At 46.7% G+C, this 60,000-nt stretch overlaps 2 protein-coding genes across 6 annotated transcripts in view; one reads left to right on the forward strand and one right to left on the reverse strand.

Moving 5' to 3' along the window:
• Positions 1–5,825: 5,825 nt before the first annotated feature.
• LOC121536535 (rho guanine nucleotide exchange factor 7-like) lies at positions 5,826–33,608 on the reverse strand. 5 transcript variants are annotated; one of them, XM_041843892.1, is made up of 23 exons: positions 32,950–33,608; positions 30,216–30,299; positions 23,017–23,101; positions 22,741–22,868; positions 21,508–21,709; positions 21,154–21,242; positions 20,662–20,756; positions 20,048–20,143; positions 19,504–19,626; positions 19,067–19,205; positions 18,774–18,833; positions 18,266–18,412; positions 17,962–18,048; positions 17,597–17,675; positions 17,308–17,471; positions 16,257–16,478; positions 15,078–15,171; positions 14,843–14,932; positions 14,259–14,441; positions 7,427–7,529; positions 6,855–6,909; positions 6,657–6,698; positions 5,826–6,468 (listed from the first exon to the last, which is right to left on the reverse strand). In XM_041843892.1, exons 1-23 carry the CDS (start codon positions 33,112–33,114, stop codon positions 6,367–6,369), a joined length of 2,634 nt encoding a protein of 877 aa, XP_041699826.1. In that variant the 5' UTR covers positions 33,115–33,608; the 3' UTR covers positions 5,826–6,366. The 5 variants fall into 5 exon arrangements, with proteins under 5 accessions (XP_041699826.1, XP_041699829.1, XP_041699828.1 ...); XM_041843894.1 differs by having other exon boundaries at positions 6,377–6,468; positions 6,575–6,698; positions 32,950–33,607; XM_041843895.1 differs by lacking the exon at positions 14,259–14,441 and having other exon boundaries at positions 32,950–33,605.
• A 24,844-nt stretch (positions 33,609–58,452) lies between these two features.
• Positions 58,453–60,000, forward strand: part of aff3 (AF4/FMR2 family, member 3) — a 41,973-nt gene continuing 40,425 nt past the window's right edge. Inside the window, exons 1-2 of the mRNA XM_045206471.1 lie at positions 58,453–58,458; positions 58,637–58,681. Of these exons, the coding sequence (XP_045062406.1) occupies positions 58,453–58,458; positions 58,637–58,681 (51 nt within the window). The remainder of the gene's footprint in view (positions 58,459–58,636; positions 58,682–60,000) is intronic.

Here is a 60,000-nt window from a genome sequence, read left to right on the forward strand (position 1 = left end):
ACGAAAGGTGCACTTAAGCCTCCCTCCCTCCCTCCCTCCGTCTCCATCCATCACTCCCCCAATCTCTCTCCACAATATTTGTCTGTCTCTAATTGTCATACAGCTCTCACAGGTTTGTCATTCCTTCCCTCCACTGTTTTCTCCTCTCTCCCTCTACCCCCCACCCCCCCTCTCTCTCTCTCACTGTAATTGTGCAAAAACTAATTTTGTTGTTAGAAGGGTATTGTATACATTGGACTACATGTGTGCACTAAAAGGGGGTAGAAGTGCCCCAATTATCCCACACTGGTGTTTACATGGATAGCAGGCACAACCACACACACACCTCAACGTGCACACACACGCACACACACACACACACCATAACCCGGTAACTACAGCCTACCCTGTTGGTGGACCCATTTATAACATGAATAGAGTAGAAATGCAGTATTCTCAGGCAGTTAGGGTGTGTGTGTGTGTTGGAGGCCTTCATTGAGGGATAAGTGGCATAGAGCAACTCTGTGATAAGTGTTCAGTAAACAGGTCAGGAGAGTCAGGTAGCCTAGCGGTTGGGCAGGTAACCAAAAGGTCGCTGGTTCAAATTCCTGACACGGCAAGGTGGAAAAATCTGTCGTTCTACCCTTGAGCAAGGCAGTTAAAACCCAACAACTTCTCCCCTGGCGCTGTGGACATCAATTAAGGCAGCCCCCTGCACATCTCTGATTCAGAGCAGTTGGGTTAAATGCTGAAGACACATTTCAGTTGAATGCATTCAGTTGTGCAACTGACTAGGTAGCTCACAGCATTCTGTCACACACAGTTAGCTTGGATACTCAGTCCCTATATGTAGTCCTCTAACTGTATTGCCACTGTTAGGAGTCAAATCTGCTGTTTGATTTGGATTAACATGGTTCATTAACCCAATGTACCAACACTGTCAGACTCATTACACTCCTTCGTCCAATTTTCCCTCCCTCCTTCTATCCCCATCCGTGGACAAAACCTCTCTCTCTCTCTCTCTCCGGCTGGATTGGAGTAATTCTAGAGATAATTTTAGGATAATCTCCCATCAAATGTCTCAGAGTGCTGCCACCCTGCTTGCCCACTGCCTGATTACCAGCCTCGCTGTGCCAGCCACTTCTGCTGACCGTTGTCACACACACGTTTCCACACACAAACACACACACTAGGTTTAACTTTACACACACAATTTCAAGCCTGCCAACCATTCCTACTTCCTGCTACTGCCAACACTCACTCAGCTGCATACAAATAAACACACACACACACATTATGCAGGGGGGAGTCACTACTGGGATGTTTGTTTGCCACCTAGTGGTAGAATTTACAACATGCATTTACAACTCATTCTACACTCCAAAGATATCATTTATTGACCAACACTGCCATCTGGTGCCAAGGTATCAGTGTTACTACATGAATGGCTTCAGATAGCGATCTAGCATCAGCCTACCCTCCTCAAGTCCTAATCATAGCCATTAGAGGGAGACATGTAGCAATTTATGTAAGTTAAAGTTTCCTCTAAGGCCAACATGCACTTGAGTGTCTCCTGGCTGTTTAAAGACGTACTCAGAAGTGTCACATGTCACTCACACATAGAACTCTTAGAGACGCTTTCTTCTGGACCACGATACAATGTTCACTCCCTCTCCTCTCCTCTTCTCCTCTCTTCTCCTCTCCTCTCCTCTTATCTCCTCTTCTCTAGTAATGAAAGGTACAGACACTGGGGTCTCTCTTTCTTTCAGCTGCATAACACTTTCAACAACGCTCTCCTCTCTTCTGTCCATCCATGGAGAATAGGTAGAGTGAATATTCGCTCTAACTCCCCTGAGGTTAAAGTATGCACATCCAACAAATTGAACAAACTGAAAGCACAACCACAGGTGCAGGGAACACTAAATACCATGGGAAGAGAAAAAACATACCGTACCTGCAGACTTTGAATGCTCTGCTCCCATTTCGATCAATAGGTATTTTTCAGATTTTATTCCACCTGATATTCTCAGTGAGGGAAGTATCCCATCAGAAGTATCCCGTCATTCAGAAGTATCCCATCGGTCAGAGCTGAAGCTTCTTGAATTGAGTGAGTCTCTTTACTTCCCAAAGCAGGGAGAAACAGTAACACATTATCAGCTCTATGCCTCTGTCTTCAGCCCTCACTGTCTGCTCTGACAGAATACACTCAGCCACAGAGCTCATTCTGACCTAAAGTTTAGCTGGAGAGAGAGAGAGAGAGAGAGAGAGAGAGAGAGAGAGAGAGAGAGACAGAGAGAGAGAGCGAGAGAGAGAGAGAGAGAGAGACAGAGAGAGCGAGAGAGAGAGAGAGAGAGACCGAGAGAGAGAATATAACACAGCCACCAGCTCACAAATCTGTAATCCATTGAGCCTTCTGAGTGAAGTCTGTCCTTCTGTTACACCCCGACTCCTCCACCCTCCTCATTTAATAAGGTCACACCGTCTCCCCCACTTCCCGTCTGCTCTACACTACATATCATCCAGTACGGCACCGTGCCATCATCCAATCATATTTTAGTTCTCTCAACTCCTGACTGAGCCACTGCCTGCTGTTGTCCAGAGCCACTCGCTCGCTATACCTCTGCTGTCCTTCTCTGCACATCCCTCCCTCTCTCTGTCCCCATCTTCATCTGGCACTCCTTTCCCCATCTTTCATATCACTCCTCCTATCATCTCTTCTTCTCTTCCCATTCTCATATACTCTTCACCAGTGTCCTACTGCCTTCTCTGCGTCTCTCTGTCTCCAGCAGACTGCATATATTATTATCAATGACCTCCCTGCCTATTGTTTATGAATGACCAGCGCTGCATGCCAAACAAAGGCTATTTTCATAAGAAAGCTCCATTTAATTTCAGCTCCAATTAGATAGGAGGCTAAAGAATAGAGGTGGACAGTCCGCAGCCCCTAAGGATGGCAGGCCCCATTCAGAGCCATTGAATGGGGCCTTATTGCTTTCCTGGACAAAGGGAGCACGTGGATGGCCTTTCAGACTAGAAGACACAGAACAGAAATGACTGGGAAGAGAAGACAGTCTCCGGTACAATAACAAACCTTTAAAGGGAAATACAGTGTGTTCGCTTATCCTTCCATCCATCAATTCATCCTTCACTCTTTTCTCTTTCTTTCGTTCTTTCTGGTGTGTTGTAAGGCCTGGAAATAAATGACAGACCGTTGAAAGAGAGGAAGAGGAAGGAGGAGAGGAAGAGAAAGGAGGAGAGGTTTGGTGTGTGGTGTGGTGTGTGGCGTGGTGTGTGTGTGTCCGCAGATGATTGATTTATGGCTTTGAAAAAAGAGAGAGAATAAAAAAAGAAGGAGAGAGATGATTTGACAACTACACAATGACTGGCTGTCACTTTCTCTCTGAGTAATAAGAGGGAGATTGATGAAAGAAAGAAAGAAAGAAAGAAAGAAAGAAAGAAAGAAAGAAAGAAAGAAAGAAAGAAAGAAAGAAAGAAAGAAAGAAAGAAAGAAAGAGAAGAAAGAAAGAAAGAAAGAAAGAAAGAAAGAAAGAAAGAAAGAAAGAAAGAAAGAAAGAAAGAAAGAAAGAAAGAAAGAAAGAAAGAAAGAAAGAAAGAAAGAAAGAAAGAAAGAAAGAAAGAAAGAAAGAAAGAAAGAAAGAAAGAAAGAAAGAAAGAAAGAAAGACGAGAGAGAGAGAGACTATTCCAGATCAAAGAAAAACAACGTGACTAAGAATGACCCTTTTCAGTCTCTTCTACTGTTTATAGTGTTAATCGAATAGAAACAAAGAGAACATGTAAGTCCTGGCTAGAATCAATCTGTGTTAGATCTGGGTGTTAGATGATAAATCAGGATAATATTTACTTTGTATTTATGCAGGAATATTGAACAGAAGACAAAGGATGACTTTAGCCAATCAGGGAACAAGGTGATGGAGCTACATTGATCAAATATGACATCTAAGCCTTTGAGGCGACACCAGCAGAAATAGAGCCTTTCCCTTAGAAACCAAAACAGGAGAGTCTGACTACACAAAGGGCTTCGATAGGCTTGTTGCAGTGTGTGTGTGTGTGTGTGTGTGTGTGTGTGTGTGTGTGTGTGTGAGAACCAACCTTAATTCCTTTGGCAGGTAAGAAGAGAGGAAGGATCATGATCATCATAATCATCATCATGGTGGTTGTCGTTACCAGCCTGCTCCCAAGCCTTCATATCATGTTGCCTCATAAATACCTGTAAAATGTAATGTCATGATCTCCCCCTGCAAATGTCATTCTTACCTTTCAACCAGGCAGACAGACAGTCTACACAACATGATCAGATCTCCTGGACGCCCCTAGCACCCAGCCTGTACTCAGACATGTTAGCTTGTGTTTATCACAGTAGATTACAGCTGCATCCCAAATGGTACACTATTCCCTATATAGTGCACTACAAAAGTAGGGACGTCTGCTTCATGTGGTACTGTAGCCTCCACCTGGTGTGTTACCTGCTGGCTGACTCCTGATAGGCTGGGTGACAGATAGAGAGGCTATGAAACACTGATACTTATTAGACATACAGAGACAGAGACATAGAGAGACATACAGAGACAGAAACATAGAGAGACAGAGAGACAGAGACATAGAGAGACATACAGAGACAGAGACATAGAGAGACATAGAGAGACAGAGACATAGAGAGACATACAGAGACATAGAGAGACATAGAGAGACATACAGAGACAGAGACATAGAGAGACATACAGAGACATAGAGAGACATATAGAGACATACAGAGACATACAGAGACATAGAGAGACATACAGAGACAGAGACATAGAGAGACATAGAGAGACAGAGACATAGAGAGACATACAGAGACATAGAGATACATACAGAGACAGAGACATACAGAGACATAGAGAGACCTACAGGGACATAGAGAGACATACAGAGACAGAGACATAGAGAGACATAGAGAGACAGAGACATAGAGAGACATACAGAGACATAGAGAGACATAGAGAGACATAGAGAGACAGAGACATAGAGAGACATACAGAGACATAGAGAGACATATAGAGACATACAGAGACATACAGAGACATAGAGGGACATAGAGAGACATACAGAGACAGAGACATACAGAGACATAGAGAGACCTACAGGGACATAGAGAGACATACAGAGACAGAGAGACATACAGAGACATAGAGAGACATACAGAGACATAGAGTGACATAGAGAGACATACAGAGACAGAGAGACATACAGAGACACACAGAGACATAGAGGGACATAGAGAGACATACAGAAACAGAGAGACATACAGAGACATAGAGGGACATAGAGAGACATACAGAGACATAGAGAGACATAGAGAGACATACAGAGACATAGAGAGACATACAGAGACATAGAGAGACATACAGAGACATAGAGAGACATAGAGAGACATAGAGAGACATACAGAGACATAGAGAGACATAGAGAGACATACAGAGACATAGAGAGACATAGAGAGACATACAGAGACATAGAGAGACATACAGAGACATAGAGAGACAGAGACATAGAGAGACATAGAGAGACATAGACATACAGAGACATAGAGAGACATACAGAGACATAGAGAGACATAGAGAGACATAGAGAGACATAGAGAAACATAGTAGCTGATGTGTGGTGAGCTTTCTGCTGCATAACGGATACTATGGCATCACCTAGGTGGGTGTTGCACATCCGTGGTGGATGAGTTGTGAATGTAAAGTGCTTTGAGCACCTGGAAAAGTGCTACATCAATCCAATTCATCATCAGCATCCCTTTCAGAGTCTTCCTGCAGTACAAGCATGAGGGTTGGAGTCGCTCTCCTAAAAACACATTTATTTCTCCAAAGGCTCATTCCTCAGCAGTGTTCATATTTACATCAAAACGGACCAATACCAGTCAGTACCAATCAATACTGTACCCATACCAGTCAGTACCAATACCAGTCTGTACCAATACCAGTCGGTCCATTTCTGTACAAATCCCTTCTGACCCACCGGTCAGTGACAACACAAGGTTCAACCAATAGGCAGGCCACCACGGGTCCAGGCCTTACACAGAAGACCACAACACATTAGACGATGGCAAGACATCCAAATGGGTGGATTTCATAGTAATGAAATAACAGTAGAGAAGAGGTGAAATGATGAGTTGTTTTTGTACAGTACCATTAGAGCTGTATTACTTTGCTGAGTGGGCATTTATAAACAGACAGGGAGGGAGGGAGGGAGGATACCTAGTCAGTTGTACAACTGAAATGTGTCTTGCACATTTAACCCAACCCCTCTGAATCAGAGAGGTGCGGGGAGCTGCCTTAATCAACATCCACGTCATCTGAGCCCAGGGAGCAAGAGCAGAATGGCTAGGCGCCGCTCCAGGTCCACGTTGGTTCAGGGATGGATCCACAGACATTCCTCATTATTATAGGTGGAGGCCAGGAGTTTTTCCTAACCACATGACCTGACTGGAGAAAAAAACACACAACCATGTATCTGCACGCAATCACTCAGTCATACTCATACACGTTTCTCCATCACACACTTCACTCTCACAGGCACAGACACACACACCTCATAAGTTAGTCTCGTCCCAGGTGTGGTTGTTCATACTCTTTAACACCCTCCGGATGACCTTATCCAGATCTTTCCGTACCCTCTGCTCCTCCTTCAGCGACCTCTTCATCCTCTTATTGTCCTGTTGAGGGGTCAAAGGTCAGCTTAATATCCTACAAGCATTCGGTTGGTAGTTGTACTACTTCATCCGTCATAACAGTGTCATGTCAGGTGTCGTAATGAGTTGTCATAGGCCTGTCTTAAGCCAGCATAATGGTGACACAGAGGGGACATTCACCTGTTGGAGCTCCTGTACCTCGTCCCTCAGGGCGTAAACCACATCCTCCAGGCTCCTTCAACCCAACACAGACGGTTAATACCATCCTAGAGGTGAATACATGATCATATATGTATACACACAGTACTGCACTAGTCTACACACTAACTAACACACTTAACTTAATCATCCAGAAACAGAAGCATTTTTATGAGAACACCATCTCACTGCAGCACATGATGACAGGAACTGTGAGGGGTTACCAAGATATTCAGCCCTGACCAAAAGGAAGACGGGGAGGGGGGGGGGAGTAGGAGGAGAAGGAGGAAGAAGAGGCGGATGAGTAGGAGGTGGAAAGGAGATGGGGGAGGTGTGGGAGAGGTGGGGAGTAGGGGAAGGAGGAAAAAGGAGGAAGAAGAGGAGGTGGGGTGAGGAGTAGGAGAAGGAGGAAGAAGAGGAGGAAGAGGAGGAGGAGGCGGGAGAAGAGGAGGAGAGAGAAGAGGAAGAGGAAGGGAGAAGAGGAAGAGGGAGAAGAGGAGGAGGAAAAAGAGGAGGAGGAAGAAGAGGAAGAGGAGGGAAGGTGGATGTCTTACTTCTCTCTGACCACAGTCTGTCTGTTGCTCCTGGTCTCCTCCATGATGATCTTCTCCTCTCCAGGGATGATGACCTGCAGCCCTGTGTCACTCCGCGTCGCCCCTGTTCCAGACAAACACAACACACTAGATACACTGATCTAAGGTCAGTTTGGACTTCCAACTCCTAATGGCTGAGGATAGAATTGTGGGAGAGTAAGCTGATCCTAGATCTGTGCCTAAGGGCAACTTCTACCCACAGCAGTTTGGCTAACATAAGTGACTGAGTTCCTGGTTGGTGATTGGCTACATGATAAGAAAAGCAAAACAGGACACAAACACAGGAGACTGGAGAGGCCGTGGGCTAGTTAGTCATGCACAGAACGACGAGACACAATGACAGAGGAGCCATGTTGGAGAGGAAGAACAGAAGGAGGATGAGAGAGAGGCATATCACTTCTTCATCATCCTGATCCATTCACCCCTCATTGGTTTTACCTCACCACACCACTGTCTGTTGCAGACAAAAATAAAACAACAAGAAGAATACAGTGTATATTCGTGAGAGAAAAGACACCATTTTGTTTTCACATTTCCTGTTCTAATGGTTTAGCCTAGAGTCTTGTTGACAGTGACATCCAACACAGTGAAATAAGGTGTGCTTCTGACAAAACACCCAAAATACCAACCACTAACAAAAGACAGATTTATTCACAACTCAATGATACAGTGTTTGGGACCTCTTGTCATATACGTCAGTCTGTATATATATATATACAAATATTCTGTAGGTGATGTTTGTAGGTAGGTAGGTAGGTAGATAGTTAAGATAGTTAAGTAGGTAGGTAGGTAGGTAGGTAGGTAGGTAGGTAGGTAGTTCAGATAGTTAAGTAGGTAGGTAGATAGGTAGGTAAGATAGGTAAGATAGGTAAGATAGGTACAGTGAGAAAAAAGTATTTGATCCCCTGCTGATTTTCTATGTTTGCCCACTGACAAAGAAATGATCAGTCTATAATTTTAATGGTAGGTTTATTTGAACAGTGAGAGACAGAATAACAACAAAAAAATCCAGAAAAACGCATGTCAAAAATGTTATAAATTAATTTGCATTTTAAATGAGGGAAATAAGTATTTGACCCCCTCTCAATCAGAAAGATTTCTGGCTCCCAGGTGTCTTTTATACAGGTAACGAGCTGAGATTAGGAGCACACTCTTAAAGGGAGTGCTCCTAATCTCAGCTTGTTACCTGTATAAAAGACACCTGTCCACAGAAGCAATCAATCAATCAGATTCCAAACTCTCCACCATGGCCAAGACCAAAGAGCTCTCCAAGGATGTCAGGGACAAGATTGTAGACCTACACAAGGCTGGAATGGGCTATAAGACCATCGCCAAGCAGCTTGGTGAGAAGGTGACAACAGTTGGTGCGATTATTCGCAAATGGAAGAAACACAAAATAACTGTCAATCTCCCTCGGCCTGGGGCTCCATGCAAGATCTCACCTCGTGGAGTTGCAATGATCATGAGAACGGTGAGGAATCAGCCCAGAACTACACGGGAGGATCTTGTCAATGATCTCAAGGCAGCTGGGACCATAGTCACCAAGAAAACAATTGGTAACACACTACGACGTGAAGGACTGAAATCCTGCAGCGCTCGCAAGGTCCCCCTGCTCAAGAAAGCACATATACAGGGCCGTCTGAAGTTTGCCAATGAACATCTGAATGATTCAGAGGAGAACTGGGTGAAAGTGTTGTGGTCAGATTAGACCAAAATCGAGCTCTTTGGCATCAACTCAACTCACCGTGTTTGGAGGAGGAGGAATGCTGCCTATGACCCCAAGAACACCATCCCCACCATCAAACATGGAGGTGGAAACATTATGCTTTGGGTGTGTTTTTCTGCTAAGGGGACAGGACAACTTCACCACATCAAAGGGACGATGGACGGGGCCATGTACCGTCAAATCTTGGGTGAGAACCTCCTTCCCTCAGCCAGGGCATTGAAAATGGGTCGTGGATGGGTATTCCAGCATGACAATGACCCAAAACACACGGCCAAGGCAACAAAGGAGTGGCTCAAGAAGAAGCACATTAAGGTCCTGGAGTGGCCTAGCCAGTCTCCAGACCTTAATCCCATAGAAAATCTGTGGAGGGAGCTGAAGGTTCGAGTTGCCAAATGTCAGCCTCGAAACCTTAATGACTTGGAGAAGATCTGCAAAGAGGAGTGGAACAAAATCCCTCCTGAGATGTGTGCAAACCTGGTGGCCAACTACAAGAAACGTCTGACCTCTGTGATTGCCAACAAGGGTTTTGCCACCAAGTACTAAGTCATGTTTTGCAGAGGGGTCAAATACTTATTTCCCTCATTAAAATGCAAATCAATTTATAACATTTTTGACATGCGTTTTTCTGGATTTTGTTGTTGTTATTCTGTCTCTCACTGTTCAAATAAACCTACCATTAAATGTATACACTGACTTTGTCTTTGTCAGTCGGCAAACGTACAAAATCAGCAGGGGATCAAATACTTTTTTCCCTCACTGTAGGTAGGTAGGTAGGTAGGTAGGTAGGTAGGTAGGTAGGTAGGACAGGTAGGTAGGTAGGTAGGTAGGTAGGTAGGTAGGTAGGACAGGTAGGTAAGATAGGTAGGACAGGTAGGTAGGTAGGTAAGATAGGTATGTAGGTAGGTGGTAGGTAGGTAGGTAGGTAGGTAGGTAGGACAGGTAGGTAGGACAGGTATGTAGGACAGGTAGGTAGGACAGGTAGGTAGGTAGGTAGGTAGGTAGGTAGGTAGGTAGGTAGGTAGGTAGGTAGGTAGGTAGGTAGGTAGGACAGGTAGGTAGGACATTTTGATCACAGGTGTGGGATAGGTCATATACATCATTGGAGCACACAGAGGACACAGTTTGACAAATCAGTCACTTCACCCTGCCTCTCTGTTTTTGCTTTTCTTTAGTTTTTTTCCAACCACAGAATACACTGCAGTCACATGACCTGACCAACCACAGAATACACTGCAGTCACATGACCTGACCAACCACAGAATAAACTGCAGTCACATGACCTGACCAACCATAGAATACACTGCAATCACAAAGTAGAACACACAACACGAGGACAGTCATATTCTTAGCTCAAATACTCATAGAACCACTGTTTGGCTTATTATTTTGTTCCATTGGCATCCAGTATGTACAAAAAGGAGACCATTTATTTTAGTTCATGTTCATCTGTGTTGATGAATAAGTATGTCACATATGACCGCTCCCACAAGACTAGGTTTCTCTTTTGGTTGACACTTCCTCAACGCTTACATTATAGATTTACACTATGGATGAGCAGTACTGTACAGGGACACTTAATATCTATGGCAAGCGTAATAACTAGGCTACATCATCCACACAGTGATGTTATACACACACTGGGGTGGTAGGCTGGTAAGAGGGGGTACAGAAACGCAACTGTTCATAGTTAACACATTTCAATGCTCTACCACAGAGGTTGTGCACAAATGAATCCCAACAACACATGCTCAATGCCCAGTATAAACGTTGATACCATTTCACCATCACGTAGAAAGAGATTGACTGTATGTTCCACGAATCAGTTGTAAAACATTCACATACACAGTGAAATAAACATAATAAAAATCACATACATTATACAAAATAATTTAGGTAAAATAAACAAATAATTTGTAGAAATATATAAACAACAAATCCATTTATTCCATATATTGTTAGAATAACTCTGGAGAGAGAGGACTGATTTGAAGTGGACAGTAAACCTGGCCCAGTTTTTCAAAAGTGATGTATCCATAATTCGGCTATCGGATAGGTTAAATGCATAGAAACAGAATGAATAGAACAGGTGTCCCTATTCATGTCAATGATTAATCCGTTCTACTCATTCTCTTTCTATGCATTTAATCCAATCCAATAGCCCAAATCCAGATAACATTTGAAAAACCTGGCCCTGGGAATTCTTACCGTGGCATAAGGAAATACTTTTTCAGGAAAACAGTTATTCTTAACGCATGATAATGTGGTGAAGGACACAAACAAAGGTTTCCTACTTGGGATATAGAAACTGGACCTGCCAGGCTTGTGCCTTTGCTTAGGGCCTAGAGTTGTACCTGGTCATGTGACGTGATCAGGAATAACTCCTGGTCCTACATGACGCTGCCTACAGTTGAGTTTTAAACATAGATTTGTGCCCTAGAATACAGAGGCTTGACTGTTCAATATAAACCACTGAAATATAATTTCATCAAGGCCCTTTGAGTAACATGAGCAGTAATTCATTTGGATTTCTTAGGATACTTAAAAACGGACTTCTATGTTGGCTTGTGGGCAGTAGGGTCACTTATACAAACTCTAAATATAAATACTCAAGTCTGACGCTCCGTCTTAGAGAGGATCTGCATGCATGCTAAAGACAAGTCTCTTGGCTTTTGAGAATATCATTGTTTAGCTGTTGAAGGAATATTGACTTTAAAAGTACTGCATCTTGGATTGGGGTCAAATCTGATGATAAGAGTGTAAATCGTCCCCCTGGGAATGAACAATGCATGCTGTTTATAGTGGAACAGGAACCTCATATGCTATATAATACCAATATCATAGAAATACTATTGTTGATGCTGTATTTGTTTGGCATGCTGTGTCCTGTGTGTGAAATACTGCAGGGGGGGTACTGCAACAGGGGCAAGAGCCTTAAGAAAGTCATAGCAATAACAAAAATATATAAATACATTGGATGTCATAAGGAAATGGCAACGGTCACCACAACATTTGCATGCTACTGTAATACAGTGCATTCGGAAAGTATTCAGACCCCTTGACTTCTTCCACATTTTGGTACGTTACAGCTTATTCTAAAATTGATTACATCGTTTTTTTCCCCTCATCAATCTACACACAATACCCCATAATGACAAAGCAAAAGCAGGATTTAGATTTTTTTTGCAAATAATAATAAATAAACTGACATATCACATTTACATAGTATTCAGACCCTTTACTCAGTACTTTGTTGAAGCACATTTGGCAGCGATTAAAGCCTTGAGTCTTCTTGGGTATGATGCTACAAGCTTGGCACACCTGTATTTGGGAGTTTCTCCCATTCTTCTCTGCAGATCCTCTCAAGCTCTGTCAGGTTGGATGGGGAGCGTTGCTGCACAGCTATTTTCAGGTCTCTCCAGAGATGTTCGATTGGGTTCAAGTCCAGGCTCTCGCTGGGCCACTCAAGGACATTCAGAGACTTGTCCAGAAGCCACTCCTGCATTGTCTTGGCTGTGTGCTTAGGGTCGTTGTCCTGTTGGAAGGTGAACCTTCGCCCCAGTCTGAGGTCCTGAGCACTCTGGAGAAGATTTTCATCAAGGATCTCCCTGTACTTTGTTCCGTTCATCTTTCCCTCGATCCTGACTAGTCTCCCAGTCCCTACCGCTGAAAAACATCCCCACAGCATGATGCTGCCACCACCATGCTTCACCGTAGGGATGGTGCCAGGTTTCCTCCAGACATGACACTTGGCATTCAGGCCAAAGAGTTCAATCTTGGTTTCATCAGACCAGAGAATCTTGTTTCTCATGGTCTGAGAGTCTTTAGGTGCCAAGCGGGCTGTCATGTGCCTTTTACTGAGGAGTGACTTCCGTCTGGCCACTCTACCATAAAGGCCTGATTGGTGGACTGCTGCAGAGATGGTTGTCCTTCTGGAAGATTCTCCCATCTCCACAGAGGAACTCTAGAGCTCTGTCAGAGTGACCATCGGGTTCTTGGTCACCTCCCTGACCTCCCCACAATTGCTTAGTTAGGCCGGGCGGCCAGCTCTAGGAAGTGTCTTGGTGGTTCCAAACTTCTTCCATTTAAGAATGATGGAGGCCACTGTGTTCTTGGGGACATTCAATGCTGCAGAAATGTTTTGGTAACCTTCCCCAGATCTGTGCCTCGACACAATCCTGTCTCAGAGCTCTACGGACAATTCCTTCGACCTCATGGCTTGGTTTTTGCTCTGACATGCACTGTTAACTGTGGGACCTTATTTAGACAGGTGTGTGCCTTTCCAAATCATGTCCAATCAATTTAATTTACCACAGGTGGACTCCAATCAACTTGTAGAAACATCTCAAGAATGATCAATGGAAACAGGATGCATCTGAGCTCAATTTCGAGTCTCATAGCAAAGGGTCTGAATACGTATGTAAATAAGGTATTTCTGTTTTTCATTTTAAATACATTTTCAAAAATTTCTAAAAACCTGTTTTCACTTTGTCATTATGGTGTATTGTGTGTAGATTGATGAGGAAAATGTTTTATTTAATCCATTTAAGAATAAGTCTGTAACGTAACAAAATGTGGAAAAGGTCAAGGGGTCTGAATACTTTCTGAAGGCACTGTATATGTGGAAGCAGGAGCTAGGTTAGAGAACATATATATATGGTCAATAGAATACATTCCTTCCTGAATCATATCTGAATATCAGACACACAGAGAGTCCCTACCTGCACCCCACCCCCCTCCCCAGAAACTGCCCAACACAAGCTACCTGGCAACTACGGAAAGAGAGTCAAGGTAACAGGTAGGTTTTCAAACAAAGAGAGGACAATAAATAAAAAAGAACCAAAACAAATAAATAATAACTAAAAAATGTATACAATTACATAATTAAAAATAAATTAAATAAATAAACGTAACAACTCTTAAAAATCAGTTTGTTTTCCTCTAAAGCACAGGTTAAGAGGTAAATGTGCTGTACGGTGCTGTGCTGTGTTGTATAGCGCGGTATGGTAGGGTACAGTACGACCACGCTAGTTCTGGGGGTTTAGTTCTGGTGAGAGATGCAGCTCTTACGCGACACTGAGCCCATCCTGTAACTGTGGGCCGTCCACACAGAGTCGTAGTCAGAGTCCTCCGACAGGTCTGAGCCAGTCAAGTCAGGCCGTGACACGCTGCTACGGTGGCCCGGAGAGTCCACACTGGACCGGTCCACGTCCCCCAGCACATGGTTGTGCATCAGGTCAGTGCCCTGCCAGGCTAATGGGGGTGGTGTACAAACGCATTGGGGAGGAGGGGGGTGCAAACAATGTGGATGATGAAGGCAAACCATAACCAATGAGGAGTGGATGGAGAGGGAGGAAGGATGTATTAAATCAGAATAATAAGATGTAATCATAGTAATAAAATGGAAGCGAGGGAATAACCCCAATAAACAAAAATAAAATGAGCAACAAACGTCAACAGAAGATTGAAGGAGTGAGGAGTGAAGAGAGAGAGACAGAAGAGAGAGAGACTGTTAGAAAGAGAATTAATAACTAATGGCAGGTTTAAGAATAGCATTGGACTACTGATCCAAGAATGACAACACGACCTGACATCAACAAGTGTGTGTGTGTGTGTGTGTGTGTGTGTGTGTGTGTGTGCGCGTGTGTTCTTACTGGAGTTGAGGGTTTGTCTGGTCTTGGCGCTGGTACAGTAGGCTTCTATCACCTTCAGGATCTGAGCATCTTCCTCTAGAGCAACTGTACCTGGGGACGAGATGAGAGAAGGGGTTAGAACAGTGTGTACACACACACACACACACACACACACACACACACACACACACAGACACACACAGACACACAGACACACACAGACACAGACAGACACTGACACACAGAGTGAACATACTCTTCCTCAGGGCAGACTCCTCTTCTGACTGTTTCCTCTCTGGCTTACGTTTGGGAAGAAGCTTCTTCACACTCTTAGGACTCTTACTGAGGTCCTGGAGACAGAGATGGAGAGAAGGAGAGAGAGGGAGGTAGAGATGGAGAGAAGGAGAGAGAGAGAGGTAGAGATGGAGAGAAGGAGAGAGAGGGAGGTAGAGATGGAGAGAAGGAGGTAGAGATGGAGAGAAGGAGAGGGGGGGAGGTAGAGATGGAGAGAAGGAGAGAGAGGGAGGTAGAGATGGAGAGAAGGAGAGAGAGGGAGGTAGAGATGGAGAGAAGGAGAGAGAGGGAGGTAGAGATGGAGAGAAGGAGAGAGAGGGAGGTAGAGATGGAGAGAAGGAGAGAGAGGGAGGTAGAGATGGAGAGAAAGAGAGAGAGGGAGGTAGAGATGGAGAGAAGGAGAGAGAGGGAGGTAGAGATGGAGAGAAGGAGAGAGAGGGAGGTAGAGATGGAGAGAAGGAGAGAGGGAGGTAGAGATGGAGAGAAGGAGAGAGAGGGAGGTAGAGATGGAGAGAAGGAGAGAGAGGGAGGTAGAGATGGAGAGAAGGAGAGAGAGGGAGGTAGAGATGGAGAGAAGGAGAGAGAGGGAGGTAGAGATGGAGAGAAGGAGAGAGAGGGAGGTAGAGATGGAGAGAAGGAGAGAGAGGGAGGTAGAGATGGAGAGAAGGAGAGAGAGGGAGGTAGAGATGGAGAGAAGGAGAGAGAGGGAGGTAGAGATGGAGAGAAGGAGAGAGAGGGAGGTAGAGATGGAGAGAAGGAGAGAGAGGGAGGTAGAGATGGAGAGAAGGAGAGAGAGGGAGGTAGAGATGGAGAGAAGGAGAGAGAGGGAGGTAGAGAGAGAGAAAGAGAGGGGGGGAGGTAGAGAGAGAGAGAAAGAGAGGGGGGGAGGTAGAGAGAGAGAGAGAGAAAGAGAGGGGGAGGTAGAGAGAGAGAGAGAAAGAGAGTGGGGGAGGTAGAGAGAGAGAGAAAGAGAGAGGGGGAGGTAGAGAGAGTGAGGGATGGGAATGAACAACACAAACAAGCAATGACACCCAAACCTCACCTAACCTCACCCAAACACATAACAACTTCTATTAATGCCATCACACACACACACATCCCCTATCCCCATCCACACACATCCACACACATTCTCCCCTACCTCCTTGTAGCAGAGTGCTGCAGAGGGCCTGAGGGGGGGTGCGGGGCGCAGGCAGCTGAGGCTCCAGGGTTTGGGGGTGTTGGGGGGCTCCAGGGGCCCCCACATCATGGTGCTGTGTGGAGCCCCGTGGGAGGAGGGGTGGGGCAGGGTGTGGTAGGCTGGGGCCACCGTCATCGCACGGCTCTCCGCATGACGGGACGGAGTCAGAGGGTGGGAGGGCAACTGATGGAGGGAAGGAGGGAGGGTAAGAGGGAGTAGGGAGGAGGGAGGGAGGGTAGGAGGGAGGAGGGAGGGAGGGAGGGAGGGTAGGAGGTAGGAGGGAGGGAGGGAGGGAGGGAGGGTAGGAGGGAGGAGGGAGGGAGGGAGGGTAGGAGGTAGGAGGGAGGAGGGAGGAGGGAGGGGTAGGAGGGAGGAGGGAGGGAGGGAGGGTAGGAGGTAGGAGGGAGGAGGGAGGAGGGAGGAGGGAGGAGGGAGGGTAGGAGGGAGGAGGGAGGGAGGGTAGGAGGTAGGAGGGAGGGTAGGAGGGAGGAGGGAGGGAGGGAGGGAGGGTAGGAGGGAGGAGGGAGGAAGGGAGGGAGGGTAGGAGGTAGGAGGGAGGAGGGAGGGAGGAGGAGGGAGGGAGGGAGGGTAGGAGGGAGGAGGGAGGGAGGGAGGGAGGGAGGGTAGGAGGTAGGAGGGAGGGAGGAAGGGAGGGTAGGAGGTAGGAGGTAGGAGGGAGGAGGGAGGAGGGAGGAGGGAGGAGGGAGGAGGGAGGAGGGAGGAGGGAGGAGGGAGGGTAGGAGGGAGGAGGGAGGGAGGGTAGGAGGTAGGAGGGAGGGTAGGAGGGAGGAGGGAGGGAGGGAGGGAGGGAGGGTAGGAGGTAGGAGGGAGGGAGGAGGGAGGGTAGGAGGGAGGAGGGAGGGAGGAGGGAGGGTAGGAGGTAGGAGGAGAAAAAGGAGAGGATGTAAAAAGAGGAGAAAAGAGAGATTAGATTAGTTTGATGAAATTCTAATGTATTTCACAGAGCTTGGAGATTCACACGCAGCACCAATTCACTCTGTGTGTTACTGACCGTGTGGCTGGGAACAGCGAGGGGTTTTTGGCAGGGAACAGTGAGGGGTTTTTGGCTGGGGACGGTGGCCGTGGTTTGTCTAGTCTGACGGGTCAGATGGTCCACCCAGTCCTGCAGGTCCTGCTGGTTGTTACACACCACCTGAATATGCTCAAATAGACTGCCTGGAGAACACACAATACAAACACACATTACACACACAAATTATACACACACACATTAGACACACACACATTATACACACATTAATGTAAGTTTTAAATACACCACAGTACCACAGTAGTCTTACCAGAAAGCTCAAATGAGTTTTTGTGGGCCTCACTGTCCTCTAGCGTGGTCACAGTCATACCAGCCAATGGCAGCTTCCCCTGTAGACAAGAGGCCATCATCAACATCTGAACCCACACTATAAATGGTGGTCCATCAACACTGTGTCTTATTCATTAAGGAACACCGTAGCAAAAATGTGTGTTTCTTATTGGACAAGTTCATGTACTGTAGTCCCTTCCATGTTTCAGTCCATTTTCTTCCATTTGGTGCCAAAATTAATATTTACATTTACATTTTAGTCATTTAGCAGACGCTCTTATCCAGAGCGACTTACAGTTAAACCCTGGTATAGTAGACTAAGGGGTTAGGGGTCAGGGGTCATACCTGGAATATAAAGCCACTCATCCTGGGAGTGGCAGACAGCATGAGGAGGACATGAGGGAAGAGCATGAGGTAGCGCTCACATTTCTCCTAAAGAGAGAGAGAGAGACAGGGGGAGAGAGAGAGAGAGAGGGGGGGGGAGAGACAGGGGAGAGAGAGAGACAGGGGGAAAGAGAGAGAGAGAGAGAGAGAGAGAGAGAGAGAGAGAGGGGGGGGGGGGAGAAGCCACTGTTAATAGTGTTTTACTCATGTACATTAGTTAATATTATAATGTTACAGTGAGGTTGTTGTTAGGTTTTCCTCTGACCTCTGCTCCAGGGCTTTTAACCAGAGCCTGACTCATGTAGAGGACAGAGCCCAGTGTTCTGATGTCGTCTCCCTCCCACAGCCTAATGGGCTCAGTCACAATCTGCAGCTCCAGCTCCTTCCTCTTCCTCACCTCCTGGCACTGGGCCTGTCGCCATGCAAACACCATTAGCACCACATCACAGATTGCCATAGGAACAGCATTAGCACCACATACTTCCATGACCACAGAAACAATGCAACAATGTGCATCCATAGATACATTTACATTTGACATTTTAGTCATTTAGCAGACGCTCTTATCCAGAGCGACTTACAGTTAGTGAGTAAATACAGTTTTATACTTTTTCATACTGCCTATGTGTGTACAAGTGATGCATGCTCATATCATTACAGTGTACCATAATATGTTGACTCATGACTCACACGTCACTGCTTGATACACAGCATGTGCTGCTAATGAGGTAACCATGGAAACAAGAGGCGATGTTCGTATGGATGTGACTCACCGAGAAGCTCTTGAATGTTGTCATACACTTCTGGATGTCTGGCCGGTCAGGGTGACTCTCCTACAGGAAGCACAGCAGAGAGCAGTTATACAGCTGTACACACACACACACACACCACTATTAGTGAATGATGGCATCCTCTTACACATAAGACACGCACACATACTGTACATCATGATCATTCTATTACGAACACACACCTACACGTGGCGCACACACACACACACACACACACACACACACACACACACACACACACACACACACACACACACACACACACACACACCTACCTCCATGTGTCTCTCCAGTTCCTTCAGTAGTGTGGGGTATTTGTCCAGCCTCATGAAAGGTTTACTGAGGCCTGTGGTCAGGGTCAGGATACCTGGACTACTGGCTCCCTTCCCCTCCATAAACTCCCCCAGCTCCTCACTGGAGAGAGGGGGGAGGGGGGTGGAACAGAGGAGAGAGATAGGGGGGAGAGAGGAGAGAGAGGGGGGAGAGAGGAGAGAGAGAGGGGGGAGAGGAGTGAGAGAGAGAGGGGAGAGAGGAGATAGAGGGGGGCAGGAGAGAGCAGAGAGAGCGAGAGGAGGGGGAGAGAGGAGGGGGGGGGGGGATATTTTAGGTCTAATTATAGCCTCTACACTACCTGCTTGTTTAACAATACATCCTTGTTGTATAGTAGGGATGCTATAACATCAGTTTCATGCTACATAAGGTCTAGGTTTACCTGTGCTGGGTGAGCACGTTGACTGCCGAGGGGTGGTTGGAGCAGTAACCCACGTAGAGAGCCTTCATCTGGGGCATGAGGTTCAGGAAGAAGCCCCCTACCTTCTGCTGGCTCTCTGGAAGTCTGCACATGGGAAAACATACATAAGATGTATGTCTCTGTAGCACAACTACGACAAGCTAGTGTCCTCTGTAGCTCAGCTGGTAGAGCACGGCGCTTGTAACGCCAGGGTAGTGGGTTCAATCCCCGGGACCACCCATACACAAAAATGTATGCACGCATGACTGTAAGTCGCTTTGGATAAAAGCGTCTGCTAAATGGCATATTATTATTATTATAAGCTGACTGAATCGAGGACCACTGTAGTACCACAACCAACCACTAGATGTCCCTATATCCTTTATTTACCTCAAAAGGAAACTGCCGTGAAATATCCCATGTAGCAGCAGGACAGATTGGATTGGATTAAACCAGCAGTGACAGGATCTTTCTCTGATCCCTGTGATGCTGATTGGTGGAAAGGTATGTGAGGGGCGGGACTTACTTGGTGCACTCATCCAGTGATTGGACAAGCATCTGCTGGAAGGTGCTGATCTCCTCCAGGTTCCCCAGGATCAGATACACATCTGTACTGCTCAGTCTGGAGAGAGAGAGGAGAGGGGGAGAGGAGAGGAGAGGAGCGGGGGAGAGGAGAGGAGAGGGGGGAGAGGAGGAGGAGAGGGGGGAGAGGAGGAGGAGAGGGGAAGAGGATAGGGGCAGAGGAGAAGAGAGGGGAGAGAGGGGGAGGCGAGCGGGAGGGGAGAAGAGATGGGAGAGAGGAGGAGGAGGGGAGAAGAGGGAGGAGGAGGAGGAGGAGGAAGAGGAGGAAGAGGAGGAAGAGGAGGAGAGGGGGAGAGGAGGAGGAAAGGGGGATAGGAGGAGGAAAGGGGGAGAGAAGGAGATGGGGAGGGGGTGGAGAGAGAAAGAGAGAGGGGGGAGGATGAGAGGAGAGGAAGGAGTGAAGGGAGAGGGGAGGGGGAGGAAAGAGAGACAGGGGAGAGAGAGCATGAGTTTTGGAATGAGTCCAGTAGATCCAATCCAACCAGTGGCCATATGTCATCATCCAGACTAACAGACGTAGTGAGGTTGGTTGAATACAGTACTACTAGTGCAGCGTACTTCTCTGTGCTCTGGAGATATCGCAGGTAGTTGGTCAGAAGGCTCTGGAGGTCCTTGGAATATTCTGTCTCTGTTTCTAAAATGTTCTGCAGCACCTGCGGGGGGAGAGAGAGAGAGGAGAGAGAGAGAGAGAGAGAGAGAGAGAGAGAGAGAGAGAGAGAGAGAGAGAGAGAGAGAGAGAGAGAGAGAGAATGGCGGGAGAGTGTGTCTTTGTAACTCTGAACACTTTCACTCCCTCTGACCCCTAACCCCTCACCCCTCACCCTTGACCTCCCATTGGCCCAGGGCCTCCAGCCTCTAAACACAGGCTCTCTGACAGGCCTAGCGAGAGAGAGAGAGAGAGAGAGAGAGAGAGAGAGAGAGAGAGAGAGAGAGAGAGAGAGAGAGAGAGAGAGAGAGAGAGAGAGAGAGAGAGAGAGAGAGAGAGAGAGAGAGAGAGAGAGAGAGAGAGAGAGAGAGAGAGAGAGAGAGAGAGCGATGGCCAGGTCGTACCAGGTTGTAATAGATCTTGCTGATGGCTGTAGTGTCAAAGCCTTTTGGGGGACTCTTCAGGGTCCCAGATTTGGGAGACACTTGTTTGTCTGAGAGAGAGAGGGGGAGAAAAAGAGAGAGTAGAGAGAGAGAGAGAGTAGAGAGAGTAGAGGGAGTAGAGAGAGTAGAGAGAGAGAGAGAATAGAGAGAGAGAGAGAGAGAGAGAGAGAGAGAGAGAGAGAGAGAGAGAGAGAGAGAGAGAGAGAGAGAGAAAGGGAGAAATTAGTTATTTCTCCCCATCAGACACCATCCTTTTCCATAATCTCCTTTCTGATATTATGTGAGGACTTGCAGGACTACAAAAGGGACACCTACCACAGCCTTTAATCTCACGGACATAGTTGCTAGGGAACCAGCCGGTCTTGCCGTTGAGGTTCCCCTCCCACCAGCCGCCCTCCTCCTGGCGTGTAACGATGATGACATCACTCTTGTTGAAGGACAGCTCGTCCTCATTGGTCTGCTCAAAGTTGAAGCGAGCCTTGACCAATAGCTGCGTCCCGCTGCCCTCAGACATGTCCTATAGGGGAGGTAGAGAGGTGAGGAGGGGAGAGGGGTAGAGAGGGGGAGGAGAGTGGAATGTAAAGAAGTAAAGAGGGGAGGAAAGAGAGGGGAAGGGGAGGTAGAGAGGGGGAGGAGGGAGGTAGAGAGGGGAAGGGGTGGTAGAGAGGGGGGAGGAGGGAGGTAGAGAGGGGAAGGGGTGGTAGAGAGGGGGAGGAGGGAGGTAGAGAGGGGAAGGGGAGGTAGAGAGGGGGAGGAGGGAGGTAGAGAGGGGAAGGGGAGGTAGAGAGGGGGAGGGGGGAGGTAGAGAGGGGGAGGGAGGTAGAGAGGGGAGGGGAGGTAGAGAGGGGGAGGAGGGAGGTAGAGAGGAGGTGGGTTGAGAGGGGAGGTGAGGTAGAGAGGGGAGGTGAGGTAGAGAGGGGGGAGGGAGGTAGAGAGGGGGAGGAGGGAGGTAGAGAGGGGGAGGTGAGGTAGAGAGGGGAGGGGAGGTAGAGGGGAGGGGGAGGTAGAGAGGGGAGGGAGGTAGAGAGGGAAGGGAGGTAGAGAGTGGGAGGAGAGGTAGAGAGGGGAGAGAGGTAGAGGGGGGAGGGAGGTAGAGAGGGGGGAGGAGGGAGGTAGAGAGGGGGAGGTGAGGTAGAGAGGGGAAGGGGAGGGGGGGGGGGGTAGAGAGGGGAAGGGGAGGTAGAGAGGGGGAGGAGGGAGGTAGAGAGGGGGAGGTGAGGTAGAGAGGGGAAGGGGAGGTAGAGAGGGGGAGGGGAGGTAGAGAAGGGGAGGGGAGGTAGAGAGGGGAGGTGAGGAATGCTATTGGGAAGGGAGCTAGAAAGGGTAGGCTGAAGCCTCAGTAAGGCCTCAGTTAGGGCTTGAATCCTGACTATGATAAGCCCACACAAATCTCCATTTGACATAGATGCACTTTGAGATACAGACGTTTTAGAAGTTGGGCTTCAGCACTAAGGCCGGTGTGTGTGTGTGGTGTGTGGTGTGTGTGTGTGTGTGTGTGTGTGTGTGTGTGTGTGTGGTGTGTGTGTGGTGCGTGCGTGCGTGTCTCACCAGGCTGCGGTTCAGAAGCAGCTTGGAGGATCGGCCCAATGATGACTGGGAGGCCAGAGACTCAAACGACTTGATCCGATGGGTCGACGAGTGATGGGCACACACACTGTCACTGCCCACTCCAATGTCTAGGGATAAAGTATAAAGCCGTTACACACACACACACACACACACACACACACACACACAGAAAATAGAATGGTTATACACACACACGCACACTCACAAGGGCTGCACACATGCACACAAACACACACACAGACACTTTAGACTAACCTGCAGTCAATTTGTTGAGAGCCACCAGACTGCTGAGTATCTTGGAGAAGTTCAGTCCTAGGAGCATATCGCTGGGCTCAAACGGCTGGGAGACGAGAGAAAGACGGGTCAGTGTGTGTGTGTGTGTGTGTGTGTGTGTGTGCACATCATTCCTGTGTGTGACATGGTGTTAGTGCCAAAGCTAAAATACGTGGAGCCAAAAAGTCCGCGGAAAACCCATTTCCCCCAAATGACTCAATTGGACAGCACTGTAGCCAGGTCACACACTGCCTGCCAAGTCCATAAACAAAACTCACTAACACAGAAGTAAAGACAATAACCCAGCAGCGTACAGACAACGCTCTTCACAAACTACTGTAAACTACAGTCAAGGGGTTGTTGTACTGTGGAAAGTGGCAGGTGAGCATAAATCTCTGTGCAGCACAAGAAGAGGTAGCTGACTGCAGTTGAGTAGATAGATTGGAGTTACCGTGCCTGTGGAGTGAATGTGATTATTGTAGTTTCATTTTCTCCCTGTAAACAATCTGTTAATGTGCGTCATTCTCACCCTTTCCACCCTCTATCTACCCCTCCCTCCATCTCTACCACCCTCCCTCCATCTCTACCACCCTCCCTCCATCTCTACCACCCTCCCTCCATCTCTACCACCCTCCTCCATCTCTACCACCCTCCCTCCATCTCTACCACCCTCCCTCCATCTCTACCACCCTCCCCCCTCCACCACCCTCCCTCCATCTCTACCACCCTCCTCTCCACCCTCCTCCATCTCTACCACCCTCCCTCCATCTCTACCACCCTCCCTCCATCTCTACCACCCTCCCTCCATCTCTACCACCCTCCCTCCATCTCTACCACCCTCCCTCCATCTCTACCACCCTCCCTCCATCTCTACCACCCTCCCTCCATCTCTACCACCCTCCCTCCATCTCTACCACCCTCCCTCCATCTCTACCACCCTCCCTCCATCTCTCCCTCCCTCCCTCATCTCCCCCCTCCCTCCCTCCCACCCTCCCTCCATCTCTCCCTCCCTCTCCCCCTCCCTCCCTCCCTCCCTCCATCTTTCCCTCCTTCCAGCTCCATCTCTCCCTCCATCTCCATCTCATACACACATTCAATGGTTTTGAGAGGGTTTAGGAGGTCAAATAATACATGCAGAAAAAAAGTGAAAAGTGACATCACAATGTGATCTATGCTCCAAAGTAGTTCATTGAAACAACATGTCGACCATTAGGGCTTAATAAGAAGTGAAAGCGTAAGGACTAGATTCTCTGTGGCCCTTCCTTCCTTCCTTACATAAGGCCAGACCAGACCTGACACGGTAGACGAAGGCAGAGTCCCACTACATGGCTTTCACTTATCCAGAATATCAGATCAGATCAGATCAGTGACCACTCCAAGGGAGAGAGGAAGGGTAAAATGAAGGGTGCGTTTCAAAAGTATTCTAACTGGATCGATGACTACAGGGGGCGTAGGAACTCTTAGGGTCACTTCCTGTGGTCAACAGGTCAGGGGTCAGCTAACAGCTGTGTGTGACATGGCTCCAACCAGTCTGACTGACCTCAAAATAAGCTGTCCGAAGGAAACAACATTAACATGTACACACACACACACACCAAGCAATATACAACCATCTGCCAAACAGAGTCATTGGAAGCTGGTCAGGAGACTCAGGACTTGAGCTAGCATACCCACATACAGTTGAAGTCGGAAGTTTACATACACTTAGGTTGGAGTCATTAAAACTTGTTTTTCAACCACTCCACAATGTCTTGTTAACAAACTATAGTTTTGGCAAGTCGGTTAGGACATCTACTTTGTGCATGACACAAGTAATCTTTCCAACAATTGTTTACAGACAGATTATTTCACTTATAATTCACTGTATCACAATTCCAGTGGGTCAGAAGTTTACATACACTAAGTTGACTGTGCCTTTAAACAGCTTGGAAAATTCCAGAAAATAATGTCATGGCATTAGAAGCTTCTGATAGGCTAATTGACATCATTTGAGTCAATTGGAGGTGTACCTGTGGATGTATTTCAAGGCCTACCTTCAAACTTAGTTCCTCTTTGATTGACATCATGGAAAAATCTAAAGAAATCAGCCAAGACCTCAGAAAAATAATTTGTAGACCTCCACAAGTCTGGTTCATCCTTGGGAGCAATTTCCAAATGCCCGAAGTTACCACGTTCATCTGTACAAACAATAGTACGCAAGTATAAACACCATGGGACCACGCAGCCGTCATACCGCTCAGGAAGGAGACGTGTTCTGTCTCCTAGAGATGAACGTACTTTGGTGCGAAAAGTGCAAATCAATCCCAGAACAACAGCAAAGGACCTTGTGAAGATGCTGGAGGAAACAGGTACAAAAGTATCTATATCCACAGTCAAATGAGTCCTATATCGACATAATCTGAAAGGCCGCTCAGCAAGGAAGAAGCCACTGCTCCAAAACTGCCTTAAAAAAGCCCAACTACGATTTACAACTGCACATGGGGACAAAGATCGTACTTTTTTGAGAAATGTCCCCTGGTCTGATGAAACAAAAATAGAACTGTTTGGCCATAATGACCATCGTTATGTTTGGAGGAAAAAGGGGGGCGCTTGCAAGCCGAAGAACACCATCCCAACCGTGAAGCACGGGGGTGGCAGCATCATGCTGTGGGGGTGCTTTGCTGCAGGAGGGACTGGTGCACTTCACAAAATAGATGGCATCATGAGGAAGGAAAATTATGTGGATATATTGAAGCAACATCACAAGACATCAGTCAGGAAGTTAAATTCTTGGTCGCAAATGGGTCTTCCAAATGGACAATGACCCCAAGCATACTTCCAAAGTTGTTACAAAATGGCTTAAGGACAACAAAGTCAAGGTATTGGAGTGGCCATCACAAAGCCCTGACCTCAATCCTATAGAATATTTGTGGGCAGAACTGAAAAAGCATGTGTGAGCAAGGAGACCTACAAACCTGACTCAGTTACAACAGCTCTGTCAGGAGAAATGGGCCAAAATTCACCCAACTTATTGTGGGAAGCTTGTGGAAGGCTACCCGAAACGTTTGACCCAAGTTAAACAATTTAAAGGCAATGCTACCAAATACTAATTGAGCGTATGTAAACTTCTGACCCACTGGGAATGTGATGAAAGAAATAAAAGCTGAAATAAATCATTCTCTCTACTATTATTCTGACATTTCACATTCTTAAAATAAAGTGGTGATCTAATTGATCTAAGACAGGGAATTGTTACTAGGATTAAATGTCAGGAATTGGGGGCAGTGCAAATAGTCCGGGTAGCCATTTGATTAGCTGTTTAGGAGTCTTATGGATTGGGGGTTGAAGCTCTTAAGAAGCCTTTTGGACCTAGACTTGGTGCTCCGGTACCGCTTGCCGTGCGGTAGCAGAGAGAACAGTCTATGACTAGGGTGAATGGAGTCTTTGACAATTTATAGGGCCTTCCTCTGACACCACCTGGTATAGAGGTCCTGGATGGCAGGTAGCTTGGCCCCAGTGATGTACTGGGCCGTACGCACTACCCTCTGTAGTGCCTTGCGGTCGGAGGCCGAGCAGTTGCCATACCAGGCAGTGATGCAACCAGTCAGGATGCTCTCGATGGTGCAGCTGTATAACTTTTTGAGGATCTGAGGATCAATGCCAAATCTTTTCAGTCTCCTGAGGGGGAAAAGGCTTTGTCGTGCCATCTTCACGACTGCCTTGGTGTGTTTGGACCGTGATAGTTTGTTGGTGATGTGGACACCAAGGAAGTTGAAGCTCTCAACCTGCTCCGCTACAGCCCCGTCGATGAGAACGGGGGCGTGTTCAGTCCTCCATTTCCTGTAGTCTACAATCATCTCCTTTGTCTTGATCATGTTGAGGGAGAGGCTGTTATCCTGGCACCACACTGCCAGGACTCTGACCTCCTCCCTATAGGCTGTCTCATCATTGTCTGTGATCAGGCCTACCACTGTTGTGTCGTCGGCAAACGTAATGATGGTGTTGGAGTCGTGCCTGGCCATGCAGTCATGGGTGAACAGGGAGTACAGGAGGGGACTAAGCATGCACCCCTGAAGGGCCCCCATGTTGAGGATTAGCTTGGCAGATGTGTTGTTACCTACCCTTACCACCGTCAGGAAGTCCAGGATCCAGTTGCAGTGGAAGTGTTTAGTACCAGGGTCCTTAGCTTAGTGATGAGCTTTGAGGGCACTATGGTGTTGAACGCTGAGCTGTAGTCAATGAATAGCATTCTCACGTAGGTGTTCCTCTTGTCCAGGTGAAAAGGGCAGTGTGGAGTGCAATAGAGATTGCATCATCTGTGGATCTGTTGAGGTGGTATGCAAAATAGAGTGGGTCTAGGGTTCTGGGATAATGGTGTTGATATGAGCCATGACCAGCCTTTCAAAGCACTTAATGGCTACAGACGTGAGTACTACAGGTCTGTAGTCATTTAGGCAGGTTACCTTAGTGTTCTTGGGCACAGGGACTATGGTGGTCTGCTTGAAACATGTTGGTATTACAGACTCAGTCAGGGACAGGTTGAAAATGTCAGTGAAGACACTTGCCAGGTGGTCAGCGCACGCTCGGAGTACACATCCTGGTAATCCGTCTGGCCCTCTGGCCTTGTGAATGTTGACCTGTTTAAAGGTCTTACTCACATCGGCTACGGAGAGCGTGATCACACAGTCGTCCGGAACATCTGACGCTCTCATGCATGCTTCAGTGTTGCTTGCCTCGAAGCGAGCATAGAAGTAATTTATCTCGTCTGGTAGGCTTGTGTCACTTGGCAGCTCGCGACTGTGCTTCCCTTTCTGTAATAGTTTGCAAGCCCTGCCACATCCGACAAGCATCGGAGACGGTGTAGTACAATTCAATCTTGTCCTGTATTGACGCTTTGCCTGTTTGATGGTTCGTTGGAGGGCATAGCGGGATTTCTTATAAGCGTCCAATGCCTTGGATTGTGGCAGATGTACCCTTTAGCTCAGTGCGGATGTTGCCTGTAATCCATGGCTTCTGGTTGAGGTATTTACGTACGGTCACTGTGGGGACGACGTCATCGATGCACTTATTGATGAAGCCAGTGAATGATGTGGTGTACTCCTCAATGCCATCGGGAAGAATCCCGGAACATATTCCAGTCTGTGCTATCAAAACAGTCCTGTAGCTTAGCATCTGTGTCATCTGACCACTTCTTTATTGACCGAGTCAATGGTGCTTCCTGCTTTAGTTTTTGCTTGTAAGCAGGAATCAGGAGGATAGAATTATGGTCAGATTTGCCAAATGGAGGGCGAGGGAGAGCTTTGTACAAGTATTTTTGTGTGGAGTAAAGGTGGTCTAGAGTTTCTTTTCCTCTGGTTGCACATTTTACATGCTGGTAGAAATGAGGTAAAACGGATTTAAGTTTCCCTGCATTAAAGTCCCCGGCCACTAGGAGCGACGCCTGTTTGCTTATGGCCTTATACAGCTCATTGAGTGTGGTCTTAGTGCCAGCACTAATCCTGCTCCTCCATGTTACACAAACACGCAACAAACTCCTCTCCGCTCCTCTCCTCTCCTCCCCTCTCCTCTTCCCCTCCTCTCCTCGCTTAAGCAGCTTATAGGGAAACATGGTTACAGTATGAGGGCTGCTGTGAGGAGTTCAAGGTCTGCCTGTCTGAGTGCCAGTATGAGGGCTGCTGTGAGGAGTTCAAGGTCTGCCTGTCTGCCTGCCTGCCTCCCTGTCTGCCTGCCTGCCTGAAGGAGTGGACAAGTGCACACCTGGGAGGCTTATCACAGAAACATCCCAAGATTCAGAGGGAGTGAGACGAGCAGTCCATTTGTCAGTGATTGGAATCAGTCCAAACTCAAACATTAATATTTATGTGCTTGACCAGTGTTTCTCAATCCTGGTCCTGGGGACCCAAAAGGTTGCACATTTTTGTTTTTGCCCTAGCTCTCAGACACCTGATTCAATTAAGCAACTCATCAAGCCTTTGATTATTTGAATCAGGTGTGTTAGTGCTAGGGCAGAAAACCAAACTGTACCAGGACCAGGATTGAGAAACGCTTAGCATCTCTATTACAGTGTTATTCTGTCTCAATGTTTGCTGTCATAATGCGTCAGTGATAAGCCAATTCAAATGATTACTTTTTAAAATCAATAATACCTATTCCAAAAGGAGTGCCTTGGTCTTTAGGCGAGGGATGAATGCCTTCGTAAATTCAAGATACAACCCAACCCATAGCCATTATTTTGCACTGATGATCATTAGAAAACTCTTATCTGAGGAGAGGCTTTGTATTGACATTCAACACCAAGCACAAGTAAGCCACTAACAAAATGATAATCGGACCCCTTTATTCTACAGTGCCCTCTGTCTATTTCTTTCCCTCTCCTTCTGCAGTCTCAGTGGGGAAAGGCAATGATGAGGATGAACACTGAGCTGTATTGTCCAGACTGGGGGGTTCAATTACTCCTCTATGCAATGACACAGTACCAAACTGTATGTGAGTGTGTGTGTTTGTTTGTGTCCTCAGCTTGCTCTAGATAGCCATTGCCCTCTAACCACAGATCTAGAATCAGATCGTTCAACCCTAATCATTATTGTCAAAGTCTCTGTGATATAATAATGGACACTGACAGCATTGGGTGCTGATGTACGAGAAAATACCAAAACATCCCAATAAGAACTCATGAGGGAGACTGAAGACTTCCTATACGGGCCAATAGATAGTGAATTTGAAGACCACACATTCTGACAACAACTAGGAGAATCCTCGGGATGGATTCATTGACCAAGCATAATTCTCGTTGCGGGTATCTGGATAACTAGCTCGTGTTTGAAAATCAAGAATGGGGGACAAAAGAGCAACGCCACGCACGTAGGCTTGTGGACAGGGAAGAAAGACACCGATTTACATAATGGAAAGGCATCAGTCTGATAGCCCGATTATCAAAATGTATCACTTAACTACAAACTATCTGTGCTTGAAGCCTACTTACAATAATGTTACATTGTTACAGTTTTAAACGTTGACGTCAGAGAATTGCAACACGATTGTTTCAATGTTACGATTGTGGATGGGCAATTTCAGTGCAGGCGACAAACAGCGCAGCTTCATACCCGGCCGTGGGTGATTGTTCTAGGCTCGCAGTCCAGCCTCCTCCAACTGTCAGTATCCCCCATTGTTTAATGTTGTGTTTGGAGTGTTTGTGAACTTACCTCGACGCGAAACAAAGTGCAACCTTTGAGAAACTCCTTTATGTTGCTCAAGCGGTCTCCGTCGTTCTTCGGTTCTTGGTAGATCTGGGAGAACAGAAATGCACATGAGAAACACGAATTTCGATCCCCCCACCCCCCCAAAAAAAGTATCTTCTTCTCATAGCCTAGCTTCTACGCAGGTTTGAAGCTCTAGAGTCTTATGCGCTTTTTGAATTAGATGAGAAGCCCACATTCCCTCTTCTTGGCTTGCTTCTACAATAGGCCAGCTACAAAATACAAATCCTCTAGCAGGGAAGTAGGCATTGGATTGAGGGAAATGACGTTGGCGAATGGGAGCTCAGTGAGCTTTCAACAATACACAGCATGAGTGAGGGCATGACGCTGGCGACTCCTCTGTGAACACAGAGGCGGGATGGATAAAATAGCCTATAGAAGAACGGGTGGGAAATAAATAAGTGAAACTAACCACACTTTCAATGTGAATGGATGTAATACATCCTATGAATCTAGAAGTAGATCCGACGTCACTCCTTATTACCAGTCTATAACCATATGGCTACATGAACTGCCATGAGATATAATCCCAAACAAAATATAGCAATACTGAAACGTTGTACATATAGATCTAATACCAGAGTAATGACCTAGGCCTGTAATAGTCTAGTCCATGCAGTTACAGAATATAATAGTATACAATAGAATAGAATAGAACAGAATACAATATAACCAAAGAACAGAATATAAAATAATATAATTTAAAAGAACAGAATATAATATAATATAACCAAACAGAACAGAATAGAATATAACCAAACAGAATATAATAGAATATAACCAAACAGAATATAATAGAATATAACCAAACAGAACAGAATAGAATATAACCAAACATAATATATTAAAATATAACCAAACAGAACATAATAGAATAGAATAGGATATAACCAAACAGAACAGAATAGAAAATAATAGAATTTAGCAACTTAATTTTTTCCTAGAGGGTGGACTTAATAATAATAATAATAATAATAATAATACATGGGACTTATATAGCGCTTTTCATGGACCCAAAGTCACTTTACAATTATAGAAATTAAAAAGAAAAACAACAAAACAGGAGTCAAAACAAAACATCAGACTAAACAAGACATGAATAAAGAGAGGGGTGGGCTCAAAGAAACAAAAGAGTGTGATGTATCAGTGTATGGGGAGGGGAGGGTTGGGATTTGGATATGAACCCGGTTTAGTGTAAGGGGTAGGGTAAAGGGTAGGGTAAGGGTTAGGGTTAGGGTAAGGGGTAGGGTAAGGGGTAGGGTAAGGGTAGGGTAATGGTTAGGGTAAGGGGTAGGGTAAGGGTTAGGGTAAGGGTAAGGGTTTGAGTAAGGGTAAGGGGTAGGGTAAGGGGTAGGGTAAGGGTAAGGGTAAGGGTAAGGGTAAGGGTAAGGGTAAGGGTAAGGGTTAGGGGTAGGGTAAGGGTTAGGGTAAGGGGTAGGGTAAGGGGTAGGGTAAGGGTTAGGGTAAGGGTAAGGGTTAGGGTAAGGGGTAGGGTAAGGGTTAGGGTAAGGGTAAGGGTTAGGGTAAGGGGTAGGGTAAGGGGTAGGGTAAGGGTTAGGGTAAGGGGTAGGTGCTACTTTTGTTCTCACTGTTTGATATTTTCTTAGAAAACAGAACACTGCATATCACTCTTTCCCCTCCTCTGTACCTGTGGTGAATACCTCATCACCAGGTGACCATCAGGGGCAGATTTCAATAATATATCTATCGGACCATAAGAACAGAATCAATGGTTGGTCTGAACCCTGTTAGATTAGGCTATAGGTGATATTCTCCTATAAGGTGATGGAAGTGTCTCTCTCTCTCAGATGTGGCCACTGTTCAGACAGCCCTAGGCTAGTCTGTTTGTTGTCAGATAGCCATTTAGTGGCCCAGGGAACGCCCAACCTGTCCAATCCGTATCAAGCCACAAATTATTTAGGCTACACGATATAGTACAAGGCTGTACTGAGTGGGGGGTTTGGTGTTGACAGACATACATTACAAATACAGCACTGTTTCTTTAAGTGTGGATAGGGTCGCTGTCTGTGCGCTTTTGCTTTCAATGGAGGCCGCTCTTGTGGTTTCTGTCTACCCTCATCCCCAGCTGTTCATCCGGATCATATGTTTCACTGTCAAACATACATATTACTAGGCCTATAGCTCATGTACATTAACGTAATGCCGCGTATAGCTCATGTACATTAACGTAATGCCGCGTAATGCGATTTGGATTCCAATCTCACAACGCATCTGTAGCCTATCTGTGGCCTTTTCTGTTGTCTGTCTCCCCCCCAAAAAAATCCATAGGCTACACCACTCCCAAACCATAGAGCTCATCAAAATATTAGTTTGTTTGTCAACAAAAAAAACGTTTGTCTGAAGAATCTACAAAGGCTACTGATAATTTGCGCACAGATAGATCGTGACTCGCATCAGCCACAGCGAACGGTCTGGTCTGTCTGTCTGTTGGTACTATAGCCTATCACACGCGTAAGTGTACTGATATATGTGCCACCATTTGGTACTGTTTTAGGGACAATAACCCAAGCTCTCGTGACCCACAAAATCATCTCTTCGTGGACCAGTGTGCAAAGAAAAGCGAGATAACGAACCGCGTCATGTCACGGTTCACGGCGGCATAGACGCGCGGATGAGGCAGGAGGGAAGAGGGGAAGACAAACGGCAGTTCTGCCCTTACTTTGTCAGTGGAGCCCGGGCTCAGTCTCTCCAGCAGTCTGCACAAGACCACCCCATCTTTGAGGGAGGTCTGGAGAAATGCCTCGGGATCCGAAATGTTCTTTTTCGGTGATTCCAGCACCCCGAGTGTGATAAGCCAAGTGACCGTCTGCTCTGCCGAATTCATGGCCTCAGTCGCTGAGAAAAATCAAACGAAGCGGCGTGGTTTTGCTTGCGTATTTCAATATCTACCCCTGGTACACAATCATCCGGGGTGTTAAAACAAAAACATTATCCTTCCATGCAAGCGTGCTTTGAGGGGGGACGGCCACAACGAAAGATCTCTCCTTCCTTTCCCTTCTCTATCGGGTGGATGCAGGTGACGCTGGGCTTGTGGAAATCCAGCCGGTCTGGTTTCTTATGTGTTCGGTCTTGTTTTTCTCCTCCAGCCTGGCACGCTGTCAGATGCAGTTCGCTGTGATGCGTTCGAGCAGCAGACTGCATGCATAGTCCTACATGCGCATCGCTGCCGCCAGCACAGCCACTCATCCGGCAGCGAATGACATCACAGCAACAAGAAAACAAGAAGTCCAACCAGTTGTCTGTGACATGAATACCTCTGCATGGCTTTGCATAGCCTCCGCATAATCCCTTTATCACAATGTAGATGTAACAGTCTTGCTTCCGTCCCTCTCCTTGCACCAACCTGGGCTTGAACCAGGGAGGATCCTCTGAACACATCAACAACTGCCTCCCATGAAGCATCGTTACCAGGAATAGTTAGACTGGACCCATATCCCCATGGAATTAGCCAGCAGTGGCCATTTGACAATACAAAATAAAAAATCCCCATGAAGAACATTAACATGCCCAATTTTTACCTGTCTACTAAACTAAAGCCATTGACAGAATATCCTATCCTAGTAGCCTAGTTGGAGAGCAGTGGTTGGACTCTCATGCACTTCATATTTTGGCCACAAGGTGATGCTCATAGAGCATTGAAGTGTCCTCCCTCTCCCTCTGTCTGCTGTGTAGTAAAACCAAACTAGTTGTGTTAACAACCATACACAGGCCAGTGGCAGAGTGTAGGCTATTCAGAATGCTATTTTAAACAAAACCACTCATGGCAATGTGTAAACGGAACCCAACCAGTAGTAACTACAAACACAGAAAGTCACAACACCAATATGCCCTATCAGGTAATGCCCCCTTAAAACTGTAATCCCACCGTAATCAATTTACCACAGTTAACATAATGGTTACAATGACATGGAGTCAGGCCTAATGCCATTAAACTGATATGGTCCCTGGGTGATCTAAATGACTGATGGGTGTGTTATATGGTAAATTAGTATATCTATCTATCTAATATACCTACCTACCTACCTACCTACCTACCTACCTACCTACCTACCTACCTACCTACCTATCTATCTATCTGTCTCGCTCTCTCTTTCTCTCGCTCAATCTCTCTCTTTCTCTCTCTCAGATTGCCTACCTGGAGGAATCTGGAATCCCAGAGGGTCTCCATGGATACCACTGGAAACTGTAGTAGTCCATAGATCTCTCTGGAGAACTGTGTGTGTGTGTGTGTGTGTGTGTGTGTGTGTGTGTGTGTGTGTGTGTGTGTGTGTGTGTGTGTGTGTGTGTGTGTGTGTGTGTGTGTGTGTGGTGAGGAAGTTGTACTTCTAAGGCCCAGGTGCTTGTCATCGTGTCTAAACAGGCATTGTCGAGGGACACCCCAGATCCCCTAAGGTCCTGTCACCACCAGCCTGTTACCAAGGGTGCTGCTGTGGGGACTGCCCCAGGTCTCTCTCTATATTTACATCTCTCTGTCGCTCTCTCTTTCTTTCCCTCCATCTCTTTCTTTCCCTCTGCTCCGCTTTTGTCATTTCCTCTTTGCCTATCAAATTTAGCAAACTGTGTTTTTCTTGAGCTCCCTCTAAAGAAACATCCCACTGGGCACAAACTGGTTGAATCAACATTGTTTCAACGTCATTTGTCAACGTATTGTGATGTGGAATCCACATGGAAAATTCATTGGATTTGAAAAAAGTCATCAACATAAACTGTTGTGTTGAGGGTGAAATTTCAACCACAGGATTATGTCATCATGGTAACAACATTTGTATAAACAAATAAACATAAACAAACCTTGTATAAAAATATGTTGAATTTGTACCTTTAAAACAATGTCAGATCTTCAACATTATAACCACTATCAGAAGAAAAACAATAGGCTGGGCAGCACCTCTTACTGGATAAATTATCTATCTACAGCTACCCTTTGGTCTCCGATCAAGGGTTTTAACCAAGCCTAACCCTGCTTAGCTATGATATTTTTCACTGATTATTACCAATGTGCTATCATGAGAATGATTGTTGAGTGATCTCCACTTAAAAACTGAATAGATTCACTGTTGCTATCGAAGTAATTCCAAAGGGTAGGTTTAACAGAGCAAATGAAATGTGACCATACTTTATCACTCATATATAATAAATTATGCTATTTAGGCATCTATAGCATTTGCAAAGTCATCAACAGCTATTGATTTCATTTAACCCAGGATTCAACTAAAAAATAGACAATACATAGGCCTAGGATTTCAAGTTATGGTTGATTTCAAATGTAATTTGATATTTAAATGTGTTTGGTTGTCAATGCAACCAAATAGCAACATTTGAAGGAGATGTATCTTCTGCTTAGATAGTTCTGTCTGTGCCACTGGCTTTAATTCCAGTTTGTCTACAAATGTATAATTAATATGTTGGATTCACGTCTCCATCTCAACCAAAAATCTAAGTTAAAGTATAGGACTAAATCAAATCAAACGTTATCTAAAGTGCATTTAAAGTTTGATTTTATTTAGTCCTATTCTTTAACTTAGATTTTTGGTTGAGATGGAGATGTGAATCCAACATATTAATTATTAATTTGTAGACAAACTGGAAATAAAGCCAGACTAAGTAAATGGCACAGACGAAACTATCCAAGTGGAAGATAAATCTCCTTCAAATGTTGAAGGATGCGTTGACAACAAAACACAATTCAATATCGCTTTTTAAATACAAGAAAGAGCCTATTAACTTTCAACAAGTGAACAAATATATGTTGGATTCACATCTCCAACTCAACCAAAAATAAAAGTTAAAGAATGGGATTAAGCCAGTTTCTTAGATGGACTATCCAAGCAGTAGATACATCTCCTTTAAATGTTGATATTTGGTTTCATTGTCAACCACACACAACTCAATATAACTTTTGTAATACAGTAAATAGCCTAAAGTTAAGGCTATCTTACAAACTAATGTAACATTCAACCTTAAAATGGTTAAAACATCCATGGCCACATGTTGAGGTTAGTGTAAATATGAATGTCTTCTCATGTAATCATATAAAGCGTGTATGTTCAAGATAGCATGCATAGGTCTTCGCAGGTCTGTGGAGATCTTCACAATTGCTGTAATTATCTGTGCAGAATCTTGAACGGCATTGATATTTTGCACCATGTACTTTTAATGTAATCTCAACTGAAATCCAGGCAATTGAGTTATGCTATTAGATGAAGCACAGTGATAACTCATTAATCTGATATCTGACATGTATTCCCATTTGAACAATGTTGTGCTTTTAAATGGTTGAAAGCGCAGTGATAGACTTTTCGGTGACAACTAAACCAAAAATCTGACATAGTTTTTCCATTGGAATTTGGTTGTGCTTTTAGAAGGTTGAAAGCATAGTGATAACACATTGGAAATTCAATTAACTCTTTGGCTGACTTTTTGAGTGGGTGAATATTGGTTGTAATCTCATTGATCAAAGTCCACTCTCAACCAAATATTACCCAATTATCCACGTTGGTTGAAATGACATGGTGTGCCCAGTGGGATGATATAATATATTTATTTTTTTCACTTGACTTACACATTTTTTACTTCCTTGCTTTTTGTCCTTCAGAAGAAAAAGAACAGTCAGGTCCCATGAATACATTAATAGGGCTAGGAGTTCATTGTCAGGTCATAAAGGACCAGTAGAATTCAGATCAGGGGAAGTCAACAAACAGACAGTAGTAGAGGAAGCAGAGAGAGTGAGAGAGAGAGAGAGAAAGAAAGAGAGAGAGAGAAAGAGAGAGAGAGAGAAAGAAAGAGAGAGAAAGAAAGAGAGAGAAGGAAAGAGAGAGGGATAGAGCGAAGAAATGTAAGCTGAGAGACGAGTGTCAGTAACATCTGGATCACCTGCTGTGGGCAGACCTGCCCAGGAGGAAAGAACAGACACTCAGCAACATCAATATGAGCTATTAACATGTCACACACTGAAACATCATACGGGTTGTTACCAATGATCCTGTCACGGCGCGCAAGCGTGTGTGTGCATGTGTTTGTGTGTGCGTGTGTGTGTGAGAGAGAGAGAGAGAGAGAGAGAGAGAGAGAGAGAGAGAGAGAGAGAGAGAGAGAGAGAGAGAGAGAGAGAGAGAGAGAGAGAGAGAGAGAGAGAGAGAGAGAGATAGCAAGCGATAAGAAGAGTGTGTTTGGGAGGGTGAGTCTCTGAGCATAAAACGAATCTCCCCCTCTCCTTTCTTCTCCTCTCATCATCCTCCTCTTCCTCACCATCTTGCCTCTCTGCTAGAAGAGGATATGTAAACAGCTCTTTATTGATTTTTATTACTATTTTATGACAAACTTCCTCGTGATTTATCATAATGCAGAAAGTGGCCTGTGCTTCACTGCTATTGTGTGGGAGAGATAATAACTTAATAACTCACAATATGATCCTCTGACACAGCAAACATATGTACACACACACACACACACACACACACACACACACACACACACATTTCCTTGTGGGGACCGGCGAAATGTCCCCACTTTTCCTTTTTTTTACTATCCTTGTGAGGACTTCTGGTTCGCACAAGGATAGTAAAACAAAAAACACCTGCGTGTCCGCAGACATACAAACACCCACAGGCACACAAACAGATGAAAATGTGTGGCTAGTCCTGTTCTGTGCATTCAAATGAACTGAGAACTGAAAGGAGGGCTGGGACAAGACAAGGCCAGAGTGAAACAGATCAACAGCAGGTGTACACACTCCTCTGGATTCTTTCACCCTTCTCTCACTCTCTCTATCTCTTCTAAGTTCCTACCCTTCTCTCAATCTCTCTATCTCTTCTAAGTTCCTACCCTTCTCTCACTATAATAAATAATAATATGCCATTTAGCAGACGCTTTTATCCAAAGCGACTTACAGTCATGTGTGCATACATTTTTACGTATGGGTGGTCCCGGGAATCAAACCCACTACCCTGGCATTACAAGCGCCATGCTCTACCAATTGAGCTCCAGAGGATCACTCTCTCTATCTCTTCTAAGTTCCTACCCTTCTCTCACTCTCTCCCACCTTTTACTCCTCTCTGTCACTCTAATCGTAGTTCAGACCACTCCAAACAGTTAGTGTGTCCAGATGTGTCTTCTAACGTCTCCTCCCTCTTTATCATCAACTATGATACACACACACACACTGCCACACACACACCCTGCCTCCCCCTCTTTCCCATAGCTCTATAACTCTCCCAGTGACCTCGCTGTCATCCTCCAACCCCACAGGGAACAGAGAGGCCACATGACACCTGGACCACAAACCGACACACACACACACCAGGGCCTGTCCATGGTCTGATAACCGTAAACATGTCACCATGGTTATATTAAAAGTGCGGTCTCTGAGGGGTTCAACCAAAACTCAATTACGTTCAAGCAGGAGAGGCGAGACACATCCCTGTGAAGTCAGTTGCTTCCTCTCCAGAGGAGAACCCTTAAACCACTACTCAACTGGCTATCAGTGGCCAGTGAGTTTTAAGCAAATATACTGTACAAAAACATAAACGCAACATGTAAAGTGTTGGTCCCATGTTTCATGAGCTGAAATAAAGATCCCAGAAATTTTCCATATGCACAAAAAGCTTATTTCTCTAAAATGTTGTGCACAACTTTATTTACATCCTTGTTAGTGAGAAATTCTCCTTTGCCAAGATAATCCATCCACCTGACAGGTGTGGCATATCAAGAAGCTGATTAAACAGCATGATCATTACACAGGTGCACCTTGTGCTGGGGACAATAAAAGGCCACTCTAAAATGTGCAGTTTTGTCACACAACACAATGCCACAGATGTCTCAAGTTTTAAGGGAGCGTGCAATTGGCATGCTGACTGCAGGAATATCCACCAGAGCTGTTGCCAGAGAATTTAGTATTTATTTCTCTACCACAAGCAGAGGCTTAGAGAATTTGGCAGTATGTCCAACCGACCTCACAACCGCAGACTACGTGTAACCACGCCAGCCCAGGACCTCCACATCTGGCTTCTTCATCTGCGGGATTGTCTGAGACCAGCCACCCGGACAGCTGATGAATGAATGAATATAATTGCGCCGGAGGGGATGGCTGCTGTTTTACGGGCTCCTAACCAACTGTGCTATTTTGTTAGCTCTTTTCGCATTGTTTGTAACTTATTTTGTACATAAAGTTGCTGCTACCGTCTCTTATGACCGAAAAGAGCTTCTGGATATCAGAACAGCGATTACTCACCTCGAACTGGATGAAGGACGCTTAGGATATACTGATTCTCCGAGACCAGTCCCAAATCCCAGTCATTCGCGTGAAGAAAATACAGAAATATAGGGGGCAGAGATCCTTGTGCCTTGTGAGAATTTGTCGGCGAGTGGGTAACCTGCCTCTACCATCCGTTCTATTGACCAACGTGCAATCACTGGAAAATAAACTGCATGAGCTCCGTTCGAGACTATCCTACCAACGGGACATTAAAAACTGTAATATCTTATGTTTCACCGAGTCGTGGCTGAATGACGACACAGATAATATAGAGCTGGCTGGGTTTTCCATGCATTGGCAGGACAGTTGGCTACGTCTGGTAAGACGAGAGGTGGGGATGTGTGTCTATTTGTCAATAACAGCTGGTGCGCGATGTCTAATATTAAAGAAGTCTCAAGTTTTGCTCGCCTGAGGTAGAGTACCTCATGATAAGCTGTAGACCACACTATCTACCAAGAGAGTTTTCATCTATATTATTCGTAGCCGTCTATTTACCACCACAAACCGATGCTGGCACTAAGACCGCACTCAACAAGCTGTATAAGGCCATAAGCAAACAAGAAAATGCTCATCCGCGGCACTCCTAGTGGCCGAGGACTTTAATGCAGGCAAACTTACATCCGTTTTACCTCATTTTTACCAGCATGTCACATGTGCAACAAGAAGAAAAAAAACTCTAGACCACATTTACTCTACACACAGAGACGCATACAAAGCTCTCCCTTGCCCTCCATTTGGCAAATATGACCATAATTATATCCTCCCGATTCCTGCTTACAAGCAAAAACTAAAGCAGGAAGTGCCAGTGACTCACTCAATACGGAAGTGGTCAGATGACACGGATGCTATTCTTCAGGACTGTTTTGCTAGCACAGACTGGAATATGTTCCGGGATTCATCCAATGGCATTGAGGGGTACACCACTTCAGTCACCGGCTTCATCAATAAGTGCATCGACGATGTCGTCCCCACGGTGACCGTGCGTACATATCCCAACCAGAAGCCATGGATTACAGGCAACATCTGCACCGAGCTAAAGGCATGAGCTGCCGCTTTCAAGGAGCGTGACACTAATCCGGAAGCTTATAAGAAATCCCGCTATGCCCTCAGACGAATCATCAAACAGGCAAAGCGTCAATACAGGACAAAGATTGAATCCTACTACACCGGCTCTGACACTCGTCGGATGTAGCAGGGCTTGCAAACTATGAAGGACTACAAAGGGAAACCCAGCCGCGAGCTGCCCAGTGACACGAGCCTACCAGACGAGCTAAGTGCCTTTTATGCTCGCTTCGAGGCAAGCAACACTGAAGCATGCATGAGAGCACCAGCTGTTCCGGATGACTGTGTGATCAAGCTCTCTGTAGCCGATGTGAGCAAGACCTTTAAACAGGTCAACATTCACAAGGCCACAGGGCCAGACGGATTACCAGGATGTGTACTCAGAGCATGCGCTGACCAACAGGCAAGTGTCTTCACTGACATTTTCAACCTCTCCCTGACCGAGTCTGTAATACCAACATGTTGCAAGCAGACTACCATAGTCCCTGTGCCCAAGAAAGCGAAGGTAACCTGCCTAAATGACTACCGCCCCGTAGCACTCACGTCAGTAGCCATGAAGTGCTTTGAAAGGCTGGTCATTGTCACGGTTTCGGCCGAGGCTGCCTCTCTCCCTTGTTCGGGCAGGCTTCGGCGTTCGTCGTCTCCGGAATTCTAGCTGCCACCGCTAGATGTTTCATGTTCGTTTGCTTTTGTCTGTTTGTTTACACACCTGTTTCTGTTTTGACGTAATTAGTGTCCTATAAGTTTCTCGTTGTGTTTGTCTAGTGTTGTGTGTGATTGTTTCCGTCAGTGTTGTGTTTTGCTCGGTTGAGCGTATTTTTCTCCACTGTGCTGGAGCTTATTTTTGCACTTGTGTGTGCACCGTTACATTTTGTCGCACCTGTTAGTGCGCATTTACCTTTCGCCTTCGTGCGGGTTTTGCTGTCGGGCTTAGTTGTCCTGTTGCCTGTGTTGGGCCAGTAATACAGCTTTTGGAACATTCAGTCTGCGTCCTGCGTTTGATTCCTACACTACACCTACAACACGCCCTGACAGAATCACACACCACAACAATGGAATCAGCAGGAGCCGAAGCAGCCCAGACGAGACTGGAAGCCCAGGTTCGGGGACCAGCAAGAGCAGCTCCTGCAGATGGGGACCGCCCTGCAGGAGGTGATTACCACACTCCGAGGCTGGGGTTCGCCTCCACCGCCGCCCGCCCTGCCAGCACCATCGGCCAGCCCGCCCATTCCAGCGCCGGAACCTCGAGGAGTCCGACTATCTCTCCCGAGGGCCTACGACGGGACCGCGGCTGGGTGTCAGGGATTCCTGCTCCAGGTAGAGCTATACCTGGCCACAGTGCACCCGGCACCTTCAGGGCATGAGAGCGTGTCCGCCCTGATCTCCTGCCTGGCCGGAAAAGCGTTGGAGTGGGCCAACGCGGAGTGGAGGAAGATCGACGCCACGACGATTACGTACACCGAGTTCTCCCGCCGCTTCAGGGCGGTGTTTGACTCATCCCCGGAGGGAAAGCGGCGGGGAGCGTCTGGTCTTCCTCCGGCAGGAGGAGAAGTGCCCAGGAATTCGCGCTCGAATTCCGTACTCTAGCGGCAGATGCAGGGTGGAATGATCGGGCCCTCATCGATCTATACCGATGCAGCCTACGAGAGGACGTCCGTCGGGAGCTGGCTTGTAGGGACACCAGCCTCACTTTCGACCAGCTGGTTGATATGTCCATCAGGCTGGATACCTTGCTGGCTACCCGCGGGACGTCCTGCGGAGGGTCCGTCCATTCCACCCTCCAGCGTCTCCGAGCCTTGTCCTATGGAGCTCGGGGCGCTGGCGCTAGAGAGAGGAGGAGTCGGCAGGCTAGGGGGTCCATCCACTGCACCAACTGTGGTCGGGGAGGACACACCGCGGCTAGGTGCTGGGGATGGCCTCCTAGGGGAGATGACGACAGGTCCCGCACTGGGGATTCCCTCCAGGTGAGTAGGCGCCCCACTCACCCAGAGCTCACTGTTGCCCATTTTTGTATGCCTGTACGTTTTCCACAGGTAGCACCTCATTCCCAGCATAAGGCGCTGGTAGATTCAGGCGCAGCTGGGAATTTTATTGATAAAAAGTTTTGTTTAGCGTTAGGGATTCCCCTCATTCCTGTTGATGTTCCTTTTCCCGTTCACGCCCTAGATAGTCGTCCGTTGGGTACGGGCTTAATCAGGGAGGTCACGGCGCCACTTAGGATGTGTGCGCAGGGGGATCATCAGGAGATGATTCAGCTGTTCCTGATTGACTCTCCTGCGTATCCGGTGGTGCTGGGCATGCCCTGGTTGAGTACCCATAACCCAGCGATTTCGTGGCAGGAGAGGGCTCTGATGGAGTGGTCTGCTCAGTGTGTGGGTAGGTGTTTGGGCGTTTCCGTAGGGGGCTACCTCGGTGGAGAGTCCAAACCAGGTGCCCGCATTGCACGTTCCACCTGAGTATGGGGATTTGGCTATTGCGTTTAGTAAGGCGAGGGCGACGCGGTTGCCACCCCATAGGCAGGGGGATTGTGCGATAAACCTCCAGGCAGGAGCTGCGCTCCCACGGAGCCATGTGTATCCTCTGTCTCAGGAGGAGAAGAAAGCTATGGAGATTTACATAGACGAATCGCTGAGACAAGGATACATACGGCCGTCCACTTCCCCCGCGTCATCGAGTTTCTTTTTCGTGAAGAAAAAGGATGGTGGTTTGCGTCCGTGCATCGATTACCGTGGTCTCAATCAGATTACGGTGAAGTATAGTTATCCACTCCCGCTGATTGCGACCATGACTGAGTCGTTGCATGGGGCGCGTTTCTTCACGAAATTAGATCTCAGGAGCGCGTACAACTTGGTGCGCATCAGGGAGGGGTGATGAATGGAAAACAGCCTTTAGTACCACCTCGGGCCATTACGAGTATCTGGTCATGCCATACGGGTTGATGAACGCTCCATCAGTTTTCCAATCATTTGTGGATGAGATCTTCAGGGACATGCAGGGGCAGGGGGTGGTGGTGTACATTGATGACATTCTCGTGTACTCACCTACCCGTGTCGAGCATGTGGCCCTGGTGCGCAGGGTGTTGCGGAGGCTGGTGGAGCACGACCTGTATGTGAAGGCAGAGAAGTGTCTGTTTTTCCAGGAGTCGGTCTCCTTTTTGGGTTATCAGTTGTCTGCGTCAGGGGGTGAAGATGGAGGTAGACCGGGTGTCGGCCGTGCGTAATTGGCAAACACCAACCACTGTGAAGGAGGTGCAGCAGTTTTTGGGGTTTGCAAATTACTACAGGAGGTTTATCCGGGGTTTTGGACAGGTGGCAGCTCCCATCACGTCTCTGTTGAAGGGGGTCCGGTGCGTCTGCAGTGGTCGGCCGAGGCGGACAGGGCGTTTGGGAGGCTGAAGGACCTGTTTACCTCGGCCCCGGTGCTGGCGCATCCGGATCCCTCTTTGCCGTTCCAAGTAGAGGTGGACGCGTCGGAGGCCGGTTTAGGAGCCGTGCTTTCACAACGGTCTGGCGCGCCACCTAAACTCCGCCCCTGTGCTTTTTATTCTAAGAAGCTCAGTCCGGCGGAGCGGAACTATGACGTGAGGGGACAGGGAGCTGTTAGCCGTGGTACAGGCTCTAAAGGTGTGGAGGCACTGGCTTGAGGGGGCTCAACACCCTTTCCTCATTTTGACGGACCACCGTAACCTGGAGTACATCCGGGCGGCGGGAGGCTGAACCCTCGCCAGGCAAGATGGAGTATGTTCTTGACCAGGTTTACTTTTAAGATCACGTACATCCCTGGGTCACAGAATGGCAAGGCAGATGCGCTGTCTCGGCGGTATGACGCGGAGGAGAGGTCCGTGGAGCCCACTCCCATACTGCCTGAGTCGTGTCTGGTGGCACCGGTAGTGTGGGAGGTCGATGCTGAACTCGAGCGGGCGTGCACGCACCGACCCTAGTCCACCACAGTGCCCGGAGGGTCGGAAGAACGTTCCGCTCGAGGTTCGGGATCGATTGATCTATTGGGCTCACACGTCACCCTCCTCTGGACATCCGGGTATCGGCCGGACAGTGCACTGTCTTAGTGCCAAGTACTGGTGGCCCACGTTGGCAAGGGATGTGAGGGTTTATGTTTCCTCCTGCTCGGTGTGCGCCCAGTGTAAGGCGCCTAGACATCTACCTAGGGGTAAGTTGCTACCCCTGCCCGTTCCACAACGGCCATGGTCCCACCTATCAGTGGACTTTATAACAGACCTTCCCCTCTCCCAAGGGAATACTACCATCCTGGTCGTTGTGGACCGGTTCTCTAAGGCCTGTCGTTTGCTCCCCATGCCGGGTCTTCCTACGGCCCTGCAAACTGCCGAGGCACTGTTTACCCATGTGTTCCGGCACTACGGGGTACCCGAGGACATTGTGGCTGATCGGGGTCCCCAATTCACCTCCAGAGTCTGGAGAGCGTTTATGGAGCGGTTGGGGGTCTCGGTGAGCCTCACCTCGGGTTACCACCCGGAGAGCAATGGGCAGGTGGAACAGCGTAAACCAGGATGTGGGTAGGTTTCTCAGAACATACTGCCAGGACCGGCCGGAGGAGTGGTCAAGGTACGTTCCCTGGGCCGAGATGGCCCAGAATTCCCTACGCCATTCCTCCACTAACCTAACTCCATTTCAATGTGTGTTAGGTTACCAGCCGGTTCTGGCACCCTGGCAGCAGAGCCAGATCGAGGCTCCCTGCGGTGGATGAGTGGGCGCGGCGCTCGGAGGAGACTTGGAACGCTTGCACACGTCCACCTGCAGCGGGCCCTCCGACGTCAGAAGGCGAGCGCTGATCTCCACCGCAGTGAGGCACCGGTGTACGCACCTGGTGATCGAGTCTGGCTCTCTACCAGAAACCTGCCCCTCCGCCTGCCCTGTCGGAAACTGGGTCGGCGGTTTGTAGGAGCCATTTAAAGTCCTGAGAAGGTTGAACGAGGTATGTTATAGATTACAGCTACCTGTGGAGTATAAGTGTATTAACCCCTCGTTCCATGTGTCCCTTCTCAGGCCGGTGGTAGCGGGCCCACTCCAAGAAGATGAGATCTTGGAGACTCCTCCGCCCCGTTGGACATCGAGGGGGCACCGGCGTACTCCGTGAGATCCATCTTGGATTCGAGACGTCGGATGGGGGGTCTCCAGTATCTAGTGGAGTGGGAGGGGTACGGTCCGGAGGAGCGGTGCTGGGTGCCGAGGAGAGACGTGTTGGACCCGTCGCTCCCTGACGGAGTTCCATCGGAGGCATCCGACGCGCCCTGCGCCGCGTCCCCTGGTCGTCCCCGAGGCCGGAGTCGGCGCACGTCTGGAGCCGCGCGTCAAGGGGGGGTACTGTCACGGTTTCGGCCGAGGCTGCCTCTCTCCCTTGTTCGGGCAGGCTTCGGCGTTCGTCGTCTCCGAATTCTAGCTGCCACCGCTAGATGTTTCATGTTCGTTTGCTTTTGTCTGTTTGTTTACACACCTGTTTCTGTTTTGACGTAATTAGTGTCCTATAAGTTTCTCGTTGTGTTTGTCTAGTGTTGTGTGTGATTGTTTCCGTCAGTGTTGTGTTTTGCTCGGTTGAGCGTATTTTTCTCCACTGTGCTGGAGCTTATTTTTGCACTTGTGTGTGCACCGTTACATTTTGTCGCACCTGTTAGTGCGCATTTACCTTTCGCCTTCGTGCGGGTTTTGCTGTCGGGCTTAGTTGTCCTGTTGCCTGTGTTGGGCCAGTAATACAGCTTTTGGAACATTCAGTCTGCGTCCTGCGTTTGATTCCTACACTACACCTACAACACGCCCTGACAGTCATGGCTAACATCAAACCATTATCCCAGAAACCCTAGACCCACTCCAATTCGCATACCGCCTCAACAGATCCCCAGATGATGCAATCTCAATTGCACTCCACACTGCCCTTTCCCACCTGGACAAAAGGAACACCTACGTGAGAATGCTGTTAATTGACTACAGCTCAGTGTTCAACACCATAGTGCCCTCAAAGCACATCACTAAGCTAAGGGCCCTGGGACTAAACACATCCCTCTGCAACTGGATCCTGGACTTCCTGACGGGCTGCCCCCAGATGGTAAGGGTAGGCAACATCACATCTGCCACGCTGATGCTCAACAGTGGGGCCCCTCAGGGGTGCGTGCTCAGTCCCCTCCTGTACTCCCTGTTCACCCACGACTGTTGCCAAGCACGACTCCAACACCATCATTAAGTTTGCTGACGACACAACAGTGGTAGTGTCACATCTGCTCCTGCAACGCCCTCTACTGCTCATCCTGTGTCTCCTTGACCTGCCGCCACTCCCCCAGTACTCTCTTCCTCTCCCTCTCTCTCTCTCTGTGTGTGTGTGTGTGTGTGTGTGTGTGTGTGTGTGTGTGTGTGTGTGTGATTGTGTGTGTGTGTGTGTGTGTGTGTGTGTGTGTGTGTGTGTGTGTGTGTGTGTGTGTGTGTGTGTGTGTGTGTGTGTGTGTGTGTGTGTGTGTGTGTGTGTGTGTGTGTGTGTGTGTGTGTGTGTGTGTGTGTGTGTGTGTGTGTGTGTGATTGTGTGGGCGGAGACAGGTGTGCTGAAGTCAGAGCAGATCTCCACCAGCTGCAACCTGTTCCATAATCAAGACCTCTACAAATACAGTCCCCGCTGTTCCATAAGGTGTATTTTTATCTGGGTTTTTTATCTAATTTTACTGCTGGCATGAGTTACTTGATGTGGAATAGAGTTCCATGGCGTCGTGTGGGCAAGCGGTTTGCTGATGTCAATGTTGTGAACAGATCGCCCCAAGGTGGAGGTGGGGTTATGGTATGGGCAGGCATAAACTATGGACAATGAACACAATTGCATTTTATTTATGGCAATTTGAATGCACATAGATACCGTGACGAGATCCTGAGGCCCATTGTCGTGCCATTCATCCGCCGCCATCACCTCATGTTTCAGCATGATATGTCAAAAAATAAATAATAAGGAACAAGGATCCGAAGTGTCTGTCCTATATCTAGGAGTAATAAGAGAGCTCAGGATATATATATATAAATATACTTTTTTTTAACACATATTTAACCCCTTTTTTTGGTTAGGAACAAAACTACCTCCATACTCCCATTCATTTTTTAAAACTGGTACCGGTTACCTTCAGACGAGTCCCGTGACACTTGTGGGGGTCAAAAAGCAAAAGAGAGAACGCCATCGTGTTCGTGAGAACTATACATTACTTTGTAGCCCAAACGGTTCGGGCGCTACAGACGTCTTTGTGAGAAGACCGATTTTCGGGATGTCTCATGGTCTGACAAACAGTGCTGTAGCTCGGCCACCTTGAACCGCAGATGTGGAAGGCCGACATAGGCGGATGCGGTGGATTGAGACGCAGATATCTCTAGCTTAAATTGGCATATTTTGATGGGGATTTTTTAATTATGTTACTTAGATTGACTCATAAATAAAATAAAATTGAAAATCCCAATTAAACATTTTTGTGCAATACACCTCTAATCAGGGATGTTTATAATCCCTCTTGACTCCTCCCTTCTTTAATCCCTCCTGACTCCTCCCTTCTTTAATCCCTCCTGACTCCTCCCTTCTTTAGTCCCTCCTGACTCCTCTCTTCTTTAATCCCTCCTGACTCCTCCCTTCTTTAATCCCTCCTGACTCCTCTCTTCTTTAATCCCTCTTGACTCCTCCCTTCTTTAATCCCTCCTGACTCCTCTCTTCTTTAATCCCTCTTGACTCCTCCCTTCTTTAATCCCTCCTGACTCCTCTCTTCTTTAATCCCTCCTGACTCCTCTCTTCTTTAATCCCTCCTGACTCCTCTCTTCTTTAATCCCTCCTGACTCCTCTCTTCTTTAATCCCTCCTGACTCCTCTCTTCTTTAATCCCTCCTGACTCCTCTCTTCTTTAATCCCTCCTGACTCCTCTCTTCTTTAATCCCTCCTGACTCCTCTCTTCTTTAATCCCTCCTGACTCCTCCCTTCTTTAATCCCTCCTGACTCCTCTCTTCTTTAATCCCTCCTGACTCCTCTCTTCTTTAATCCCTCCTGACTCCTCTCTTCTTTAATCCCTCCTGACTCCTCTCTTCTTTAATCCCTCCTGACTCCTCTCTTCTTTAATCCCTCCTGACTCCTCTCTTCTTTAATCCCTCCTGACTCCTCCCTTCTTTAATCCCTCCTGACTCCTCTCTTCTTTAATCCCTCCTGACTCCTCTCTTCTTTAATCCCTCCTGACTCCTCTCTTCTTTAATCCCTCCTGACTCCTCTCTTCTTTAATCCCTCCTGACTCCTCTCTTCTTTAATCCCTCCTGACTCCTCTCTTCTTTAGATCTTTGGTTTTATCAAGGCAGGGGGGGCATTTTGTCTTCCTTCACCTTTTCCAGTAGCCTCTGATTCCAGTGTGGCTGGCCACTGTTTCTGTGCACTTGAAAAAGGGACACACTATTTTCACTCTTCAGCCTCTACATGAATGATTCGGCTTAGGCTACTCATTACCAAACCAAAACTTCTGCATTATCATTCTAAATAAAATTTGAATGACCTACCTGTGCCTCTGTTTCCTGTAGATTCTTCTTCTGGGCCATCTCCGCTTTCATGTGTTGCATTTGTTTGGCCCATCCATTTTTTCTTAAACTCCAAACAATCTCCATCATCTGCATCTGGTCCGATAACCGGACCTTGGCCTTGGTCCAGTCTTCCTGGTCCTTTCCCCAGGCTTTCTTGGTCTGGACATTTTTGACCACCAGACTCTGAATGAGGTGGTCTCTGCCCTCTTTCTGCCTCAGTTTTTTTGGAGATAAGCTGAAGTGGAGATCTTTCATCTACTAGATCAGCATTCTCCTTCTTCCAGAGCTTCTCCAGTTTAGCCTACTGGTCTGAGAACATGGTCTTGGCCTTGGTCCAGTCTTCATGTTGTTTTTCTTCTCCCCAGGCTTCCTCGGTCGGCACCAGTTTTGTCAACCAGTCTCTGAATGAAGGGCAGCTTTTTCTGTCTCTGTCCTCTCATTCATTCTATTCATCTCCTCTAGAACTTTCTCTAGGGCCGCAGACTTATTCTGCTCCTCCTTCACACTCCTCTCCAACTCCTGCATTTTTCCTCACCACCGTTCTCGGTCCTCACCACTGCCTTAGTCAGGGGGGCATCTGTAACATAACTTTAGAAAAACAAAGTATATATATACAGTACCAGTCAAAAATTTGGACACGCCTACTCATTCAAGGGTTTTTCTTTATTTTTACTATTTTCTACATTGTAGAAAAATAGTGAAGACATCATAACTATGAAATAACACATATGGAATCATGTAGTAACCAAAAAAAGTGTTAAACAAATCAAAATATATTTTATATTTGAGATTCTTCAAATAGCCACCCTTCGCCTTGATGACAGCTTTCAACACTCTTGGCATTCTCTCAACCAGCTTCACCTGGAATGCTTTTCCAACAGTCTTGAAAGTTCCCACATATGCTGAGCACTTGTTGGCTGCTTTTCCTGCTTCGGCATTCGTCGTCACCGGCCTTCTAGCCACTGCCGCTCGTCATCTCATCATTCCATTTGTTTTGTCTTGTTTTTTACACACACCTGGTTCATATTCCCTCATCAGTCCCTGTATAAGTATTCCCTCTGCCCCCCATGTCTTTGTGTGTGATTGTTTCCATGTGGAGGTGTCGATAGCTCGGTGGAGCATTATGTACTTTATCGCCGGGATATTCACCCGTGTGTTTTGTTTTCCCCAGTGCGCCATTAAGCTTGTTTTACGCATTGCTGCGACCCGCTGTATTGGCCGAATAAACCATTATTCTGTGATTTACACCTCCTGTGCCTGACTCCGTCCAAATCACCCGCTACAAGCAGAGGTAACTCTGGATCTTCCATTCCGGTGGCGGTCCTCATGAGAGCCAGTTTCATCATAGCGCGTGATGGTTTTTGCGACTGCACTTGTAGAAACTTTCGAAGTTCTTGAAATGTACCGTATTGACTGACCTTCATGTCTTAAAGTAGTGATGGACTGTCGTTTCTCTTTGCTTATTTGAGCTGTTCTTGCCATAATATGGAATTGGTATTTTACCAAATAGGGCTATCTTCTGTACACCACCCCTACCTTGTCACAATACAACTGATGTATATATGTATATATATATATATATATATATATATATATTATTATTTTAATTTTTTTATTCTATCAGAAAAAGGACATGTGCATTTTCCAACCTGTTAGGTGCGTAATCCTAACATGGTGGAAATTTGGAGGCCAAATTAGCAATAGCTCTATGAGTAAGCAAAATTGAGGTAGCATAATGGTGAACACTTGAACATGATTTTAACTTCTCTATCAAACGTTTTGAAATTTGGTCAATTTTCTCTATAATTTTGCCTAACAGGGTGGACCTTTATGAGTGGGACATACAGACTAACAACATGAAACATGGAAACATAGATCAAACTGAGTGTTTATATTTATGTAGCTTTGCACCATTGTTTTCCCACCAAAGAAATGATGGCACTTCCTGAAATAGTTTTTTTTTTTGTCATTTAGCAGACGCTCTTATCCAGAGCGACTTACAGTTAGTGAGTGCATACATTATTTTTTTAAATTATTTTTTCATACTGGCCCCCCGTGGGAATCGAACCCACAACCCTGGCGTTGCAAACGCCATGCTCTACCAACTGAGCTACATCCCTGCCGGCCATTCCCTCCCATACCCTGGACGACGCTGGGCCAATTGTGCGCCGCCCCATTGGTCTCCCGGTCGCGGCCGGCTACGACAGAGCCTGGATGTGAATGTGGTGTCATTTTAGAAAGGGGTTGTTTTCTTAAATGGAGAATTACAACAAACTAACAGGGTAGAAAGTGATGTCAGGGACACACAGAAAATCTTAAATAAAATAATGAATACATTAATAATGAAAAGTTATTGATGAGAGAGAATTTAACTAGGACTATAAAATAATGAAGAAAGATTTTAAATATGTTAACACCTGGGGACATGGTAAAAACGTCTACATCCACTGAAGAAAAGTGTTCAAAATGCATAAAATCCCCTTTCAATATCCATATCCTTGTGTTTTTAAGGTAAATGATACCTGACCTTATATTTAAAGCCTTTTGGAATCCACATTTTACACTAAATAAGACGACAGGCAGGTCAGTAGCCCAATTTTGTTATTCGCTGTTGTTAATCCATCTCCATTTAAACCCGATCCTCCTTCCTCCTCTGTCCATCTCTACCTCTCTCTCTCCATCCCTCCATCTCTCTCTCTCTCTCTCTCTCTCTCTCTCTCTCTCTCTCTCTCTCTCTCTCTCTCTCTCTCTCTCTCTCTCTCTCTCTCTCTCTCTCTCCGCCAGCTGCCAGCGGGATCTGGGGCAGGAACGAACTTGTGTCATATTTCATTAGAACAATACAAACTCTACACAACACAGACCCGCGGTGCAGCGTCCCAGTGTTGCAGAAACAGACCCCCAGCAGAGTGCATTAGCGGTAATGATTACACATGCATTTACTGGCAGGATGCAGAGAGCGCCAAACAACAATCATTTAACAGAAAGTCAAACCTTCCACTTCTTTGGAGATTGTACATTGAGTGCCTGGTGAGATTGTGCACTGCGCTGTGCTCCCATTCAAAAACGCATAGGGAGGAGTGTGCGCGACATTGTTTCCGTTTGTGCGTGTGGGTCATTGGTGTGGGTGTGTGGGGCAGCCTGGTCAGAAGGCTAGTCAGTGTCTGATATTGCAGCGCTCCCCGCCGATGTTTGAACTTGGTGCCTGAACATATTATCGATGTGTCATGTCATGTTTTTAAGCGCGGAGCTCTGTCATGCGAATCCCCCGGTATGCCCACGCACATCGCACGCACGCTCGTTCGCTTCCAAGACGACACGAATCGGTGACTCTCTCCAGTTGAGCTGGTGACGCTGCTCGCTCTCTGGCGGTAGAACGGGGATGTTTGGCATTTGTACCAATTTGTGCTCGCACGGTGCTTCTTCTGTGAGATGGACCGATGGAGAGGACCAGTGATCAAACATGCCTACAGTCCTCCGCGGCAAGGGAAAAGTTTAAATTGTCTGTTCACTGATTCGATGCGCATCTCAGGTAAGAAGAGATATACATTAGGCTATCTATTTCTTTGTTGAACTTGAAGCGTAACTTACTATTTTGTAGTCTAATATAATTTATTGAAACTTTTATCATTTTTTTGGTAGGTTATTGCATTTCATTTCTCATTTGCAAATTACTGTACATTGAAACCAAAATTAAAGATGGAATAGGCCTAATGCAACAAAGCTAGTGTACGATGTATTGCAAATACAAAACAACAATTAAAATGGTTTTAAATGTTATATTGATTTATACAGTAGACTGCATTGTCACGATGAGATGTAAAATCAGTTTAGGACTCTTGTGGTTAGTGACGGTTAAACCAATTTCCGTCGTTGACAGGCCAAGCGTCACCTTATGTTTTCGGTTTAGATTCATGCATGCACTGTTCTAAATATAGATAGAAACGTTAGAGAACTATAAAGACTTTCAAATCAAGCTGCACTGCAAGTTGATGCTGGTGAATCTGATGTCACCTCGGTATATGGGTGCTGTAGGTAACAGGTGGTAGGAGAATAGTTGGCCTGCATGCTGTTTGTTTGTAGGTGTTGTGATGGGTTGTGGTTGGTTAGGGCCACTGGAGACCACCGTGTGTCAGGAGGGTTGCACCACTATTACTGTAGCCTGCTGATGCTACTGTTAAAAGATGTCAGAAATGCATTATGCATATTATGCACACTCTTATGATCTATTATGGCTACAGCATTGTGTTCGATGACAGGGGTGCACGTACACATATGCATGCACGCACGCACGCACGCACGCACACACACACGCACACATGCACACACACACCTTCAAGCCAGTGCTGCCCTGATAATGCAGTCAGACAGTGGAGTGGAGTTACTTATGCACAAGCAAGCGCGCACACACACACAAACACACAGGTACACAGAGAGAGAGAGAGAGAGAGAGAGAGAGAGAGAGAGAGAGAGACTGGGTTAATAGGAACATAGATAATGAGTACACAGAACACAGTGCCCACAGAATATGAGAGGCAGTAAAAGGGACTAGAGAGTTAGAGAGAAGGACAGAGGGAGGCAGTAAAGGGGGCTATCTACCTCTTTCTCTCTCTCTCTCTCTCTCTCTCTCTCTCTCTCTCTCTCTCTCTCTCTCTCTCTCTCTCTCTCTCTCTCTCTCTCTCTCTACCTCTCTCTCTCTCTCTCTCTCTCTCTCTACCTCTCTCTCTCTCTCTCTCTCTCTCTGTCTCTCTCTCTCTCTACCTCTCTCTCTCTCTCTCTCTCTACCTCTCTCTCTCCTTCTCCCCACCCCCCCCTCTCTCTCTCTCTCTCTCTCTCTCTCTCTCTCTCTCTCTCTCTCTCTCTCTCTCTCTCTCTCTCTCTCTCTCTCTCTCTCTACCTCTCTCTCTCTCTCTCTCTCTCTACCTCTCTCTCTCTCTCTCTACCTCTCTCTCTCCTTCTCCCCCACCCCCCTCTCTCTCTCTCTCTCTCTCTACCTCTCTCTCTCATTCTCCCCACACCTCTCTCTCTCTCTCTCTCTCTCTCTCTCTCTCTCTCTCTCTCTCTCTCTCTCTCTCTCTCTCTCTCTCTCTCTCTCTCTCTCTCTCTCTCACTCTCTCTCTCTCTCTCTCTCTCTCTCTCTCTCTCTCTCTCTCTCTCTCTCTCTCTCTCTCTCTCTCTCTCTCTCTCTCTCTCTCTCTCTCTACCTCTCTCTCTCTCTCTCTCTCTCTCTCTCTCTACCTCTCTCTCTCTCTCTCTCTCTCTCTCTCTCTCTCTCTCTCTCTCTCTCTCTCTCTCTCTCTCTCTCTCTCTCTCTCTCTCTCTCTCTCTCTCTCTCTCTCTCTCTCTCTCTCTCTCTCTCTCTCTCTCTCTCTCTCTCTCTCTCTCTCTCTCTCTCTCTCTCTCTCTCTCTCTCTCTCTCTCTCTCTCTCTCTCTCTCTCTCTCTCTCTCTCTCTCTCTCTCTCTCTCTCTCTCTCTCTCTCTCTCTCTCTCTCTACCTCTCTCTCTCTCTCTCTCTCTCTACCTCTCTCTCTCTCTCTCTCTCTCTCTCTCTCTCTCTCTCTCTCTCTCTCTCTCTCTCTCTCTCTCTCTCTCTCTCTCTCTCTCTCTCTCTCTCTCTCTCTCTCTCTCTCTCTCTCTCTCTCTCTCTCTCTCTCTCTCTCTCTCTCTCTCTCTCTCTCTCTCTCTCTCTCTCTCTCTCTCTCTCTCTCTCTCTCTCTCTCTCTCTCTCTCTCTCTCTCTCTCTCTCTCTCTCTCTCTCTCAATTCAATTCAAGTAAATTTGCTTTACTGGCATGACGTAACAATGTACATATTGCCAAAGCTTACTTTGGAGATTTACAATTTTAACATAAGTAATAATAATAATCAATATTGTAAACGGGACAACAGTAACAACAATAACCAAGGGTCAAAATAACAATAAGCATAGAGGACATGTGCAGGTTGGTTGGTCTGTCAGACACTGTCCCTCATCTTATGGCAGGCAGCAATGTAGTGCGCTGCCAACCCACAGCTCTCTGCGTCCTCCCCCAACAGGACAGGGAGCCTAACCTCATCAGAGAGGTCTTTGAATCCTTGATTAAGGGTTTCAAATTTGGGGAATGACACTTTCTAATTGTTTTATAATTTTTACATTTTGTCAGGAAATGCAGCTCTGTCTCGGGTTCTGCTGTGGTGCAGTGGTTGCACAGCCTTTCCTCTACAGGGAGCCAGGTTTTCCTGCGTCTACCCTTCTCAATGGCAAGGCTATGCTCACTGAGCCTGTACTTTGTCAAGGTTTTTTTAAGGTTTTGATTAGTAACCATGGTCAAATAGTTTGCCACGGTGTACTGTCGATTTAGGGCCAGATAGCACTGCATTTTACTTTGTGCTTGTGTTTCCCAATAAGTAATTTAGTTTTGTTTTGACTGTGTTGTAATTTGGTTCATTCTGATTGATTGGATGTTCTGGTGCTGAGGCTTCAGTGTGTTAGTAGAACAGGTTTGTGAACTCAGCCCCAGGACCAGCTGGATGAGGGGACTATTTTCTTTGCTCAGCTCTTCGTATTGCAGGGCTTGGTAATGATATGAGAGGGGGTCACTGTATTTTAGATGTTTCCAAAACTTAATTGCTCCTTTTTGAGTTTTTATTATTAGGGGATATTTGCCTAATTCTGCCCTGTATGCATTGTTTGTAGTTTTCCTCTGGACATGTAGGAGAATCCTACAGAGCTCTGCATGTAGGGTTTCAATTGGGTGTTTGTCCCATTGAGTGAAATCTTGTTTTGCAAGTGGATCCCACACCTCGCTGCCATCAAGTGCAATTGGTTCAATGACACATTCAATTAGTTTTAGCCAAATTTTAATAGGTATTTCAATTTGAATTAGATTTTTAATGGCGTAGAATGCCCTGCGTGCTTTCTCTCTCAGTTCATTCACTGCATCATTAAGGTGTCCAGTTGAGCTTAGTTTTAAACCTAAGTAATTGTAGTGTGTGCAGTACTCTATATATTTTTTTACCAATTGAGAACTTTAGTCTAATTCCCTGAGATCTGGATCTTTATTTTAGTATTTTTTTAGGGCCCAGGTCTGGCAGAACTGCTCTAGCAGGTCCAGGCTCTGCTGTAGGCCATGTGCTGCAGCAGGCACAGGTCATCTGCGAAAAGCAGGCATTTAACCTCTGAATTGTGGAGACTAACACCAGGGGCTGAGGATTTTTCTAGAATAGTGGTCAATTCGTTGATGTAAATATTGAAGAGTGCAGGGCTCAGATTGCAACCCTGGTGAAGGCCCTGCCCCTGGTTAAAGAATTCTGTTATTTTCTTGCCAAATTTGATGCTGCACGTATTGCCTGTATACATTTATTTAATTATGTCATATGTTTTACCCCCTACACCACTTTCAAAAACTTTGTAGAACAGTCCTGTATGCAAAATTGTAGAACAGTCCTGTATGCCAAATAGAATCAAATGCTTTTTGGAATTCAATAAAGCAAGCGTACATTTTGGTATTATTTTGGTGGACATGTTTATCTATCAGGGTGTGTAGGGTGTCTCTCTCTCGCGCTCTCTCTCTCTCGCGCTCTCTCTGTGTCTCTCTCTCTCTCCCTTTCTTTCTTTCTTTCTTTCTTTCTTTCTTTCTTTCTTTCTTTCTTTCTTTCTTTCTTTCTCTCTCTCTCTCTCTCTCTCTCTCTCTCTCTCTCTCTGTCTGTCTGTCTTTCTCTCTCTCTGTCTGTCTGTCTGTCTGTCTGTCTGTCTGTCTGTCTGTCTGTCTGTCTGTCTGTCTCTCTCTCTCTCTCGCTCTCTCTCTCTCTCTCTCTCTCTCTCTCTCTCTCTCTCTCTCTCTCTCTCTCACTCTCTCGTTTTTGCTTTCATTCTTTCTCTCTGTCTCTATACGCAGCATCTGGAACAGGAAATGGTGGTGGCAGGCATGTATAGCTCTGTCTCACAGGTGTGTGTGTCTGTGTGCTTGTGTGTCTGTGCGTGTGTTTGTTTTAGGGTGTGTGTGTGCGTGTGTGTGCATGTCTCTGTGTGTGTGTGTGTGTGTGTGTGTGTGTGTATCTCTGCAGATTAGCTTTACTTGGGCCAAACACAACAAACAGATGAACGAGAGTCATTTTTATGTAGGGTCACATGCTCTGGTCTGGTTTCGCAATCTATATCTGTCAAGGCATTCTCGTTGGTTACTGAAAGACCACCACTGTATAGACCAATGATGTATATAAACCCTAGATTGCTGATGCTGTGTATTGGCCAACAGTGAAAGGCTTTGAAGCCACCGGTCGGCCATATTGGCACTCCCCAGTAGAAGCAGTCCTCCATAGGATTGAATGGAATTCTACAGTATTTCAATTAAATCTTTCAAGGACAAAATTAACTTAAAATGTGTATGTTTAGCTTACATAATATAACTTAAAGGTATGCATTAAGGTATCTGTAATTCACTATATATACAAAGGTATGTGGACACCCCTTCAAATTAGAGGATTTGGCTATTTCAGCCACACCCGTTGCTGACAGGTGCATAAAATCGAGCACACAGCCATGCAATCTCCATAGACAAACATTGGCTGTAGAATGGCCTTACTGAAGAGCTATGTGACTTTCAACGAGGCACCGTCATAGGATGCCACCTTTCCAACAAGTCAGTTCATAAAATGTATGCCCTGCTAGAGCTGCCCCAGTCAATTGTAAGTGCTGTTATTGTGAAGTGGAAACGTCTAGGAGCAACAACGGCTCAGCCGCGAAGTGATAGGTCACACAGAACGGGACCGCTGAGTGCTGAAGCGCATAGCGTGTAAAAATCGTCTGTCCTCGGTTGCAACACAAGCACAATAACTGTTCATCGGGAGCTTCATGAAATAGGTTTCCAAGCAGCTGCACACAAGCCTAAGATCAGCATGAGCAATGCCAAGCGTCGACTGGAGTGGTGTAAAGCTTGCCGCCATTGGACTCTGGAGCAGTGGAAACCCGTTCTCTGGAGTGATGAAACACGCTTCACCATCTGGCAGTCCGACGGATGAATCTGGGTTTGGCGGATGCTGACTGCGAGCCAGGCCTAATTGCCCAAAATCAGTGCCCGACCTTACTAATGCTCTTGTGGCTGAATGGAAGCAAGTCCCTGCAGCAATGTTCTAACATCTAGTGGAAAGCCGTCCCAGAAGAGTGGAGGCTGTTATAGCCATGATTTTGGAATGAGATGTTCGACGAGCAGGTGTCCACATACCTTTAGTCATGTAGTGTAGAATACACGTGACAAAAACAAATGTAGGCATTAATAAATGCATTTCTATAGCTTCCAAAATATTTTTTACAATGGCTTCGGAGTGCCAAGATGGAGGCACAGTGGCTTCAACACAGTGCCCCCTTGCAGTCATCTAGTGTATATATAAATCATTGGTATAGACCTCCATAACGCCTTCATATTTTTACTTCTGCACATGTTATACTGTACCTTACTTAGTGGATGCTTCTATATCCATATGACTTTCTCAAAAAAATTCTCTGTCCTCACACAGGTCACAGGAAGTGATCGTAACGGCTGTGCCAAAGATATTCTAGTGGTAAGAGATGGTTTACTTTATACTCTCCCACCTGCCCTACAGGACCACCTTAACTACAGCACTGATCTACGCTGCTCTGCACTAGTTGAATCAGGTGGGTTAGTGCTGGGCTGGAACAAATGTGTGTGAATACGTTACACTCTCTCCTTCCTCTTACAGGTGGTTGCCCTGAGGCTGTTAGTAGCAGGCCTTTGGGGGAATCTCTGTTGCTTTTGTTTGCTGAAGCTGAACTGAGCATGTCTAACCTGTAGCCTGTCTGACTGTAGCCTGTCTGACTGTAACAGAGCATGTCTGACTGTAACAGAGCATGTCTGACTGTAACAGAGCATGTCTGACTGTAGCCTGTCTGGCTGTAACAACGCATTTCTGACTGTAGCCTGTCTGGTTGTAACAGAGCATTTCTGACTGTAGCCTGTCTGGCTGTAACAGAGCATGTCTGACTGTAGCTTGTCTGGCTGTAACAGAGCATGTCTGACTGTAGCCTGTCTGACTGTAACAGAGCATGTCTGACTGTAGCCTGTCTGGCTGTAACAGAGCATGTCTGACTGTAGCCTGTCTGGCTGTAACAGAGCATGTCTGACTGTAGCCTGTCTGACTGTAACAGAGCATGTCTGACTGTAGCCTGTCTGGCTGTAACAACGCATTTCTGACTGTAGCCTGTCTGGTTGTAACAGATCATTTCTGACTGTAGCCTGTCTGACTGTAACAGAGCATGTCTGACTGTAACAGAGCATGTTTGACTGTAGCCTGTCTGGCTGTAACAGAGCATGTCTGACTGTAGCCTGTCTGGCTGTAACAGAGCATTTCTGACTGTAGCCGGCTTGACTGTAGCCTGTCTGACTGTATGTCTGACTGTAGCTTGTCTGACTGTATGTCTGACAGACTGTAGCCTGTCTGACTGTAACAGAGCCTGTCTGACTGTAGCATGTCTGACTGTAACAGAGCCTGTCTGACTGTAGCTTGTCTGACTGTATGTCTGACAGACTGTAGCCTGTCTGACTGTAACAGAGCCTGTCTGACTGTAGCCTGTCTGACTGTATGTCTGACTGACTGAAGCCTGTCTGACTGTATGTCTGGCATGTCTGACTGTAGCCTGCCTACTAAAAGAAAGTCTCACTGTGCGGTTCCCATTCTACCTCTTCCTAGCCAGAAGACAAACACAGGAAAGAGAGAAAAGGAGAAGTAGGGAGTGGTAGAAGGAGATCAGAGAGAGCGGAAGGAGAGAAGGAGGGTGAGGAAGGAGAGAAGGAGGGTGAGGAAGGAGAGAAGGAGGGTGAGGAAGGAGAGAGAAAGAGAAAAGGAAGAGAGGAGGAGGAGAG

The sequence above is a fragment of the Coregonus clupeaformis genome, chromosome 23 (assembly GCF_020615455.1).
Source record: "Coregonus clupeaformis isolate EN_2021a chromosome 23, ASM2061545v1, whole genome shotgun sequence".
NCBI classification, from domain to species: domain Eukaryota; kingdom Metazoa; phylum Chordata; class Actinopteri; order Salmoniformes; family Salmonidae; genus Coregonus; species Coregonus clupeaformis.

Excerpts from the sequence above, each read along its gene's own strand:
- LOC121536535 (XM_041843892.1), bottom strand. The coding sequence starts at position 33,114 with ATGAATTCGGCAGAGCAGACGGTCACTTGGCTTATCACACTCGGGGTG. Across the intron at positions 18,413-18,773 it reads CAACATTCAAGAGCTTCTCG|GCCCAGTGCCAGGAGGTGAG; the intron begins GTGAGTCACATC and ends GCATGGCGACAG. Across the intron at positions 14,442-14,842 it reads CAGACAAACCCTCAACTCCA|CCTGGCAGGGCACTGACCTG; the intron begins GTAAGAACACAC and ends CACCCCCATTAG.